The sequence below is a fragment of the Platalea leucorodia genome (assembly GCF_965183815.1).
Source record: "Platalea leucorodia genome assembly, chromosome: 19".
Classification (NCBI taxonomy): domain Eukaryota; kingdom Metazoa; phylum Chordata; class Aves; order Pelecaniformes; family Threskiornithidae; genus Platalea; species Platalea leucorodia.
The window spans coordinates 4,544,116-4,598,314 of NC_138841.1; the positions used below are offsets into that span (position 1 = coordinate 4,544,116).

At 52.0% G+C, this 54,199-nt stretch overlaps 1 protein-coding gene and 1 long non-coding RNA gene across 2 annotated transcripts; both read left to right on the forward strand.

The window, feature by feature from the left end:
- The first annotated feature begins 8,214 nt into the window (after positions 1–8,214).
- Positions 8,215–33,403, forward strand: LRIG2 (leucine rich repeats and immunoglobulin like domains 2). Its single transcript, XM_082330195.1, has 18 exons — positions 8,215–8,330; positions 14,216–14,287; positions 14,785–14,859; positions 15,354–15,488; positions 16,013–16,156; positions 16,291–16,434; positions 17,051–17,194; positions 17,456–17,599; positions 20,384–20,464; positions 21,302–21,373; positions 21,513–21,581; positions 23,001–23,164; positions 24,353–24,673; positions 25,597–25,878; positions 26,653–27,102; positions 27,577–27,726; positions 29,025–29,306; positions 29,948–33,403. Exons 3-18 carry the CDS (start codon positions 14,789–14,791, stop codon positions 30,175–30,177), a joined length of 2,883 nt encoding a protein of 960 aa, XP_082186321.1. The 5' UTR covers positions 8,215–8,330; positions 14,216–14,287; positions 14,785–14,788; the 3' UTR covers positions 30,178–33,403.
- A 217-nt stretch (positions 33,404–33,620) lies between these two features.
- LOC309598943 lies at positions 33,621–40,067 on the forward strand. Its single transcript, XR_014230155.1, has 4 exons — positions 33,621–34,997; positions 35,357–36,212; positions 37,909–38,156; positions 39,862–40,067. It is a non-coding gene; the product is annotated as an uncharacterized lncRNA (long non-coding RNA).
- The last annotated feature ends 14,132 nt before the right edge of the window (positions 40,068–54,199 follow it).

Below are 54,199 nucleotides of genomic sequence, written 5' to 3' on the forward strand. Positions count from 1 at the left end.
ACTGTTTAGATGGATAAAACCTCCATGATCCCATCCACAGGCAAAGCCATTTCTGTCACATTACTTCATTCCCCTGCCATTAACGTGGTGGATTTTGTAAGGAGACCTTTCCACAGAGCTGTCTGAGTGTTATTCCTGTGGCTCAGCAGCTGCCGCTCCCTGGCCACCGCAGCCGTGTCAACGCGTCTCTCAAAAAGGCAAACCAAACCCATCTGATGGCCGTGCCTCACAAGCTGCAAGGTCGCTCCTGCCGATGGAGCGGGAAAGACACCGGTACCCCAGCACATGTTGCAGTGGCCTGCAGCTCTCTTCTGGGGGGACGGTCCAGATCCCAGGAGATGACTCCCTGTCCAGGGACCCCACTAGCACTCCCAGCACAGAGCCGGCAGCTCGCGGGCTGGGCAGCCTCACACACAGCACGGGTACTGGGCAGAGGGATCCACGGGAGCCTCCAGTGCCTCGGCTCCCAGTCCCAGATGAGCCTGAAAGATTAATGACCTTTTTTCAGTGTTTGCTTTAGGCAGAGCCATCACTGCAGCCAGAGGGCTCACGCTCCAGGGCTTCGTTCAGATAACGGTCTGGTATGAGAATGAGCTCCCCTGGTGAGGTGCAATTTGGAGAACTTGAATGGGGGCTCCAAAACTGGTTGCAAAGAAAGAGATTAAGATCGGTATTTGTCCTTTTCTTTCCTTTTTCCTTCCTACTTGAGCAAAAATATTCCTGTTTATTGCTATGAACTGTTGGGGGCTGTATGGTAAACTCCCAGTGGGATTTACTGTCTCAAGAGATCAGAGATCCCGAGAACATCCCCTTGCCAAATTTACAGTTACTGCTAGCTCTAATCAGTGTTGTTTATCTCTCCCTGTGGTGCTATTTGGGAAACTAGCACAGGTCAAACATAGGACAGTTCCCTCATTGTTACCAGATATCCGAAATCTCCCTTCAGGCCACACCGAATCCCTCACGGGTGGACACCTTCCTCGTGCCTTCTCCTGGAGCCTGGCTCCGGGCTCCTGCATGTCCAGGCCCAGTGAGCAAATGTGCTGCTCCTGCTCAAACGGCGCTGCCGGGAAAGGGCCGGGCGAGGAAGAGCCCCCGGCTGCTCCCGGCACAGGCTGCTGCGCTCGGCCCCCGTCATCCCAACCACGGCGCAGCTCCTCCAGCCACCGGCGACCCCGGCCCGGTCCTGCTCGGCGGAGCCGCGGGACCCAGCACGCAGCGAGCGCCAGCACCGGCCGCAGCCCCCAGCCGCCCCAGCCACTCGGCCCCTGCCCGCTCCCGAGAGCAGGGACGGCTGCGACGCCTGTGCGCTCACACCCTCCCTGCCGTATATTCTTCCTAAGAAAATAAAGCATCGCTGTCCTATTAATTATGTGAGTTATGGAGCAATATTTTTCCCAGAGTCACCTACTGGTTCACGTATTCGTTTTCCAGGCAGCTTAACCAGTAGCCTGGCAACACGGTGACCTTATGCTCTGCTCAGCTTTGAGCGTTTTATTAGCCACACTGGACTCTCTCCACCGCTCCGTATTGCTGAGCCCCTCATTAGTACAATTAATAAGCCGCTTCTGTCAATTCAATCAAATGCCAGGCTCGACAGCAGGAGAAAGCTTTGGCAGATCAAGTAGGGGAGATTCTGGGTAGCACTGGGAAATTGCAGAAAACCTTTCATCTTCCCCAAGGAACCGAACAAGAATGGAATTGTGGGACTGGGATTCTCTCAGGTCATGTTTATTTATCGCCGGCTCGTTAGTGTAATAAATCAGGTCCCCTGTCACTTTGAATGAAGTCATAGGTTTGCTGGAAGAAACTTGGCAGAACACCTTGATATTATTAGTGATGGTGTGGACAAAGCCTCATGAAAGGCGATGCCCTGGCCGGGGTGCACAGGCACCCTCGCATGCACCCACTCGTCCCTGTGCCCTGCCGGCAGCAGGCCGCCGCCAGCCCGGGCTGGCGCGGTCATCCCAGGGCAGCGCCGAGGGACTGGGATGGTCTCGGGACACACCGTGCAGCGCAGCTGCGAGGCACCGGCAGCACAGCTGCAGCACAGTGAGTCCCAGGTACCCGATAGCCGCAAGAAGGGATGCTTCTCCCTGCTCCTGCTGCCTACGCCAGGAAACACTCATGGTGGGAGACATCCCTGTCCCGGCCCTGCTCTCCTCCTGCTGCCTGCGCGCGTTGCCAGGATGCGGCCGGGCCAGAGCAGAGCACTGGGCAGGCAGCGCGGGCGCTGGTCCTCCGCTGGCTGTCACGTGTATCGGGCACATGTGACAGCGCTTTGCCTTTCACACCTCCCTGCATCCTGCCAGACTTTGCCCTGGCTCTGACGTCAGGGTGCTCTTTGGATCCCACGCTGGCTCCGGGAGCTCCCGCAGCCGCGGTGCCCGGAGGCGCTGGGCAGGATACGGCTGCCGCTGTGGGGTGGCCGGGCGGCAGGCGAAGGCCCGGTGCTCGCGTGGCTGCACAACTGTGGTTCCTGGACCTGATCAGTCCCTGCGTCCTCCGAGCAGGACCTGCCAGCAGCAAGGGACCAGGAGGTGGCTTTGCAGAGCCTTCAGCGTGACACCTCCCCCTGAATCAGGCACCCCGGCCGGGGTGAGTGGGGCGCGGTGGTCTGCCGGAGATGCTGGGGAGGTCACGGTCTCCTTGCCTGGATCCGTCGCTTTTCCGCACCAGAGAGCAGATCTGCAGGGTGGTTCCTATCCTATTGCTGGAAGTAATGCTGGGTGGCAACGAGGAAGAGCCGCGACTGGTCTGTCGTAGTCTGAGTGCCCCAAATAGAGCAACATCACAGGTGTATGTCCCAAAAATGTTCCTAAAATAAACTTCCCCAGGAAATCCTTTGATCTGGTCTGACGATGAAAACGTAAATCTGAATAAAGTCAGAATTTTTAAAAGATCAATTTCCATTTGGTTTAAATATAGCTTAAAGGTGATAAAATAACAGCTCTATTTTATTGTTCAATTTATCACAGTATTTGGTCTCCACGCTGGGATAAATATTGAACTGTTCCTAATTTATTGCTCGTAGACCCACTTTAGGGAGACAGTTAACTCTGGATTCCATAGTCTCTGAGCTAGGCCTGCACTACTGTTGAAATGCAGGGTCGCCGGGAGCCTTCCCCAGGCAACCGTCCCCATCCCTGTGCCCATCCCTGTGCAGCATTCCACCGGGAACGGCCTGCGAAGCGCCCGGGGCCATGTTCGCACTCATTAGCTCTCTTGACTCCAGCTGACCCATAAATGCTGAAGGAAACAAACAAACCACCGGGAGGGGAGGGAGAGGAAGGGCTGTAGGTGTTGGCCACATGCCTGCGGAGCCAAGCCGGGCTCCAGCTGAAGATGCTATTGTGTTGCAGTGATTTCCCAGGAAAAACAGGCCTGGAGGTCTTACTGTTCCTGGGAAGCACTTGATGACCGGGAGGGTGTGGATTTGGGCAGCCCAAAGGCCGCGGGGGTGTTTGATGTTTTTGCTGCTTGTTTATGACGATGCCATGAATGACACCACAGACACGATTGCGAAACCTCAGCTCTGCGTCTCCTGGCTGCACTGCAGCAGCCCTGGATGAGGCGCCGGTGCCCAGCTCCAGCACGCATGCCGCAGGACCGCCGATGGCCGGCAGTGCTGGGGCTTGGCTCCAGCTCCCGGCCGAACAACGGGTGTTTCAGAGGATGCGCAGGCGCTGCACTTGGGGATGCGCACGCACACAGCGCTCAGACAGGCATGGCAGCTCCTCGGCCGCCGCACGTCAGCAGCTGCGGGGTTGCCTGTAGCCACCAAACCAAATGGACCTGGGGCCGCGAAGGAGACCATGGCGGTGAGGTGTCTCCATGCGTGCTCCGAGCAAGACCTGCGAGCCCCGGCCAGGCCCACGGCTGCTGCTCTTTGGACTCTGCCACCCCTGTGAAGGATTGTTTGCAGGCGGGTGGCTGTGGGAAGGTCGGCACCCGGCTCCCAGAGCGGGTGCATAGCAGACTGCTGCATCCCAGTGGTGCTCGGGGGAGGCAGCAGTGCCGCCAGCCCCCCCAGCGCTTGCCCCTTCCTGCCAGCCACGCGCAGTGCCCTGGACACGGGGGCCACGGGTGCACAGAGCCAGGGTTGCCCACTTCAATCCCACCCCTGGGGGCTGGGACGGTACAGCCGCCCTGGGAATGGGCTGGAGGAGAAGGGGCCACTCCACCAAGCCCCCATCCGGAGCCCAGCCGGGTGCCAGCCCCTGGACCATCCTCACTTCTTGAGCAGCCCCATGCCATCAGAAGGGAGGGTCTGCGGGTGAGGGTGTCCTCCCCCACAGTGCCAGGCCTCTCCAAGGCTTCTCAGGCAAATCACTTGCATCTTTCACATCTTTTGCAAAGTCTGGCCTAAATAAACCACCACCTGAGCATCCCGTGACTCCCCCGTCACTGCCTGCCGTCTGCATGGCAGCATGGCAGGCTGTCTGGGGACGCAACGCTCTCGCTCTCCTGCACTGCAGGGGACCCTGCTGCATCCGCCACCCCTGGAAAGCCAGTAAATGCCCCCTCCCTCCTTATCTTCCCTTTAGCAGCGGGGGTCTTGGCATCTCCTTAGCCCCCGTTTCCTCTCCCAGCTCTTGTTGACGCAGCAGCCACGGGAGAACAATGGGGCCAAGGGCGGCAGAGTCACAGCCTGCCCCTTCCTCTGGCCGCCCGCTCACCTTTCCGGGCACGGCCGGGGCACCCAGGCCCCAGGGACCCACGGCACGGCCGATGAGGTGGCGGCACCAAGGTGAAGCCGGGGCAGCCTGAGTGCAGAGGGGAGCTGCAGCCTGGGCAGTCTGGTGCTGCCCCATCCCAGCAGTGCAGCATCGGGCATCCCACAGCATGGGGCCACCCTGCACTGCCCGGATGCTGGCGGGAGCCGTCCCGGTGCGGGGAGGGATGCAGAGGTACCTTTGTCCTGGCGAGGAGCCCCCGGAGCCACGAGAATGGGGCTGAGAGGAGGGCAGGGGCAGATGTGGGAGAAGGGGCTGGTTAGGGAGTCAGGGGAGAGAGGCTTTTATTGTGAGTTATCGGCCAGGCTGATACCCTCCACCTTCCACCAGAGTCGTTGGCAAGGACGATATTTCAGCCTGAGCTTGTCAAGGCCGGCAGGTTTAAAGACCTCCCCGATTTTCCAGCCTGCAAGGAAGAGGGAGGTGAGCTCACTCTTATCTGGAAGGAGAGCTGATCGGGGAGAGCCTTCTGTGCTCCCGAGGAGCGGCCGGGCGCCCAGCCAGAGGTGCAGCAGAGAGCACCCAGCCAAGGTCAGAGTCCCGCTCCGACCAAGCGCCAACGCTCCCGAGGGCTGCGAGGAGGGAGCGGAGCTGAGGGGCTGAGAGCCCAGCACCTCCCAGCACCTCCTGGCTCCTCCCAGCACCTCCCGGCACCCTCCGGCACCTCCCAGCACCCTCCAGCACCCTCCGGCACCCCCAGCCCGGAGCAGCCAGGGGTTTACACAGCACCCCAGGACCACCCGGGCTCCTCCGCCGAGGCTTGTGTGCCATCCAGTGGTGAAGGCCCTGCTCCGGCGCAGGCTCAGCGCTGGGAAGGAGGGAACAATGCTGGGCTGGAGCCTGCAGAGCATCTTCCCGGGAAGAACCCTCTGCAGAGGCTGCAGATGGCAAGGGGACGCGCTGAGCCCCCAGCACCACCCGGCCAGGGGGGCATGCCCTGGCCTGGGCTGTGCCTGGCAGGGCCGCGGGGGCTCCGGCAGACGCTGCGGCAGGAGCCCAGGCCTGCACTCGCGTGCTTGGGGAGGAGGAGAGCAGCTCAGGCACTGGGAGAGGAGGGTGGCCGAGGGGGCTGAGCGGGGCTGGGCGGCAGCAGAGCCTCCTGGCCCTGCCATGGGGGTCCGGGAGCAACCTGTGCTGAGGAGGAAGACTCCTCATCGCCGGGACAGGGAGCCGTGCAAGTCCTTCCCGGGCGAGCCCCTGGCCACTCCATGCCATTCGTCCCAGCCAGGGACAGGGATCAAGTACCTCTGCTGTCCTAAACCACGCTGGCACTGCTGGCCGGGCTGAAAGTACCTCCAGCGGCACCATTTCGACCGGTACCGCCTGTGCCACTTGTACCTACTCCGCAAGGGCTTGCACCCACTTCAGTATGGTCAGCTTGGGGTACCCGGAGGGAGGCGCGGGCAATCCCAGGCACGCAGGAGGTGCACTGCGTACAGCATCAGCCGTGTGCGTGGAGATGGCTCCCAGCAGGCAGGATGGGAGCCCGGGCCTTCCCTCCTAAACTGATACTGTGGGCGACTGTGAAGATCTCGTGGGAGCTGCGCCGGGCTGGGGCTGGCACAGGGAGTAGCAGGGAGAGCTTTAAGGAACTTGGCTGGGAAGGCAGGGCCCCCAGCAGCGGCAGTTGCAGCTTGGTAAAACACAGCAGGCTCCTTTCTGCTCCGAGACATTAGGAGCAGTTCAACAATTAGGACTGGCTTCTATTAATATGCAAATTTCTGCTGCCATGGCAGTACTCTTATAAATGCAAATTGCAGTGGGAACAATTGTTGGAGAGACCTGTGCTGGGCCCTGGGCTTTGTCCGAGCAGATGCTCCTAATTGAGCTCCCCCGGAGCCTGCGGCCCTGGGCAGCCGGGGACAGCGCTGCCAGCAGCCACCCAGCAGCCACCGTGACAGGGGCAGCAGCTTCCCCAGCTGGCAGCATGGCTGCCGTGCCCCTGCCCCTGCACAGAGCTCAGGCCTGTTTGCACAGATGCAGACGTGCCTCGCAGCAGCAACAGGCAGGGCGGTCCGGCCTCGCTCCTCCGTGGGAATCTCCTTCCACCTGCCACCGGCATCTGATTCCAGTTTCCGCAACAGAAGCCGTGCCCTGAGCTGCTCTGAGAAGCAGGGATGTGTGCAGCTCCCTCGGCCGGGGAGCTGGGGAGAGCACGCCCTCCCCACGCAGCCAGACTTGCCTGCAGCAGGACCTGGCTGCTGCCCAGCCTCGCTGCAGGCCGCGCGGGGAAGCTGGGGCTGGCCCAGGACCGCAGGCGCTGCAAGTGCCAGCACCGGCTTGCCCTGCTTGCGGGCACTGCTGAGCCGCAGATCCCAACCCGAGGGGAAGGGGGATGTTTTCTCCTGAGCCTGCTTGGGACGGAGCCTCCGGCAGCCCCACACCGACCGGGCGGGCTGGGTTTGCCGCCAGCTACCAGCCCTGCCGCCTGCTGCGGGCTGGGCACCACGCCGCAGCACCGAGGGCTGCGTGCAGCCGCGCCTGCAGGGCTGCGGTGGTGAGCGCGGTGCCCGCGCCTGGCCCACCCGAGGCCTGATGCAGTGGGCAGCCAGACCCTGGGAGAGCAGGGCCGTCCTGCACACGCGTCCCTTCCCGGTGGGGGCCAGGACCACGAGATGGCAGTGCCTGAACAGCACCAACGGTGCCTGGGCTCCGGCCGCCCCCCCGGCACAGGCCCTCAGACCTCCCAGCTCCCCAGCAAATCTCAGGGTGCACCCGCTGAGTGCCTGCGGTCCTGCTCCCCAGAGCCCGTGGCCATCCTCAGGGGCTCGGCGTGGAGCCATGGCCATGGCAGGGAGCCACCGTCTCCGGCAGCGGGCGCGGGTGCAGCGCGAACCCCTCAGCGGGGACGCGGACGGGACGGATGGGTTGCAGAGGGCACGCAGCCACGGGCCGCAGGGACAGGGTGGCTTGGCTGCCGCAGGCCGAACACCGCGAGCGGGCGCTGGGACGCGGGGCTGGGCGCTGGCGGTGCCTGGCTGCACACCGGCGACCGCCGGCGCTGGTGAGGCCTGGCGGGCCCGGCCACCCCTGTGCCGGCTGCGGGAGCGCAGTGCTGCCCCTCCACCGGCGGTGCTCGGCCGGGGCCGCCCGGGAGCCGCCTCACGGGGCCGCCCCGGGCGCAGAGCTGCCCCCGCGGCGGGGCCGGGGGCGGCGCGGCCCGGGGCAGGCGAGGCGGGAACGGCCGGCAGCGCCGCCGGCCTGCGGCGGACACGGGGGCGGGGCGGGGCGCGGCCGAGCCCCGCCCGGCCCCGCCCGGTGCCGCCCCTCGCCGCCTGCGCGCTGAGGTGGCGCGGCGGGGCGGGGCGGGGCGGGGCGGGTCGCGGCGGCCGGGCCGGGCCGGGCCGGGCGGGCGGCGCGGGGCCGGGGGATGCGGGGAGCGGGGCCGGGCGTGCGGGCCGCCCGCGGGGCGCGGCCGCGGACCCTGCTGGTGCTGCTGGCGGCGGCGGCGCTGTGGGCGCGGGCGGCCGCCGCGGAGCCCTGCGTCGCGCCCTGCTCCTGCCGCCGCGGCCTGCTGGACTGCAGCCGGCACCGCCTGCCCGGCGGGCCGGGCCCGCGGAGGATCCCGCCGCTGCCCGCCGGCACCACGGGCCTGTGAGTGAGAGCGCGGCGGGCGGGCGGGGCGCGGCGAGGCCGCGGGGCCTAACGGGCGGCGGGCTGTGCGCAGGCCGCGGCCTAACGGGCGGCGGCGGGGGGGGGGGCGTGTGCGGGGCCGGGGCCTAGCGGCGGCCCGGCGGGGGGTGCGAGGCCCGGCGGCGGCGGCGGCGGAGCGCTGTGCGAGGCCGGGGCCTGACCGGGCCTCCCGGCTGCCGCAGTGGGGCCCCGGGGCGGGCGCGGCAGGCCGCGGGGCCGGCGGTGCTGGGCGCGGCAGGAGCGCCGGGCGGTGCGGGGCGTGCGGGAGCCGTTCGCACGGGCCCGGGGCGGCCGGGTGCGCTGCGGCCCGGGGGTGCTGCGGGCTTTGGCGGTGGGAAGGCAACGGCCGCCGGCTCTGGAGCCTGGCTGGCAGGGGCAGCGGCCGAGGCAGAGCCGCTGGAGCGGAGGCGTGGGGTGGCAGAGGGTCTGGCACCACTGCACCCACCCGGAGGAAGACCCCGGGCTTTGAGGTCTCCAGGGCGCAGCTTTCATGCTTTCCTTATCCTGCAATGTGACGATAACGTTTGAGAGGAGCGTGAAGCAGGAGCAGGTTGTGGCTAGTAGAAGTTTTGGTAATGCCAGTCAAGCCAGGACTTAGCGTTTTTTCAGAACAAGCTGTAGGACATAGTCCCTTACGATTGTGCTTAGAAATATTCCCTCCAGCCCCCGACTTCGGCTGTGTGCTGTGGCAATTCCTGCTGCTTCTGATTCCCTCTGCAGCCCTTTGCTGCTTTGCAACTCAGTGACTCCCTCCTTCTCCCTCAGGGAAACCATTGTGGACTCCCCTTGACATTTGCTGCCATTGTTTTTTAAAAAAAAAAACAACCCAGAAAACAACAAAACAATTGGTAGCCCACCCTTAGTCTCTGTTCCCAAGAGTTTAATTAGACAATGTGCTAAATAGTGTTTGCACAGGGTCGAGTGCTGTACGCCTTTATCCTTCCTTGGCCGTTACCGTCGTAGTCACTGCTGGGTTTGCCACCTTTGGCTGCAGTGTACTGGGGTGGAAGAGATGCTGAAGTACGAGGGATATCAAAAACCACTTTAGTGCACAGGGAAGTTCCCAGGCCCTCTTGGAGTGATCGTGTTTCCCTGCTGGTAGAAATAACAGTATTCCAGACCAAGAAAAAATAGCCCGTTTGGGAGATAGTATAAATATACAAACCAATGTTCAATTAACTCCAGGAATTCCTCTAGCAGGACTCGAGTGTCTGATCTGTATTAAAAACTGGGCATGTCTAAGGAAGCTGGTCACCTTCTTGCCCCTTCATGGTTCTGTAGTTCTCTTCCTTCCCTGCATGATAAGCAATTGGAAACGTTTAAGAGAAAATGTGTATTTCAGCATAGAAATACAGCTAACTTATCTGTGAAACCTTTCGCCTTTAGAAAGGTATGAGGATATCTTAACATTAGCGCTTGTCAGGGAGGGTGTCAGTGCCTGGAAAAGTGACTTGGAAGTTCATCGGTGGCTAATAAGCAAAACAATATCCGTGCTGTTTGGAGAGCGAGTTTTCAAGCTTCAACAAATACTTGTATCCTTCTCCAAGCTGATAGAGGGTGTGTTTAAAACTGCTTGGCACAAAACGCAGTGGGAAGAAGCGGTGCTGGCGCTGTGCTACGTTATGCAATCCGACATGTGCTGCAAACAATAATTAAGTGTATGTTCTCTGTTGTGGCTTTCAGGATTTTGGCACACAAAGTGTGTGTGTGGGGGGTGACATTTTTTCTTCACTAGGACTACTCCAGCAGTTCTGAATCTAAACGAGCTATAATGCATACAAGCTGTTTAAAATTAATCAAAGCTTAATTTTTCTCACATGAAAAAGTTCCTGATGTGCTTTTTCCTCTTGGTTCTGTGATATCATTTTACTTAACTTTGAGGACTAAAAATTCTTGTTTTTCCTAGCTCTTTCAAACTACTTGCAGGTGATGCTTCCAGTGTGTGTGGTTTTTGATTTTGTTTTGGTTTTTTGTTTTTAATAAGGCCAGGAGAGCACCTTCAGAACTCTTTTTCATGATGGAAATATTCAGGCAACTGTAACTTCATGTTTCCTGCTAAATTACATATGTTTTGTGGATAACCTGGCCAGTGATGAAAAGGGTAGGGAAGTCAAAGACTTAGCGAATATTTTTTGATGTGTCTGCATCTTAACATTACGTTCTTTAGAACAAGGAATGTAAGCCCTGCTTGTAGGGCAGTCATCTGTAGGGGAAAAGGGAAGCACGATGCTGGTGGTCGCTGCCTTCTGGTCATACCCTGCTGCCTGAAGGTGTGTTTATATATGCTGATAACTAGGGAGATGATGAATAAAAGTAGATTAGGTATCAGTTAACTAGTTCAGCTGGTTCCCTTCACAGCAGGATTTTGGGGTGAGCTTGTGTATTTTCAGCTCAGATGGTTGGCTGTGTGCTGTATCAACACCTGTACCAGCACAGTGCCATGGGGAGGAGGCGGGTATGCTCAGATGGGCTGAATTAAGATGGTTCTCCAGGACTAAGTATATGGTAATCAATTTGGTGTGTGCATTCTGTTTTATTTACTTGAGAGATGAATACCACTTCAGCTCAAAATGAATGTTTAGATGATGTTATATACAATACCAGATGAATCTCTAAAATACAAATTTTGCATGTTTGCTTTGTATTTTGCATAGCATGGGCCTCACAGTAAAAATGCAAGTGCTTCTAAAATGACGGGTTCTTCAATTTTGGCTTTTTCAGAGCAAGGGAATTATATCTAGTTCTGCATGACAGCAAAAATCTTAGCTGTGTGATGGTCTGATTTTCTGTGTTTATAGATAATTGTATTTCACTTTGGATTTAGTGATCAGTCAGTCAAAAAGAAAAACATCAGTAACAGTAACTAGCTATAAATAATGCCAGAACTGTTTTAAGTATGAACTATACCCAACTTCTTCAAAGAAGATTTATTGTTAATGCAAACTTTGTTATAGTCCAAATCCAAGTAATAATAGAAGAATACTTAGTGGGCTTTCTAAATGAAAATCTTAATTTCTAACTTAGTAAGACAGTAGCCTTTTGGGGGGATACCTAAATGTTAGCAGATCCTCATCACCCAGGCCCCGTACCTGTCAGTGTTCAAGAGGCATTTGGACAATGCCCTTAATAGTTTGCTTTAACTTCTGGTCAGCCCTGAAGCGGTCAGGCAGTTGGACTAGATGATCGTTGTAGGTCCCTTCCAACTGAAATATATTCTATTCTATTCTTCCTGAAGGCCTTAGAAAAATCAAGTTTCTGTTTTCTTTGCATATTAATCTGACTCCCAGGATCTTTGTCAGTGCCCGCTAACCATGCCTGACACACAGGTTGGTCTGGCTCTGCACCCATGGCGTGGTTTTGCTCATCAGTGTAGCATCTGGACACCTTGAGGAGTGTGTTGTTATCTTCTGTGTCCATTGTCTCATCCTTCTTCCATGGGTTGCTCTCAGGTCCTTTGGAAATAGCGTGGCTTAGTACTTCCCAGTCTGGTTAAACCCACTGCTACCAAGATGAGTCGCCTCAGCCCTGGCTGGGTGCCTGCATGTTTGAAAGATCCAGGAAGGACTCATCCTCTGGGATCAGCACTGCCACTCGCTACCCCCTCCGCCGAGTGTGACTGATGGCTGCCGTGGCCGTGCCGGGCTCCTTCAGCATGCCCAGGGCCCCGGGGCTGAGCCGGGCTCCGAGAGGGTGTTCCGAGTGCTCAGCCTCCCCTGAGGTGGGACGGCTGCTCTAGGGGCATACTTGACTGTTTTTATGTGTTACTGGCATTTAGGAGTGGTTTTATTATTGTATTTATTGAGGGAGCAGGCCTGCAGAGTAGCATGCAGTGGCTGCATGTGCATTGTTCTCTTCTCCAGCTTCCCTTGATTTTTTTTTTAATAGTAGGAATGAATAATTGTTTGCAAACCTGTTTGCTGCTGTACCTGTATAATTTACATCTTGATGTAATTGAAAGAATACATTAATAACCGTCTGACTTGCCATGACACCCAGGATTTTAATAAGTCATTGCTAGAACAGTATCTTTATTGCTGGGCCTGAGTGGAAGTTAAGGACAGCCTGTCAAGTCCTTGCTCTCTCCCAATAGATTCTGGTCTTACAGATCAAAAATGTATTGGTAGTGCTGTGAGCACTGGGGTGAATAAAACCAGGTCCTGTTCAGGTTGTCTTCTGGTTATCGGCCAGTCTTCTCTGCATGGAGGGTTCTTGTGACAGCATTAACGCCTGCCGATGGGTGCTTACTGGTACTCGGTGAGGATTAAATTTGTATTGCAACCCCTTCTTCAGCAGGGGCACCAGTACAATTTCTTTCCTTCCCCTAGTCGTGGGTTTTGGGCAGCTTCATGTCTGTAGAGGTTCAACCCTCAGTGTAGTTAAGGCCCAAAGCTCTCGCAAGAGTAGACGAGCGCGTGGGTGCCGTGACTGCCCGAGCTTGGTTGTCGATGGAAATATTTTTAACTGTGATCAATAACATTTTAATCTTTTTAACAGATATGTGGTAGTTTTGCTCTTAAAGGATAATTTTGTCTCCTGTGTCAGCATAGCTGCAGCCTGCCTGATGATCTTAAAACTAGCCGTAATAAATACGTACTGTGTTACTTCTGTAATCATGAAAGAGAATCAGTGATACAGGACCTCATCAGAAGGCGAACAGCTCCTGCTGAAAGGAGCTCATTATGGCTCTGTGCTCGATATCAGAACTGGAAACAGTGAGAAGCACGATGCCTTGCTGATAGGCAGGCACAACTAGCTAGCAGAGGCAGACTTTTTGATTCAGTAGACAGTGTTCAGTTATATATGCACCTATCAACGGTTTTCTGACTGTGGTGCGGGTATCAGTTGTATTTCACAAGTTCGGTGGCAGTGCCAGGCCTGTTCCGACACACGGCGGCTCGGGCTGTCGGCGCAAGCTTCGGGGATTCGTCTCCGTTCTGGACTTGTGCCAGGAAGGTGTGAAAAAGATGAGTTGGTTTCACCATTTGGAGTGACGTCTGTCTCTCCTCACTGGTATGGCTAGAACCAGATTTCCATCATAAACCTGATATTTTTTTTTTTTTGGTCATGGTTTGACTCATGTCGCAAAGTGGAGCTAGTCCGTGCCCAAAGAGTTAGCGCTCAGAAGTGGGCACGGTTTTGCTTTTCTTATAACATCTTATACACCGAGTGCAAGGCAAAAGTAAAAGCCTGATTTAAAGTTAAAGCAATGGGAATAGCATCAACATCCAGTATGGGCATTAAAAACAGATTTAACAACTCTTGCCCATTGAAACAATCCGACTCCTGCATTTGTTTTCTATAAGCAAAACCAACTGGCACTAAAGCATGCCTTCTATAAGCTTCCCAGCCTCATGTTTCTCTCCCCTCCAGCTTGTTTGGTAATTGTGTGTATGTTGTTCCTTTAAAATAAGCCTGCCTTGACTAGTCAGCTGCTTTGAAAAGCTGGGCAGGCTGAGAAAATGGGGATTGTTGCTACAGAAAACAGTTCAACAACAAGCATTTTTGTAAGAAATTATCTTTGTGTCCCTGGAAGGTTTTTTCTTTTTTGCGATAGGCAAGTATTGTAGATAAAGCTATGATTTAAAGGAAAAATGCTCTGATCAGATACGATCTTTCAAGAAGCCTTTTTAACAAAAAGTTATTCGATTCAAACAGAGAAATAGAACTGTCTAGACTTATTGTGAGTGACCACTAGAACAAGCTAGAACCTCTCCTTCCTTTGGTGAAGGAAGAATTGTATGTCTGAAAAATACAGTTTAAAACTTTTAGGTTGCATAAAGCATACATGGGTGTTTTTTTTTTTTTTTATTCCAGGAGCCAGAATAACTTTTCTCTTTGTTCTCTAGGGATTTAAGTCATAATCATTTATTGTCATCCAACTGGAGCCTTGATTTGTCCGTTCATACACTACAAGAAGTGTAAGTTGGTTTTTATGAGGATAAAATCTAAAGATTTTGTACCTCACTCTAATTAGTGCATTTCATTGCATGTCTAGCTATCTGGTCCAACTTGTAGAAATATTCAGTGCCAGTTAATTAAAAATGGATGCTCTGTGTTAGCAGCATATTTTATGTATAAAACTGATGCTTTGTGAGCAGAAAACGTCTTCATAAAAGGTTAGAAGACCAATATTTTTGAAAAGAAATGAGGTGTTTGTTTTGACTGTAGCTGCTTCTAAGCTAAAGAGAAGTAATAGTATCCATGAGAATGGTAAAAGCTAGCGTGCTTTGCTATTAAATTGTTCAAATTATCAGTATTTAAGCTTTTATGGATCCTTTTTTGTCAACTACTAAGTATTATTAACATAAAATTGTTAAATGTGTTCTGTGATATGAGCTATTTCTGCTGCGTACAAAAGGGTTTTTCTTCTCTTGGAAGTGCCAGTAATCCTTTTTGTTCTTTTTTTTTTTTAAAGGAAAATGAATTACAATGAGCTAAGTGAAATTCCGTATTTTGGAGAAACAACTTCTAATATAACTCTTCTCTCATTGTAAGTAATAGCTTGTCTGCCTTTTTCTCATTTAATGAATGGGTGAATCGTATTAGAGTTCTGCTATCAAGTTGTAGGAAAACATAGCTTCTTTTGTCTTGAAATACTACTCATCTGAAGTGCTTTAGGGAATATGTAAGCACTCTTTAAAGAAATACAAATCAGACAATCAAGTCACCCTAAATTACCAATAAAATGCAGTCAACCAAGGCAGGCAGCTTTGAAGGGGAAGGATTCAGTCTAGGAATGACAGTTCCCACAAGGAACAGCCCGACTACAGGCCCCGGCATTTGAATCTATTCATATGTCAAGGTGGCAAATAGCTCTTGGATTTTCAGTATTGCTTTAGGAATTAACAGTCTGAAGTGTGTGCTACATGTCCATTTAAGAGGCTTGCTAAGAATGTTGATATACAGAATCCTACAACTGTTTCAGCTGTGCAACTTGAAGGATGACATGTTTTGATAATCATATGTGTTGCTGGTATTTTTCAGGGTACACAATACCATTCCAGAAATAAATGCTGAGCAACTCCAAGTTTACCTTTCATTGGAAAATCTAGATCTTAGTTCTAATCTTATCTCAGAAATTAAAGCTTCTTCTTTTCCGCGGATGCAACTGAAGTACCTGTAAGTATAAGTGATCCGTTACGTCTGGGATTCCTGGCTCTACAACAGTAATGTTGAAGACCTCATCTACTCTCAGTTACTGTCTTAAAGTAGGCAGCCTTGCGTGGCTTTGAACTGGTAACAGTGCTCAGCGTAGCTACAGATGTGCTTGAAATAAAATACTTTTCATACCAATCTGTATTGCATTTTCTCAAATAGTATGGAAAACAATAACTGCTGTTGTCGAAGTGCAGGTACTTCAGCCGCAGGGACACGGGCTGATTTCTGCCCATTTTGAGTAAATCACTGTTGATGTTGTCTTGACCATGTCTAACTGAAGACTGGGCAGGCAGTAAAAATCAGCTGCTAGCACTGATTCCTTTGGGAAAAATGATTTAGTTTGGTATACCAGAATTCAGATTTCTGATGTAACTTCACAAAGAACTTGAATTCTAATAAAAAGTGGTCGTTCCAAAGTGGTCATGCAGTTGTGTTCCTAAAATTCTCCATGTTCTGAAAAGCTTCTTTTCCTGTTCCTTTCCTAGGAATCTGAGTAACAACAGAATAACTACTCTAGAAGCGGGCTGTCTTGATAACTTATCTAGCTCCCTAATGGTAGTAAAGCTGAACAGAAATAGGATTAGTGTGATTCCACCAAAGATCTTCAAATTGCCTCACGTGCAGTTTCTGTAAGTAGCAGTCTTGAATGCTTAAAAACATAGCGTTTACAGCTGGGTGGTTCATCTCAGTATGTGTTCTTGACTTTCACAAAGTCGTGCTTATCAAAAGATGTCTTAATATTTGAATGTTGTCTTCATATAAGGGAACTGAAAAGGAACCGGATTAAAATAGTGGAAAGTCTTACATTCCAAGGACTGGAATCCTTAAAATCCTTGAAAATGCAGCGCAATGGGATTAGCAGACTAATGGATGGAGCATTCTTTGGCCTGGGTAATATAGAAGAATTGTGAGTATGCCTAGTCGTGGAATTTCTTTTTGGGACTCTAGCTGCGGAGGGTTGGGTCCTGTATGGCTTCCCTTACATCAAGGCTGTGCTGAGATACTGATGGGCATCACGGGAAATGAGTTTACAGATCTGTATTTTCCCATTATTTTGATATCATGTCTGGTTACTTCAGCGGTGGAAAGACATTGGCTCTCTCCCCAACTTCTTCCCACTTGGTGATCAAGAATCCTTTGATTCCGTAGGTTGCTTTTTGCTGCTTTTCATTTGCACTCCCCATAACATGGGATGGTTCTTTGCTGTGTGACTGTTTGACAGAGATAGCGCAGGGGCGTGCCATGCAGTGTTAGCAAAAGATTTTTAAAAAAGAAATAATCTTTGAGAACAGAGATTAGTTTTGCTTCTGCCACTGGATTACTGCAGCTGTTTTTGAGTTACTCAGTTCTTCATATACTTTTGTTTGCTCTTCTGGCCTCAGTGGAATGAATATAATCATGCGTTTCAGGTTGCCTAAGGCTTAATGTTAGTAAATCATTTTGAGATCCACAAGGTGAAATTTTGTAAATATATGTTTCATTGATTATCTGTTTGACAAATGTTTTTCCTTCTAATTCTTTAGAGAACTGGAACATAATAACTTAACAGAAGTAAACAAGGGCTGGCTGTATGGTCTGCGGACATTGCAACAACTCTATGTTAGCCAGAATGCCATTAACAGGATCAGTCCAGATGCATGGGAGTTCTGCCAAAGACTTTCTGAGCTGTAAGTCCTGGGCTGTTTTTCATTGGGGATTTTGTAATGTTGCAAAAACAGATTGGATAGCACGTATGTAGCAAGAATGGATAACCAAAGGAAGCACTCGATTTCCTTGTTAGGCCCATGGTAATGCTGTGTATTTTACTTACGTTTGTAAGTGTTTTGTTACAGAAATTAATCAAAACTCAATAGCTAAACAAGTTTGATAGTATCTTTATAATCAATCCCCCTCTACTTGCCTTTAAAGTGCATGTTCGATATTTCTAGAGACTTGTCGTACAACCAGCTAACTCGCCTCAAGGAGTCTGCCTTTGTGGGACTTGGTTTACTGGAGAAACTAAACCTGGGTGACAATCGCATTAGTCACATCGCTGATGGTGTGTTTAGAGGTCTGACAAATCTTCGAACCTTGTAAGTACAGAAAACTCCTAGTTAAAATCTCAGTTTAATGCAGGGAAGCTTTCGGAAGTAAAGACAATGAATATTGCGCTGTGGGAGCCCGAGATCAGTGTTTTGGCATCGTTGTGTGCTGTCCTGCCTGCGGGTGTGGCGGGGCTGACAACCTTTTGGTCTGCCGAGATAACAGAATTCTGGCCCAGCTGGAACAAACCAACCACTTAATTTTAGTGGTGGTACAAAACGGTGGCTTGGTAACCTTGAGCGCCCAGTTGCGTGTCATACCGGTTCTGGGAAGGTGTGGAAGCTTGTGTAAATGCCAGTTGTGGAGCGAATGGTCAGCCTGGACCTCTCCTTATTCCAGATGGTTTTGTTAGGGTTGGAACCTCAGAAACCAAGCGGTGAGTCCTTTGGGTTGTAGAAGGTATGGCTTAGCCCACCCTGCTTGTGTGCTGAAATCACAGGCATCCGTATGGGCGAGGGGTAGGATTACTTCTTGCTGTCAGGCACACCTCTGCTCTTGCCAGGACCTTTCGTAGCAGCTGCAGCTGTTTGATATTTCTGACAAGAAAAGACTCAGTCCTGGTTCTTAATAAAAAAAAAAAAAAGTGTCCCAAGTAGATCTGAACAGTTGTAATCATCCTAAACAATGGTAGTTGAGAAAGGAGTGAAAGTTTATAACCCCTCTGTCAGTTCATTAAATAAATGCTTAAATAAGCAAACTCACCAGAGAGATTTATGTAAGCAGTCATGTTCTGTTAACCTTAATGCAACCTTTTAATGAAATAATTAAAACTAATTTCTTAGATTTAGAGTAGCATGAAAGAGAACAAGAGCAGATTAATTAGTAGGTTTTCCTGGGCTCCTCAGGGGGGTCAGCAGCCGAGAGGCTGGCCCTTTGCTTCGGCGTTGGAATGTGCAGGACGGAGGGCAGTGGTGATTAACAGGGCTCCAAGCATTCGTGCCCAGCCAAGCATGAGGAGCCAGCTCCTCAGCTCACACAATGAGGGGCTTTTCTTCTGGGTTGCTCACTCGTTTTGCTAAGCGGTCTGAGTAGTGGAGTGTAAAAATACTTCAAACAACAGGAGATACCGTGTTGCTGTGGGATTAGTTCCATTGTTGCTTGTATACTGGTTGTTTCAGTGCTAAGGCTGACATAAATATTTCTCTGTATGTTCAGCTCCTGCTGCTGTTCTGCAATGTAGCTTTAATTAACAAGAATAAACTGTAAAAACTGTATATTATCTACAAGGTAATAAGAGCAAGGTGGGATTAAAGGTGTAGCTAAGAATAGCACTGAAGTTTTGAAGTTTTACATCTTATTGCATTATTTCCTCCGTAATACTGTGAGTAGTTTGGCATTGATGCCCTTCCAGCATTCGCAATCTAAAATTCTGAAGCAGACCTGGAGATAATTCTAGAAACAAGTTTCAAATCACAAGAATTAGCAACTTGGAAATAAATTTGGCATATTATTCATCTAGTCATTCTTCTCATTAGATCACATCCATGTCCAGTACCTTAGGTTGAATAATTTTCAAAGAGGAAAATACTTAATGTGAGCAGGTATCAAGGCCATGTTTAAGACCTTGTGATGCATGAATCATGGAATTATTTTCTTTTTGTCCTAAACTTTAAAGTGTGTGTATATATATATATATTAATTGTGGAAATGACTGCTGCATGGTGTTAAGAACAAAACTTCCATATTTTAAAGTAAGAAAAATAAGAAAATAAGCGTTACCACTGACAGTGTCCTGGAGGTTGATCCCACTCTCTTCCAGGGTGGTATTCTATGCAACTTAGTCTCGCCCAAGGGAAAGTAGATACTTCATTTTTCCACCATTAGCACAAGGAAACAAGTGTTTATATGAGATGATGGATACATATACATGTTGCCTGTATGTGTAGTTCGCTTTCTGTGTCAGTTGACTTGTTTGGAAGCTCCATGAAGCTGATGCATATAGTGTCTGGTAAAATGAAGTACAGCCTCTTTCATTGGTGTATCTTCCTTTAAACACGCTCCTGTCTGCAGGGACTTCTGTGCACAGGGGTAGCAGAACAGACAAAAACTGTGGCTTTGACGGAAACTCTGGCTCAGCCCATGCCATTCAAGCTAAAAACACAACTGAATTTATTTCGCCTTCTCTCTAAAAAGCATTTAATCCTCTCTGAACCATATTGCTGTATTGCTTTTGCTGTTTGGACTGCTCTTCTACGTGAGGGGCCAAAGTGCTGTGCACAGGTCAAACAGAAATCCCATTAGCTGGTAACAAGATTTGTGAGCAGAATATCAACTTCATTCTGTAAATCTACTACTTGGTGCCTGGCAGCCTTACGCTATAACCTGTGTGTAATCTCTTAATATGCAAATGCTATTATAAAGCCTGTTACTCAGGAAGATTAATGCTGCTAGTGTGTTGGTTAATTCACTTACATGAACCAACTTGCTTCAGGAGCCTCTCCCAGCTTCTGGTAAATAGTCTATCACATGACAAGTGCTAGTCAGACTGGGTCTTTCCTTACATACCACATCAAGAACTTGTACTGCAGAATTTGTTTGCGGTTCTGTCTGCGGCACTGATCTTGAACAATTCTATTTTCTCTTGCGTCTCTGAGATGGAATATTAATCTCCTGACAAGCTTAGTTTTATAAAAGATTTGAGACCTGCCAGGTGACACTGTACCAGAGCACCATAGCAGGCTTGTACAACAGTAAGTTCTCTTCCCTAGCTCGCCACTAGCAGTGGTCGTGATGATCTTACAAGGCTTCTTTCTAAGAAGGCTCTTCTCCTGCAGGGACTTGCGGAACAATGAGATTTCCTGGGCCATAGAAGATGCAAATGAAGCATTTGTGGGACTAAGCAGGCTGGATAAACTGTACGTATTACAAACCACTGAAATGACAGTACTTCCCAGCACACAGAGTAGAGGGAGAGTGCAAAATATTAAGTTATTGTAAGTCAATGACATGAGGCAGAAAGCTTTGCTAGTTGGCAGCTGTATTCAGTGTGTTTCCACTTCTGTGCTACAACTTCTTGATATAGGCTTGGGTTCCACGGTCAGGAGCATTGGGTCTGTGTGGCACTGGATCACCTTGCAGCACCAGTTTGAAGGAATTAAGCACAAGTATTTGAATGCATTTATTATTGAATAGCCCAGTCCTGCTGTGTGATGGTTGTCACTTTTTGTGCTGCTTTAGTTTGGGTAAAAGTTAGTGCTTATAAAATTATTTTTGAATATGAAATATGAAACACTATTGAATTAACAGCTTTTCAGTACTTAGCCTGTGCACTTTTCATCCAGTGCCCTGTGTTCCGTGGGAAGCTCCGTCCTGTGGAGCAGCAGACATTGTGCATAACAAATAGCTTGGTACCAGGGTGCAGTCTCGGGAACTAACGTGGTTGTGGCAGATTGGTATTAGGAAGTTACTGCTCCGCTCCCAAGTTCTATTTATCACTGTTTCATTCTGCTGACTTAAATTATCTTCAGACACATCTCTAACCCAAATCTCTAAGTTAAGAATGGAAAAGAAACCTTGTTCTTGGGAAAATTAGTGGAGCCTTTAATCTCAAAAAATAGTATTTGATCTTTTAGCTCAGCTAGAATTAGAAAAAGACTTAGTTAAACATCATAGGGAACTTCTTTTGGGTGTTATTTGTGAACTCATGCTGACGTTCAGACTGGTTTCTGGGTTTGGGGGGCTTTGTCTTTCAGAATCTTGCAAGGAAACCAGATTAAGACGATTACCAAAAAAGCATTCTCTGGTCTTGAAGGACTTGAACATCTGTAAGTACTTTACTTTGTAGAACTTCTAATTATTTGCCAACTTCAGTCTTGTATTCTCTGTCAAATTTTCAAGAATTTAACTGAAGGTAGCGTATGAAATCACACTTACCCATTATTATTCTCTTTGCTTAACTTACAGAGATTTAAGCAACAATGCAGTAATGTCCATCCAAGAAAATGCATTTGCCCAGGCTCACCTGAAGGAGCTGTAAGTTGCTGACAATTATTTACAGATTCTTTACAAGTCCTGCCTCGCAGAGAGTCCTTCAGCCATTGTAAGACTGGCTGAAGTTGACTGAACTGTCTGCTTTCATCATGAAATATTGAAAGCAATGCTGATGAATTATCGACTCAAAATCGGTAGCGGTATACTTAGGTTTAAGGTTTGATGGAATCTGCATCTCCATTTCCTTAGTTGCAATTAATAGAAAGTAATTTTTTTCTTGCAGTGTTGAACCATTAAGTTTTTCATGTCTTACGATTTTGCAGCAAACTCCAGCAAACGCTAGCATGTAGACAGTGAACAAAAGAAATTATTCGTCAGGAATCTTTCGGGGGGTTAGCAAATGCTACATTTTTGTCTTCCCATTTTTGGGGTTAGGGAAAGGCTTTCAAATTCACAGCTAGACAAGAATTTTTACTTGCTCAGCAGATGCTTAAGCTGCTAGAGCCTCTTGTGATCTTCAGACATTTAAAGTATTGTAATGGGAAGTGACCTTCACACCCAAGACTAATCCTACTGTAACACAGTCATCTCTATGAGATAAAGTCTCTGAATATCGTGTAATCTGTTTTTTAAAACTGTTATTCAATTAGTTAATCTTGGCCAGATGGACTGTTAGTCCGCAAGATCTGGCAGTTTGAAGAGACACACCTTAGGTGTTAAAGATAAGACTTTCATTGCCTTCTCCAATGTATCTTAAAAGTGAGGAATTGTTGGTATGTATGGGCAAACAGCAGATGGAATCCTGGCTCGTTTGTGTGCCTCTCCTCTCTCACTACTGGATTCATCCAGTGGCAGATGACTTGTTGTTAAAATGCTGGACTTTCTCCAGTCAATCCTACTTGTACATAATATTTAGGAAACTTTGAAAGCAGGTGGTGGGGAAAAAGCCACCCATCATTGTTTTCTGTTCACAGTTTTTCTGTGGAGCAGAGAAAACGATCTGCAGTAGATACCTGTGTGAAACAAATCACTTTCATTCTTAAATATTTATTAGCTGGCATGAAAATGACTATTGAGGCTTACACTCATTTCATAATGGCAAGTGTGTTTAGTTTGAGACCTAGAGCTGCTCTGCAGTGTTATGTTCCTTTTAATTGCTTTAAAGAGGGATGGGATAATTGTAAAGACAGGCTTAATATTTTTTTTTTAGAAGTTGAAATTCCAAGCTTATTTTCTCCAGAATTAAAAAGAAATGTAAGGTTTTAATGCTGACATAGAGGGAAGGTTTTTCTGGGTTGTTTATAGCATATATAGCTAACATTTTTTAGTAAATACCCATAGGCATAAGAGAATACTGTAAATCTTGACACTTCTGAACATAGATGCTTTAAGTTGTTTGGCTGTATGAAATCACATGTAGGAAAACTTTAATCACACTTTTCTTTTGCCTTGTTTCTGCAGAATTTTGAACACGAGCAGCTTGCTTTGTGATTGCCAGTTGAAATGGCTGCCGCAGTGGCTCACTGACAGCCGTCTACAGCAGGCTGTGAACGTTAGCTGTGCTCATCCTGAATGGTTAGCAGGACAAAGCCTTCTCAGTGTGGATCCTGATGACTTTGTCTGTGGTTTGTATTTTTAATGACTTTTGATATAAAAAAAAAATGGTAACACAAATCTGTGCAGGTACCTTTCTGAAATCAGGCTGTAGCACTGCTGGAGGTATTTGGTCTTGGCCGTGATGCACATCTGGGCCTGTGTACATCACTGGGTCTGCTTTGGAGTTTGGGGTTTAATTCTGTTTCTCTTCGCCCAGTTTTGTTGTATTTGAGCACTGAAGCTAACCCCAGGGAGTAATTCTGTGAGACTGCATTGTCTTTCATTTAGGTTACTGTCAAAAACTGATTACGTTTCCATTCTCCCAGCTTATGAATGCCTTTAGCTTTGGAAGGGCTGTTTGACACTTCCGTACTGGTTCTTGGCCATACCAGCAAGGCTAGAGTAGTTAATACTCTGGCAGATTTTCTGATGCTCCGTATCTGGTCTCTGCCACCACAGTTTCAGACATAAGCCTGTTTATTTTTGTAACCGAACTGTGAGATGGAAAACTGAGAGACTCTTTGCCCAGTCATGTGTGAAGTCTGTGGCAGGCCTGGAAATAGTCTGGTGTTCCATTTTCTGGGTGAGCAATCTGATAAGTGTTACTTGTGTGTACGCAATTCTTTCATCCTTTTGGTGGTAAAGGCTACAATAATCATCATGTAGGCGCAAGCACCCACTTCTCCCTTCTAATATCACCACCGTGGTGCCTGACACTGAACGCTGTGCGTGCCTACGAGAATGTCTTTGCTGAAATAATAGGTATTGAAATAACTCTCACCGAGTGGGATGAGATAGTAACTGTCAGCTCGCTATGCTTTGTATTTGTAGAATTGAAAGGCTCTTCAAGATGTTTAAACTATCTGAAAATAAGTCTGTCCTTTGTAAAATAGCCTAGCTCTTCAGCTGAGCACGGCTTTTGTGTGTGATCTAAATATAGCAAGTTCCAGAGAGTTGTACGAAATGCAGGGCGCTGCTCAAGACCATGCTTCTATGCTGATTGTTCTCAGTGCTTATTCTGTATGCCTGCGTGTGGTTCTAATCCTCTTTCACAGCTTGATTTCCAAGTGAAAACAGCTGAATATGTGCACACCAAGCAGGACATCTGTTCCCAAAGCTTGCTTTCTGCTTACATTGTCTTTTGAGTGAGTTTTCTTGCGATATTAATTGCAAGTTGGAAGAGGAAAGTAACTAATCTCGGTGCTTTTTATTTTCAGATAATTTCCCTAAACCGCAGATAAGAGTGCATCCTGAGACCACAATTGCTCTGCGAGGCATGAATGTGACTCTGACGTGCACTGCTGTGAGCAGCAGTGATTCGCCCATGTCCACTGCCTGGCGTAAAGACAGTGAAGTATTGTATGATGCAGAGGTGGTGAATTTTGCCAGATACCAGCAGCAAAGTGGTGAGGTGGTCGAGTATACCACTGTCCTGCACCTTTTCAATGTGAATTTCACCGATGAAGGAAAGTATCAGTGCATCATCACCAATCACTTTGGCTCCAATTATTCCAACAAAGCCAAGCTGACTGTCAATGGTAAGCAATCATGGTAACAAAGGAGAAACACTTTTAACCTAAAGCTTTATTTAAATAGCTATAAGTCTGTTTTTCCCTAGAGCTGGTCCAAAATAGTCTTGCAAGGCTGTCTCACTGGTATTTAGAAGTATCAAACATCTTTTTATAAAGCGGGAAAGAAGTGATTTTTTTTTTTTGGTTGGTGAAAAGCCTTCTGTTAACTTTTCAGAAGACATCTGAAAGCATCTCCCATGCTTTCATTGTAACACTAGTTGTTCATCTACTTAAATGGAGGTAGAAGTCTCTTAAACTAGAAGCTCCCTCTGCTGTCTCTTCAGAACTAAGCACCTTTCCCGTGTGTTTGTAAAGCTAGGGAAGATTCAACTAAAAATAACTTGTGGGACTGGAAACAAACTCTGAAAAATCAATTGTGAAGTCCTTTGTTTTTAGCTATGATGACTCTATTTTGGCTTGAGGGAAGGGAGGTAAGAAGACAATGTTCACATCAGTCAGTAGACCACTGATCCCCGTTGTATCTGAGAGCAGAGGTGCCTGTGTTGCTTTTGCTTGTCCAGAACAGATAATGTGGACTTGGGCTGATGAGATTAAAGTTCACCTTCCCTGATACCAGGGAAGAAAAAGTGTGACAAAGGGCTTGTGAAGAAAGCTAAGCCTTTTCCCTGTCTTGTCCCCGTGAGAAATGTTATTCTTCAGATCATCTTAAATGAACACTGTAGATACTGTACCTAAATTTGGAGGACAGGCTCTTAGAAATGACCACTGAAAATTGGTGCAGTTCTTCAGAAGAATCTGCCCCTCTTCCTTAGGAAGAACTACAGGTGTGTTTCAGATTTGTTTGTTTTCAGATATTCTCTGTGCTGTGGAGCTTTTGCTGCTTTTTCCCTGGTACTGAAAATACTGAAACTATGTCTCCTTTGATCCAGAGCTGCCTTCTTTCCTGAAAACCCCAATGGATCTTACTATCCGCACCGGGGCGATGGCCCGGCTGGAGTGTGCTGCGGAGGGCCACCCTACTCCCCAGATCTCCTGGCAGAAAGATGGTGGAACAGACTTCCCTGCCGCAAGAGAGAGGAGGATGCACGTCATGCCTGAGGATGATGTGTTCTTTATTGCCAATGTGAAAATAGAAGACATGGGAATCTATAGCTGTATGGCACAAAACATTGCGGGTGGTTTGTCAGCAAATGCCACGCTGACTGTGTTGGGTAAGTGGCGTGCCAATCTGTGCTTGCACGTGGAGCGCTTCACTTCTGCAGTGGTAGTGTGGCTTATCTGTAAGTAGCAAGCTTAAGTCCTAAAGCATGAAGTTAAAATACAAAGAGCGTAGTTTCTTCCTCCTCTAGCTGTAGATGGAATTCTGCAATAAGGAACAAGAGAAGACTCCCCCCGCCCCCCAACTTTAAAGTTAAGGATGCTGACTCTGGAACAGCATTTCTAACTGCTTTGCCTGGTTTTGGGGCATTTGAATGCAGCACTTGATGTGATTTTTGAACAGTGAAGCTTTAGAAGCTAAGCTACACTGCTGACCAGTGAAGTTAGCGTGATCTTTGCAGGAGAGACCTGAGGGGCATGTATCGGTCCAGCCATGTAGACTAGATAGATAATTTGTGTTGTCTTGGAACAAATTTAGTCGCAGGTAACATGAACTATCCTGAGTAATAATGGAAGGACAGTTCCTTCTAGAGTGCAGTATTTTTTGAAGACACTGACTTTTAACATTACGGTCATAAGCAAATTTAGAATGGGAATACGTAAAACAGACTGTGGCTAGCATAATTTTGGGAACGTTTGCTGTACCTGCATTTGCTGCAGTGATCCACAGAAGAGCTGAACTCACAGAATTTCTTGAATCCTGTGTTTCATTGCTCAAGTTTAGGTTCAGGTTGTAAGATCGGATTTTTAAATATCATGGAGTACACACTGGTGTTGCACAATGAAGTTACCTTATAATTTTTCTTTTTTTTCCTCCACTGTCACAGAAACTCCTTCCTTCATGAGGCCCCTGGAAGACAGAACGGTAACCCGAGGGGAAACGGCTGTCTTGCAGTGCATAGCTGGTGGCAGTCCTGCCCCTCGCCTCAACTGGACTAAAGACGATGGCCCTTTGACAGTCACAGAACGGCATTTTTTTGCTGCAGCAAATCAACTCCTTATCATTGTGGATGCTGGACTAGAGGATGCTGGGAAGTACACGTGCATTATGTCCAACACGCTGGGCACCGAGCGTGGCCATATTTACCTAAATGTCCTGGCTTCCCCAAATTGCGATTCTTCCCAGAGCGGCATTGTCCATGAGGAGGATGGCTGGACGACAGTAGGCATTGTGATTATTGTCGTGGTGTGCTGTGTTGTGGGAACTTCCCTGGTGTGGGTTATTGTGATCTACCACATGAGAAGGAAGAGTGAAGATTACAGCATCACTAACACAGGTAAAGTGCAAAAGCAAGTCTTCAGCCCTGGTTTTAATCCAAAACATTTGTTAAGAGTGGTGAAATTTCTGGATTCATTACAGATGATAAGATTGAGGAACTGGAGATTCCTTTCTAAAATCTCTTCAGGCATTTGCTCAAATTCCTTCATTTTAACATTTTTTTTTAAAATACTGAAAGTGTGTTAATTTTATTCCTTATACACTAGATTTGTTCTCCATTGAGGGAAAACAGTACAGTTTGGAAATAAATATTTGAGTAAACTTACGAATGTTTTCAGGGCCTGGAATAATGTGTGTAAATTTCTGTTCTGGCCCTGTTGGTTTTGAACTAGCTATATGGATTTTTAACCACTGAGGTAGATAAAAGAAAACTATGTGAGTTGAAATTCTGGATGATGTTTTTGTTAACGCGGGTACTACCTACCTTGAAATCTTTGCACTTAGCATCATTGGTGTTAATTCTGCCTTGCAGAGGAGATGAACCTACCTGCCGACATTCCCAGCTATCTGTCCTCCCAAGGAACTCTGTCAGAGCCTCAGGAAGGCTACAGTAACTCAGAGGCGGGAAGCCATCAGCAGCTTATGCCTCCAGCTGGTAGCTACGTGCATAAAGGCACAGATGGTAAGCAAAGTCCTCGCATGTATTATTTGTGTTTCAGCAGGATGCCAGCGCACAGTCTGGTCCTCGTAGCTGGCAGCAGTGTTGCACAATGCACTGCATATGAACGTCAAAGGTGACTTTTCCTAGAGAAGAATTCAGGTTAATCCAAAAATTTCCATTGAGCGTTCTGAGTTTGAGGCACCTCCTGTTTTTCTTCTAGTGTTTGTTTATATTCTGCTATCAAGGCTTCTGCATTCCGTGCACATTGTTTCATCTTTGGCCCAGCAACGTCTGGGCTCACATCTGCTGTGAGTGCCTTTGCATGTAGATGTCATGACTGCTGTCCTTCAGGTGCCAGGGTAGTACAGTTCCCTCCAGAGGCTCTTTGATTCAGGGTTTGTGATCTGTTCAGCAAGGCAGGGATGCCATTAGAGAATTCCTAGGTTAAATGTCAGGGTAGATTTTTGTGCTGTTTCTTTCCTTTGGCATCTCAAGAGTCCACGCAGTAGAGGTGGAAATAAAATTTGCTTGGAAGATGACTTGCTGTACCTTTTGTCCTTAGCATAAAATTGCTGCCTCTGCCAGACATATAGTCCACTTGCTACAGTCATAACTAAAGGGTCTGCGCTATTTCCCTACCTTGTTTGGATTTTTTTCGGGATATTTGTGTCATTGAGTCTATAGAGATGCTATTTCTACCATCCAAATGCTGAGGAGCCATCCGATCCTTATATAGGCTGGCTTTCAAAAGGGATCCTTCAGTGTTGAGTTTTTTGACATCTGTCCCATGATCCATTCCCTCCAGTCTGTAGTCCTACTGCCCTAGGGTCCGTATCGGGAAGGGGTTGAGAAGCAGCTCGTCTCTGTGACCCCTCTGTCGTCTGGTCTGAGGTGTGTGGGCATGCAGGGGTACAAGTCTGGCACAAGAGCATAAGCCGATGTGGATAGGCATCCCAGTTTGATTCCAGGGCTGTTTCAGCCTGGTGCGCAAGCGGGTTGGACCTGCATGGAACCCGTTTGCCCTTGAAACGGGAGAGCACACATGAGATTGCTCTTGGTCACGTCCGTGGTTTTCCCCTGGTCGGCCTCAGAAGGGCAGTGCTATTGGGAATTTGGATGGTGGTGAGCCTAGAGCACTTCTCGTGTGACTTCTTCAGGAAGCAGTCAAGCTGAGTATTCTCTTGCCTTGTCAACTGTATAAAGGCCTGTCGAACCGTGCCGCTGTAATACATGATCATGCTAAGACATGAAAGAATCTATGGAACTCAAGCATCCATATCCTCTTTGAGAGTGTTTTGTTTTTCCATCGTGTTTGTCAGGTGGCACAGCGCCATTGGTGATCTGCTCAGACTGTTACGACAACGCAAACATCTACTCCAGAACACGAGAGTACTGTCCCTATGCCTACATCACCGAAGAGGACCCCCTGGATCAAACTCTCCCTAATCTCATGGTACAGATGCCTAAGGAAACGTATACAGCACGCGCCCAACATGAAACCAGTGCTCTTGATAATCTCTTAGCAGACAGAGACGTGTCTGTCTTCCTTACCAACCACGACAAAATAAGCGAAAAGAAAATCTCCTCCCAGCAGATTAATGGTGAGTGTCCCCTTTTCCCTCTTGTTGCTTTGTATTCCCTGATAACTCTGGCCTTCCTTGTGCTGCCCTTCAGTGTTGATACACAGCTAATTCTTCGAGTGACCATAGTTTGTGGAGTAACTCATCTCTTTATTAACCACCCGTTCTCAGAACTAGCCCTCAGTTTGCATCCAGTACCCAAGAGCTGAAGAGGGTGATGTTAAAAAGATAGTATTTCTTAAGCTGCAGTTCAACTCTTAAAGCTTGTGGAATGTGATCCCTTGCATGTATTCAAGTATATCTATTAGCCAGAGTTAAAGCTTCACGTAGGAAATTCAGATAGCTGTTCTGTTTGAGCTGGCCTGAGTTTCAAAGAACTCCAAAAGATTTATTTTTTTTTCCCCCCTAAATTGATTGTTTTTATATTGACTTTCTTCCAGGTAGCCTTTTCAAAAATTCACACTGCAACGGTGTGTATTGTTTCTGGTTACTGTAACAGGTTGCTGAAACAGGAGAGCATCCAGTCAAATATGCTCTCAAAAATAGAGAAAATAACCTCAGAAAGACTGTTACTGCCGAGTGGCACAACTCAAATCTGTCTAAAATTTGAGTGTGTTTATCATGAACTCACTCCTGTTCATCTTCTCATTTTTCTTCCTCAGAACCCTTTCAGATTCCTTTATGGGGAGTAAACAAAGACCTAGCGCTCTCTCACTCACACTTTCTGCATCAGCAGTCAGCCCGTGAGACCCCGCGACCTCTTCGAAGCGAGGGCGTTATTGACAGTGACCGGGAACAAGCTGCTTCACCCAGACCTTGCCACAGGTTACGTGAACATAACTTTGATTTTAATAGGACACGGAACATTCATGACTATACTGAAACCACGTAAGACACTAAAATGAAGTCTTGAAAGCAAATCCGTATCAACTGACTTTTTGTATTTACTACCTCAGGACTAACCCCAAGGCCAAAGATGCTTGTGTACATGTGTCTACAATTACAGGCTGGCTAAACAGAGTCAGACTCCCTAGGAGGAGGTGGCACATGCCCTTTTTCCTTGGATTTCTGTGTATTGGAAAATGGGAATGTGCAACAGAACCCATGGATGATTAGCGATACCCACAAGAATAGCATTAAAACATGGATTTTCTGATGTTGGAAGCAGCCTTTGTGTTGGTGCATGCTTTGAAAATCTCTCAAGAATGCATAGCTATTTCACACTGCATTGTCTGCTTGAAAACAAATGTTCAGGGCCTCCTCATGGAATTCCCCGGTAATTGTAAGCATAAAACTCTTGGCCAGCTTTTTGTTCCTTAGACTGTTGGCAGGCGTCTGTTACCAGTCTTTGGGGCTTGTTTTCTCCTATGAATAATGGACTCTAGTTGTAAATAAATTTGCATTTATAAATATTTTGTATACACTAAGCATATAAATGTGTTGGCTGTAATGTAAATATATTTTTTATTATGCCAAAGTATGTATCATACTGTTAGTCTTGACAGCTGCTTATCAAGCCATATGTTTTGGGTTTGGTGGTTTTTTTGGTGAGACCGAAAGCTTCTTTCTGAGGGGATAGAGCTGTCTTTGTTTTGGAAAGAAATGAATTCACTATAGGTATGTGGTGAAACTGTGATATTGATGAATTTCATTGTTACGTACAACTTGCTATGCGTTAAGCCCGGCTGACCTGACCGCAAGCTGATCCATTTCATGACAGTAGCAGAATTCCAAGTTTGACCCATTTGTGTGTCGAGAGAGTCCTTAAAGCTCTGTTTTGGGCACCCGTCTTGTCCAGTAGAGCCTGAAGCGCAGCGGACCCTGCGTTAAGGAGCAGCGTTAACCTGCCTTCCAGGCGGTAGCATCCAGCTTCCCAGAAGTTCTTGTAAATAGCAAACAAAAACCAGTACACAAAACGTTTCCTTCTGGTCAACTGGTAAAATCGGTATAAGATGGAGTCTTGAGTGGTTTGTTTCAGAAGTTTATAAGCTTTTGTCTTTAAAAAAAGCCTTTGTATTGTGTATGTTGCGGAGGGGTCTCTGTATTTTTCCTAGCTGACAGTTAGGGGAGCTTTTAAAAGGAATGTTGTGATGAAAAGCATCGGATAAATTGGGTGATCATTTGATAAATACTCAGTGAACTATACCGTGGATTTTCTGTTTCCTCCGCACAGCCAAGAGACGTATGTAGTTTAAAACACTTGTGTGCTTTTCTGTCGTAAAGTGTCAAGCAAACTTGCTGCTCTCTTGAACTCTCTGATAGTTCCCTAGACCTCAGCGTGGCCAAAATGTTTAAATATTTGCCAGGTCAGAAATGGAACAATATGCAGGGAATCGCTCAATATTGAAAACCCGGTAGTTGCTGAGACAGAGGAGACGCAGGCTTCATCAGTTACAGTGGAATGTGTCTGACAAAATTAGGAGGAAGAGCATTATAAAGACTTTCTGAAAAGTTTGTTCTTCTGGGAAAATGCACCTTTGTGTAGCAGGGGTGAAGACTCGTCAGTGAGGGGCTTTCCCCAAGTACGTTGTGCTCGGCGCTAGAGTGCTTCGACGTTACGCTGTGTGCTCGTGCCTGAAGAGCAAGGGGCTTGCTTCCTAGTCGTTGTTGCATTTTTTCAAGTCGTAGGCTATGTACTAAAATGAAAACAGGTGCATGGGTATTTTTATAAAGACAGAAAAAGCTTTTTGGACCAGCCCAAGAGAGGTATGTCAGACTTCCACTTGACCCGGTCCTAGATAGAAGGGTGTGTGACTGCAGTATCAGGTGCAGTCATGCAGAATCCCAGCTGAAACTTTTGAGACTCTGGATTATTTGAGTAAATGAGTGAGGAAACACTGGGAGTAATGATTATTTTCCTACAGCTCTTTGGGCATGAATAATAGTCAGATCTATGCAAATGAGCAAATATTATCAAGGGCTCTTACCATGCTCTCAAACCAGCTGTGGTTGCTCTGATAGCCAGCAGCTTTAGGAGGAAGAGGATCCAATTGCCCTTGACCTTTGGATGAAGTAGAGAGAAACAGAGGTGTGTTAAACTCTTGTTGGGCTCTGACATCCCAAATGTTTTAATAACATACATGCTCAAAGAAGAATCTTAAGTTCATTCCTTTCTGGTTTTATTTCCTCCAGGCTTTTCCTTTCCAGACAGCATTTAAGACATGGTGCTTATTTTCAATCCAAAGTTGTCTCTGTTGCAGGAATCCAGTACTGTCAGTTTAAATCCAGATGAGAAAGGTCAGGTCGTGAAACTACAGCAGCAGCAAAGTCTCTTCTTTTTGGGCTGCTTGCTGCTTTCTCCAGATACTCGCACAGGCTGCTGGGGCAGGGTGCTTCTCTGCGCAGAGCCACAATTTCCCACGAGCGGGAAAACAGCACCCCTGCTGCGGCTCTGTCTCCCGTCACCGCTTGGCAAATGCTTGATACTTCTTCTTTCATCCCTCTCTTTTGTGGAGTTGAGCTAATACAGCTGTGTCGCAGTACAGCTGTTGACGTCCAGACCTGAGGTGTACTTTGGGCACAGCTCCTTAGTGTGATTGAACTCCCTCTAGGTAGGTAAGATGTGCTTGGCCAAGACCAAGGCTTTAAAATTAATGCTGTCTGCACCAGCACAAACAGAAGTGCTAACTCTCGGAGCCATTTAGGAGCTAAAGCTGCACTCATCTCTGTGAGGTATTGGCCTATAAAAGCTGCCGTTATGAATTAGGACATTTGCATCCTTCCATGAGCAATGGTGTCTCTTTAAAGTCCGTAAGCTGGTTGTAAATAGCTGAAGCTTGTAAGCAGGTGAAGACCTTGCTGTGCTTAGCGTCGCGGAAAGACTTCCTCGGCAGACTTGCAGAAAACGTCAGGTCTCTTCTTTCCCCTTTCCCCCGGGAGGTGCAGGTAGGAGGGGGTGGCCGTTCCCTTTTCAGTGAACACCAACAGTTCCTTCAGTCAATGCCAAAGTACCAACAGTGCAGGAACTGGGGGTTCATAAGACAGTGTGAGCAAAGCTGCTCTTGTTCCCTGTTGCTATTTCCTAGTGTCTATTTATATTTTTTTTCCACATAAGAATGTATATTTTGTATAGCATGTGTAATATATGTTTGTCTATTGTAATATACCTTCATTCAATAAAATGCTATATACATTGAGCATCCAGTGTAACTTTGTTAGTTTGCAGATTAAATAATGCATTTTTCTTCTATGATATTTAATTTTCATAGGGAAAAAATACAGTAAGCTTCGCTGTCTGGACATGTTCCCGGGCAGCTGGCTCCAGGTGGGCAGAGGTTTGGACGAGGTGACCTCCAGAGGTCCCTTCCAGCCTCACCCGTTCTCTGATTCTGTGATTCTTATTTCAGTTTTCTGGTAGGAAACGCCCTCCATCCTGTTCTGAAAATGCGCGGGTAATTCTCTAACGGTGCTGGTGACCCTGGGCCAGGAGACCCGCGGGCCGCTGTGCTCCCAGCGCCGTCCTCCTGCTACTCGGATCCTTTGAAGCACCAAGGAGATTTTCTGTCTGGCAACAGACTGCCAGCGTAGGTGAGTTGGTGAGAGCGTGCCCCCGGCGCTGCTGCAGGAGGGGAGAGGCGCGTGCCTCCCGCCCTGCTAGCTGCCATCCCTCCTGAAAGCCAGCGCAAGCTTTTTATTCCTTTGAATAACTTACTCTGTTTCTATCACCGTATTCTGCTGCTGCTGCGTATTCTGATAATTAATCACCTTTGCTCTTCTGTGCTCTGTTTTGTATGCTTTGCTGTTTTACCTGTTCACAGCTCTCAGCACCATGTAGCTTTTCCCAGGTTAACCCGAGCTCCTGTAGCTGCCTCATCCTCTGTTCTCGCTGACAAGCGGAGCTCGCGCCCGAGGAAAGCGTGCTTCACGAGAGCTGGGTGTACGCGGAGCCTGGCAGGCGGGAGCGGTCACCGGGCTCTGCATGCTGCTGTTGAAGCCCAGCACGCGGCAGCCTCCGGTGCAGGGCTTTCCTCTCCCGGCTGTCGCAGCCGGGGCGGCCCAGGGGACCCGTTCGCAGAGAGCATCCCCAGACGCAGCTCCTGGGAGCGCCAGCCCGCGCGGAGGCTGCTGCCTTGCTGTAGGAGCCGGCTCTGCGGCAGGGGCCGGGGCAGCCGCTGGCAGCCTCGCCTTGGGTCCCTGCCCGGTTTTCTGTGGCAACGTGGGATGCGTTTGGCAGCGCTGCCCGATCCCTCCTGGCCTTGCAGGGAGCGTGTCGTGTCCGCAGGAGCTCCACTGAAGCATCCACAGAGCAAAGGCAGGCTGTAAGCAAGCGGCATTACTTCTGTTGTCTCCCTCCATAGCAAGAGCTAAAGGGCTGCCCGTTCTCTGCATGCAGGCTCTTGACTGTTGTGTTCCTCAGCTCCCATGCCTGATAACCGTGCTGATACCTGGCCTCGGGCTGTACCTGGCTGGGCAGGGGATGGCAGCCCTGAGCCGGCTGAGGAGGCTCCCCTCGTATTTATAAACTGCCTTGGCCTCTCCTAAGGGACCGGAGCTGAAGCATTCGCAGAGCGTCGGCAGCGTTCCCCAGATCCCAGCTTTTTCCATGCTCTTATGTATTTTCAAGCCACCACGATTGCAGGGGGATGGCCTGAATGATACGAGCCCGCCCCACAAGCCTTGCTTTATCCAGGAGCACGAGTGTTGTGAAACCCCAGCCCATCCTGTGATCATTTCAACAAGATGCTCAGGAAAAACCAGCTATTGCCTTCCCTGGTAAGTTCAGCTCTCCCTGGTTCGTTATGTGCATCTCAACCCTGGCACAGTGTCAGAGAACCATCAGCTATTGAAGATAAGATCATGAATAGTTAATGTTCTCAGTTACCCAAGCATATTTAAAAATTAACACTGAAGCCCAGTGCTGATGAGATTAAAAAACTGGGTCATCAAAGAGAGGAAAAAACCGAAAACAATTGCATCTACCCTCGGGCTTTGCTAATGACTGAGTTTTCGTGGAAGATGCTATCCCTTCCTTGCTTTAATCCTTCAGTGGTTTAAAATACTGGATACTTCATTAAACCACCTTCCCTCCCGCCTGCCAGACTCTCCTCTCCTCTCCTCCTCCCCTCCTGCAGGAGTTTGTGGCCCCTTCAGATGCGTTTCCAAGCTTGGGAGCGACGGCGCTGGTCGGCGCTGAGAGCCTGCCCCACGCACGTCCCCGCACGCAGCGCGGGAGCCCGGGCACCGCAGGGCAGTGGAGCTGGTGGGCGCGTCGGTGGGGCGGCTTCGGCGACCCGGCGCGGCTGTGGTGTGCCGGGCGGTGAGGCGGCGTGGGCAGAAGAAGGGGTGCGTGTCCCGGGGAGGTGGGACCGAGCTGCCGCAGCCCGGGTGACGCGCTCCCCCGCCGTCCCTGGGTCCTTCCAGGCTCCCGCTTGGAAAGGTCACCTCCTCTCCTCGTGGGGCGATGGTGGAGGCCAGCGTTTCAAGCCCTCCGGGGCACGTCCTTAACAAGGGGGTAAGCGAATAACTGAGATGGAAGGAGAAGACAGCCCTTCGGTCTGTGGGAGCCCCAGCCTCAGCGGGGCTTTGGCAGGGCAGGCTCCGGTGCCAAGGCAGCCGCGGTTCTCACCTGCGCCGGGAGCCCTCCCCGGGCTGCGGGCTGCCCATCCCCACGTGTAGGAAGCGGGAAGAGACCCGGGATCCTGTTTCAGAATGAAACTAGGCATTCGTAGGCAGACAGGAGTACAGGGAACAAATAATCTCTAAATCCTAATTTTTATGGTTTTTGCCCTGAAGTAGCTAACTGGGAAAACCAGCAGCAGGGAGCCGGGTAACCTCCCGTTGGAAAGCAGGCAGCTGCCTGCAGCCAGACGTCGGCAGCGTGGGAGGGCCGGGTCCCGACAGCACGGACCACGCGCGGGAGCCTGCCGGGGCGGGCGGCAGCGGGCGCGCCAACGCGCCACAGCTGCGTGCTGTGGATCCCAGCACCAGGTGAGCGAAGGTGGTGGTGGCTCCCGTTGCACATCTGCCTGCGTGTGGCCGTGAGGTTTCCAACGAGCTTTAGGAGGGTGGGTGAGCTCGTGCCCTCCCGGTTACGGATGCAGAGGGAGGAGGGGAACAGCCCCCCGGAGACCCAGCACGTGCTGGGCAGAGCCGGGAGTCAGCCCTGGGCTCCCACCACCCGCCGGGACGGCCGCCGGGTGTCCCCTCCCGTGTCTGACCCGCCTGGTTCTGCGTCTGCTCGTTCCCGCTGTGCTGAGCCAGTCGGGATGGGAAACGGGATGAAACAGAACAGCGCAACCTGGGAGCCTGTCCTTTAATCACGGCCCTTTTCTTCCTGCGCCTGGCAGGCAGGCCCAGATTGGGGCTCCTATTTGCGGGGAAATGGAGCGCTATTAAGGCTACTTTTTATCTCATTTTCTCCTGATGAGATGCTATCGATTTGCTCTGCGGAGGGACATACGCTGATTAAACCGCGAGCGTTTATTGACAGGCCCTGATGGCTGCTGCGCTCGGACGCGTGCTGGAGGGAGCCGCTGCTGCCGCAGGGTCGCTTCTGCTCTGCTTCCCCTTTCTGCTGGTCACGTCTCGTATCGGGGTTTATTTTGCGAGCTGGCAGCTGCTTCATCCTGCAGAGGGGAAGCACACCGCAGCCCGTCCCCGGCGGAGCAGGCGTGGGAGAGCCTTCCCACCCCCTCGGCACCAAGCCGTGCCCGGGAGCGGGATCCTGGCGCGGCGCCGGGCCAGGGCCTGCTCCTGTTCGGCGCACGTGAGCAGCGCCGCGGCCACCGGGCTGGCGCCGTCCCCGCACCGCATCTCCCACCGCCCGGCCTCGCTGCTCGGGCCGCTCCGGGGAGGTCTCCCTCCCCGCGTGGGAGCATGAAGGCGGCGGCCGAGTCGCGGCCGGCGGGGTCCCGCTCCCTGCCCGCGTGGGGTCCACGTGCGGTGGGTGGCAGCGGCACGAGGCAGAGCTGGGCCGAGGGAAGGGTTAAAGCTCCGTCCCCAGAGCCGTGAAGCCCATCTGGAGGGCACGGAATCACGGCGCTCGATTCCAGCTCATCTCTCTTGGCAAAGGCAGTTTTTCTCTAAATGAGATCCTCTTGCGCATAACTTGCGTGTAACAGAGGGGATAACTGCTCTGCTCATCACTTTGAAGGTTCAATTTCACATTAGGTTTAATGTCTCTACTGAAGACTTATATATGTAATTCACCCCAGCGTTTAGAAAAATCTCCCACGTCCTTGCTCAGATTTATTGCTGATACCGTTTTGCCTGACGCTGGATGTTGCAGGCGCATCTATCGAACGGGGGGCTGTGATTTGTGACTCGCCAAAGGGGATTTCAGGATGCAGAAATAAATGTGCCCTACTCGATGAATAGCTGCTAGCCTGCTGAGAGCGTCCCTGGCAGCGTGCTTGGCTTAGCAAAGGGCTGGCTGGACAGAGCGAGGAGCTGTTCTGCAGAGCAGGACGGATCCCTTTCTGACAAATTTTAATTAACTTAAAACAAATGCCGAGGAAAGGGCCAGCCATTAGCTGCCTTTGCTTCCTGAGACACATCCCTGCTAATTAAGCAGTGTGTCAGTGCAAGTGACCTACAGATAACACAGCACCCAATTTGCATTTAAATTAAAAACCATATTTTTAAAATAAAGGTTTCATTAAGCCCTGTTTGTTTCTCTTTCCAGGCATACACATTATCAAACCCTTCGCTGATTTTTATTGACTGGCTTTTGGACTGGCAGCAGCTGTAGGGGTCCGGGTAGCACGGGCAGGCGCCGGCGCTCCCTGCCCTCGGACGCTCCGACACGGCCGGATCCGGAGCGGGAGAAGCGTTCGGCACATCCTCAGCTGCCACGCGATGCGCTGAGCTCTGCTGGCCGCAGCCCCGGCCTCCCCGTCTGGGCTCTTCGTCCTCGGGAAGGTGCTTCTGATGGTGAGGGGCCCTCGGTGCGCTTTTAAGCGGGACGTCGCTTTTCTACCTGGTGTTTTTCCTCCCGACGTTGCGGTTACCTACAGGGAGCAGCATCAGCCGCAGAGGTCTGCGGTTCCCTTGCGGTGCTCGGGCTGGGGCCGTGCCAGGGATTTTACAGAGAGGTTTTCCCTCTGCTGCTGCCCAAAGGCAGCACCCGCCTGGCTGCCCCAAGCCTTTGCCTCGCCTGCCGCCGCAATATGAACGAGCGGGCTGTGTCACGGGCGTCACAGCCCCGCAGTGGCTTATGCTAAACCGAGAGCCCGCAGCCGGAGGAAGCGGGAGCTGTGAGAGGAGAGCCTGCGTCTGTCCGTCCCGCAGAGCAGCACCGTCTCTGCAGGGGCCGGGCTCCGGAGGGGACGGGTTTTTGCGTGGTTGTGTGCACGGTGCACGCACCATCTCGCAGGCACCAGCGCAGCAGGGATGGGTGGGGGACCGCAGACGGACAGCGGGATGTGTTGTTCCTGCGTGGCTTCGTGATGCCTTTCCTGGTGCGGTGTTGGGCATTACGGGCTTCAGGCAGCATCTCCCCCGGCGCCTCTCACCCAGCCGTCAGCCTGCAGCCCCCTGCGCGCTGCGGGGCAGCACAGCCCGTCCCGCTGCCGGTCTGACCCTCGTCCCGCCCGCCGCGGGGCCGCCTGGCCGACGCGGACCCCCCGAGGTCCTTAGCGAGGCTTAGGGACGCCCTGGCTGGAGGAGAGGGTCCTTGCGAGGGGATGGGGTGGAAGCATTTCTAGCGCAGAAGCCGGTCACTGGGAATCCTTCACTCAGCAGAGGCCAAATTGCATGGAAACGCTCGGGCAGCGCTGCCTCTTCACGGGCAGGCCCTCATCCAGGGGCTCGGAGCCGTGCTTCTGTGTTTCTTGCATTAATGTGGCTCATAAAACGCAGCCCATGTGCAAAAGGGGATCTGGTCTTTACTGGGGCCTCTTTCTTTCTCACCCTCATTTTTTAATTGCAAGTATCGAGGCACAATAGGCTCTCAATGAGATCTTGCCCAGCCCGAGCCACGCCGCGCTCCGTGCGGTTGATGCCGGTGTGCTGGCATTCCCATGGACAGCAGCGGTGCTGCTCGGCTTCTCTCTGGTGAGGACCTGGGAGCTTTGGCTGTGCAGGGCAGGTGCCTCCCCGGCAGCAGCATTAACGGGATTTGAATTTTTGTGAGCAGAATTGAATTACTGAGCATGGGCTCCAATTAAGCGTGGGGGACGTGCGAGTGTCCATAAGTCCAGTGACCTGGTTATAGGGAAGATCGCCCTCCCAGCCTGACCTGGGCAGCTCTCGGTGGCTTGAGCCGTGCAGCATTGCACTGCGGCGTTATTCGCCGTGACACATCTGCCCCGGCCACGGCCCGGGGGAATGGGGGCTCTGGAAACTGCCCGCCAGCTGCCAGGAATCACTGCTGCATCCCACTTGGCTCCCGTGGCCGTGCCGAGGTCCAGGAGCTGCTGGCGCTGCCTGCTGAGACGTGTCCCCTCTTCCCCTGGTGTCGGCAGCGCCGTCCCCACGAGGTTGGCAGTCCCCGCTCTGCTGTGGGTGCCCCCGGGGCCGCTGCCCTGCGCCTGGATCCTTGCTGCGAGCTCCTGGGCCCCAGACCTCGGGTCGTGGAGCTTGCACAGCCTCATGGAGCCCGACTCCTCTGGATACCTTTCATTTCTTTGTCTTTCAGTGCCATCCGACGTCCTCTGGCTCGTTTTCATAGAGACTGACACAAAAGCGTCTGGCCCGTCTCCATCCGCCCCTGCAGCCAGCTTGGGCAACAGGTCCATCCTCTGCAGCAGCCGCGGCACGCAGGGCCACGGTGCGCAGCTCCTCCGCGTGCGGTGCGGCCCGGCGGGCACACAGCGCCACGTCCTGCTGCTTCCCCGATGGATGCACAGCGCTGCTTGCCTGCCCCGCGCCTGGCGCACGGTGGTGCTTCTCCCTCCCCTGGGCTCCGCAGCCACGGAGGCGGCGCGCTGCTGAGCTGGCTGCGGTGACACCGGGGTCTCCGCCAGGTTGGCGCCCTGATGGCTCCTCTCATCCCCCCTGCGCCCCGGCTCCGGTTCCTCCTGCCCTGGCCCAAAGCTGAGCTCCCACGGTGGCTGGGTCCCCCCACGGGCGGTGGCACCTGGCTGCCCGCTGCGGGCCTGCCCTCCCTTTCAGCTGCCCTTCGCTCCGCTGCTGGGGCCTGACAGCTTTGATTTCTTTCTCCTGGTTAGAGAACATGAGGTTTTTGACAGCTGCCTTTGCCATTATTCTTCCCTTAATGCTGTTGTTGTTTTGTGTTACTGTCAAATCGCATCTTATTAAAGTTCTTCCCATCCTGTCAGCGGCAGACGAGGAGTGCGAAGGGCTGCGTAATCTCCCGGCTCTGTCTGGGGAAATTGCCTTTTATTATTGATAAGGTAGCGCTGCCTTTGGAGGACGCGACTCTGCCGCATGCCGGAGCGGGAGAGCAGCACCCTTGGCCCTGCCGGTGCTGCGGTGCCGTTGGGTGCTCCCGGGGAGGTCAGCCTGCCCCTGGCCTGAGCAGGCGGGGAGGAGAGCCGAGGACTGCCGGGGCAAGGCAGGCACCGAGGCCGGGATGCTCCTGGTGGGCACGGGAACGGGGCTGATCCTGCCCGGAGCATCCTGGCTGCTCCTCGGAGGGGAGCGGGACAGGCGGCTCCCGCCTCCGTGCTCGCTCCCGGCGCAGGTCGGCAGCGTGGCACCCGCAGGCGTGTGTCCACCTTGGCTCAAACAGGAGCTCTGAGAGGACCGGACGCCGGGCAGGGAAAATGTGCTGTCCTGGCTTATTTGGGCTGGGGGCTGCTATGAGCACCGGGGCGGTCGTGCGTGTCAGTGGCCGTGCTCCTGCCCCGCGCAACCCCCTTGGGCCCAGCGGGGTGTCTGGGGGAAAGAAATCTAGGTCGTTGCAAAAACTCTTTCTCCGAACATTAAATATTTATCGGTGTTTACGGCATGTTGCAGCTCCCGGCTGCAGAGGAGGGGCAGCGACGCCAGGAGCAGCGCGCGTGTGTGCACACGTGTCCGTAGCGAAGGTGCAGGTGTGACGGAGGTGGCAACGGGCCCCTCAGCGATTTTTGAGCCCGGTGTGTATGTCCTTAGCCCATGTGCCCACGGCTGTGCCGCTGCGTTCAGAGGGTCCTGGCCATGCTGAGGTTTGCCCTCGCCCAAAAGTAGCGCTGGTTAATGGCGCAACAGGGTAACTGGTCCCAGGAGCTGGAGGCGGAGGAGCGGGGTGGGGGATACTAACTGGGAGGGGAACACGCAGGGAGAGGACACTGGTCCTCCGAGAGCCAATATCCCGTTTCCAGGGTGGATCTTGATCTGCTGATGAGCTCCGGTTACGCTTTGCTCTGTGAACAGTCGCACCTTTGCAACGCGACTGACACTTCCCACGGCTTGCTAAAAATTCCTTGGCACCGGAGCGGTTCCTCCGGCTTTGTTCAGCTGGAGGGAGCTGTTTCTACCCGCAAAGCGCCGTACAAAAGACCGGGTGCTTCTTGGCCGCCGCAGGGCTGGCCGGCCGGAGGAGCAGGGCCGTGGGAAGCGGCAGCTCGGAGAGCCGGGGGGTCGGGACTGGGGGGTGCCGCCGGGATGCAGGCTTTGCAGGAAGCACCTGTATCTTCCCACGCACATTTAATACCCTCCCGTGTCAGGCAATGCTGTGGCGAATGCTCACCCGCTCCCTTGGCCTCTCTCCGAGAGCCGTGCAGAGGCTCGGGGCTGACGCACCTCGCAGTCCCCGTGCTGCACCCCGGGCCCCTCCGCGGGAGCCCTGGGCCTGCTCCTGCCGCTCGCGGGCAGCGATGCTGCAGCTGGCATGCGTCGCAAGCTGCTCCCCGGCTTCGCGGGCGGCGTGGAGCGGGATGGGCTGATGGTCCCTTGGGCTCATCAGCCGGTTGCCCAAAAAGGACTTGGTTGTGCGGTCGAGGCTCTTCACTGGCACTGAACTTGCTGTGATGCCGTGAAGGTCGTTCCCTCGGCGTGGGCCTCCTTGCCCTTGGCTTGGCTGTTGAAATCCTACGTCCGACGTGGGCTGTGTCCCGGCGGCACGGCGAGTGGAGCCCCCCAGGGCTGGGAAGGGGCCGAGCCCCGGGAGGCTGCGGGGCCAGGGCTCTGCTGCCAGCGCCCTTTGGTGATGGATGGGGCAGGAATCTGCAGACTCAGCACGAGCCCAGCGAAACGCTCTACTGCGCTTGTTGGAAGCCACCATAGCAAGCACTGCTTTTTTTGCTGATAAATCTTGGTTTTAAATTAGCTGCATGTCAACCTGGTAAATAATGCATCTTATAAATGAAAAGAGTGTTCAAACCCAGGCTGGAACAAACAGCCGGTGCTGCAGGTACAGCAAGTCCTGTGCAGCAGGGAGAACAAGCGGCAGCGGGACCTGGAAGCAGATTGCCTCCTGGACTGCTTTTCAAATCGCCTTTTGAAATCTTGAGTTCCCACACCATATTCCATGAGCTTTTCCCATAAGCATAAATCTGGGAGTAGCTTTGATGGGAACATAAAGGTTTTATATGTGTGAACTCAGAGAGCGGGAGGGAAAGCAGGAGGCTCCGGAGGTATCAGCCCTCGGGAGAGCCAGGTCTCTCTCCTTTCAGGAGCATTTGCAGCCATGTCAGAGCCATCCCGGCAGGTGCCTTGCTCCAGCCCCCGGCGGGCGCCTTCCCCTGGCCCCTTACCACCGAGATTCAAGTAGAACAGATTGTTCATTACTATTAAAAGTCCCAGGAGCTACGTGGTACTGCGTGCCGCCTGCCTGCGTGGAACGGATGGGGTTGAAGCTCCTTGAGGTCTCGGATGCAGGTAGTTTTGCACCGGATAAAAACCCACTGCGACCCCCAGCTTTTTCTTGGGGAAACCCAGTCCCGAATGGGACGTGCTGGGGAGGTCTGTCCTGAGCACCGGAGCCCCGGCAGCGCTGGGCGCAGCCGTGACTCTGCGGGATGGATGTGAGAACAGTACGATAGATTCCTTGCTAAATAGGTAGGGAATGGTTAAGGGCTAATTAAAAATCTGGACGGTTTCCAGGAATAAACGAGATGGGATAGCCAAGGCGCTTGTGAACTGTTGTTAAAAGACAAGTTCTTCACTTTGGGGGCTGAGATGACGCGGCTGCAGCTGCACCCCGTCCTCCCGCCCGCTGCCCCTCCGCGTCCCGCAGCAGCGGAGCGGGGTGGCCGTGGCCAAGCCTGTGCCTAAAGGGGCGTGCGGGTGGGACGCGGACCCCGCGGCGGTGCCGGGGGTCCTGCCGGCCGGCGCAGGGGCTCGCGGCACGGCTGGAAACGGGGAGGAGGAGAAGCAGCACTGAGCCTCGCGCTGCCCATCCAGCCACCGCCGCTGGTTGGGTGTAAACTCTGAAGCCGATTTCCCACAAAAGTAATTTTCTGCTTCTCTGACTCAATTCTATTCATCTTTTAGAGGGTAATTAGCATCACTTCAGTGTTCTTTTATGCCCAACTAATTGCACCTTGTTTCAGGAGTGAAAGTTAATGCCTCTCCATTTAGGTTAGCGCAGCAATTTATGATTAGGGATGAGGCCAGGCAGAAATGTGTACCAGGAGTACCGCTGCCTGCCTGGCTGCCTTGAGACTTGCTGCTTGCACCAGTGGAAAGATTTCCCATTTCATGTTTGAGCTGCTCCTGGATGCTACAGCTGCGTAGTAATGAGCCCGCAGTGCTAAAGCCGCATGCAGCAGCCTCTGCGCCGCGGGCCGAGGCCGGAGGAGCGGGGATGAGACCCTGGCTCTCGGCCGGGCTGAGGGCACCGGCAGCCGTGCCGGCTTGCGCCCCGGTGGCTGCGGGCAGCAGCAGGAGAGGGGTGTCAAGGGCACACTGCAGCTGCATGCGGTTTCAAACAGAAACAGCAGCCGTACGGGCCACGGCGACAGGGCTGTCGCCTGCCACGTAGCCGGAGGGGCTCAGCTGGGACCTGCTTTGGTGCCACCGGAGAAGCAGAAGGGGCTGGACGTCGCTGCTGGGGACGAGGGGGTCAGCACAGCGGGGTCCCCCCTGGGACAGGTCACTGCGTGGTGATACGCGCTGGTCAGGTCTCCTGCTGCGGCAGCATTTATCTAACGTACAGCTAATTGTTCCTTACTTCTAGGCAGTTTGACCAAACGAATTTTATCCGTGCCCCAGACCCAGGCGCTCGGCTGTCGCCCCGCTGCAGGTCTTGCTGACTCCCTTCCAAAGGACGGCTGATCGGCCTCCTTTCCCCGCAACACCGAAGGCGCCTGCAGTTCCCACGCTGCTTGTGAGCGCTGAAATCGCAGCCCAGCCAAACCCAACACCAAAGCCTTCAGGGGACCGGAGCCCCCGGGAGCGTGCCCGGCTCTGGACGTGTGCTGGCCCGTCATCGGCAGCGCTTCAGCCTGCAAATGGTGCCTGGCAAATGCCAACCAGACCGCGTGTTTGGAGGCCTCGTTTGAGGGGCTGCTGATCAGGCGTCAGTGACTTTGATAGCGTCAAGGACTAGAAAGTAAATACTTCCACTATAAATCTTGCCTGCTTTAAAGTAGGTTATATTTTCAAAGCGCTTTAGTTCTTAGGAATTTAATATTGCGATGTCAATTGTAAGACAAGTAATTGGATGGGGAGAAGGTTGTTACTGGGACCTGAGATTAAAGGCAGGATTTAAAACGCTGTGTTGCGTGCGGGTGGGTGTTTTTGTTCACTGCAAATATGACTCTGGAGGTTTCGCAGGCAGCGTTTCTGTTTGAAGTCGGCTTTGCTGCGCCTGTGCCGTGTCCTGCCGCGGCTTGAACACGAGATGACTCGCGGAGCCGAAGGTAGGAGAATGCATTTCCTCACGAAAGCAGCCGTGCAGCAAGGCACTTGCATGAGGCTTCTCAAACACCGCCTCCGCACCGGGACCCCAAAGGGCCACCGCACCCCCAAAGGGCCACCGCGCCCCCAAAGGGCCACCGCGCCAGCGGGGCAGCGAGGGGCAGGGAGCTGCTGGCGCCTGCTGCCCTGGGTTTGAGCGGGGTTCCCGTGCACGGGGGGTCCTGGGCTCCTCTCGGGCGCAGCCCTCCATGCCCCCGCGGGTGTCCCTGCTGGGTGCTGCGGTTGGGTCGGTGGTGGTCGGAGGGCGGGTGGGAAGTGAGAGTGGGATGCCTCCGGGGCTGGAGCTGGCTCTCCCAGCTGGCTCTCAGCCCTGCCAGCTCCCTGCTCGCCCTCAGCGTCTGAGACACGGCAAGAGGCCGAGACGGCTGCTGGCCCAAAGTCTGGGCATGGCTCCTGGAGAGACCTGCTTCCACGGGAAGGAGCAAGGGCAACCAGAGCAGGCAGAGACCAAACCTCCCTCCTGCTGAACCGGCATGGCAAAAGCCCATCAGCACACAACAGGAGGCTGAATGTGCTCAGAAACGCGGCTCTTGTCTGGCATTCATGCTGGGGGGGGATCCCATGGGGGCTGCGCCCATGGGACGGCTCCGGCGGAGGAGGTCGCTCTCCCTGCACGCCGCTGTGCCCGGGATGCTCATCCGCAGGAGTGGTGCGTCCAAGCGAGGCAGAAGCTCCAGACCTGCATTTAATCCTCCCCACGAGTGGGTTGCTTTAATCTCACCGAGCAGTTTATATTGTAGGTTATTAAAAGCGCTTTGTGCCCACACTGGGAGAGACCTGGGCTGCTCCCAGGGAAGCCGCTGCCTCCCCGCTGCCCGCCCTCTCCCGCTCCTGCCTGGGGATGGAGTTTCTGATGTCCCGTGAACAATGTTTTCCTGGTCTGTCCCTTTCCAAATCACGAGCTGCACTAGTGTGAGCCGGCATCAGGTTTTTGAGGTGAGCAGGGGCTGGCTGAACCCCAGCCCTCCCCGCTGGGCGCCCGTCAGGCCGAGCCAGGGCTCCCCAGAGCCCCCGGCCGTGGAGCACGGCTGCAGCCCCGCAGCTGCGGGCTTTCTCAAAGGGGTGAAGCAGCACCGGTGCGGTGTTCCCACCTGGAGCACCGGGAACTGCGCACCCGGTGCGGTGTTCCCACCTGAGGGTGCAGCAGGAGCACCGGGAACTGCGCACCCGGTGCGGTGTTCCCACCTGAGGGTGCAGCAGGAGCAGCCTCATCCTGCAGCCCTGTAATCCCCTGGTGCCCCTTTGCCCAGCCTAGCTGAGCTAAGGAGAAAATGTGCTTGGTTTAATGACAAGACTTTGATATTTCCAGTCCTAACCTTCCTGTAAAACAGCAGCTTCCAGACAGGTGAGCTGGTCAGCCGTGCCTAATGTAGATTGATAGCAGATCAGCTTTTCTGTCTTAATTTGCTTATGACCTAGAGAATTAGCGGAGAGGATCTGTTATCCTGCCAGTGCACTAATGACTCCTGCAAGAGAAGGGCTCCCCAGGGAAGGAGTGGTATTTGCTAACCTTTCCCTGGCTCACTTTGCATAATAGCACACTCCTCCAAATGTCCTCAGCGTGACTGGCTATTCCCCTTCTCCTTCATTCTGCGTGGTATTTTACTTTTTCAATTTCAAGAATATTGCACAGTAAGAAAAGGTGCTGAATTCCTCGTGTCGCTCATCTCGCACCTCTCTTCGGAGGCTATTCTTAGCTGCGCCATTGGTTTAGGAATTCAAAGGGAGGCACTTTTCTTCTTCAAGGTCTCCAAAGATTTCCTGTATCCATATGTCCAGATAGAAAAGAAAAACAACCTGAAATCTGCCTGCCGGTCTGCCCTTACAATACACTGATTTTCTTCAAAATACATTGCAAGGCTGCGTGCAGAGGACAGAGACCCTTTCCAGGGGACATTTCTGAAGGCAAGTGAAACACATGAGCACCACGCCATGCCGAGGACCGGGCAGGACACTCGCCATCCAAATGAACAACGCAACGGCACAAAATACCGCGGACATCCAAGAAGTGAGTGCTGGGGTCTCGCTAATAAAAACTGACTTCTGGCTTTGCTTGTGAAAGGAACTTGAAAATTCCCCCTGATAGTCCAGAAACCCTCTTTTTAGTGTAATAAAGAAAGAACATTTTGCAAGCTTACGATATTTCTTAGGCTAAGGTTTAGTCACCGCAAGAACATTTCAGCCAAGTAAACTGTCTAAGAAGAAATAAATGAGGGCCACGGCTCCGGGTGCAGCAATCGCACGTCCTAAAGGCAAAGCCTGGCGTGAGCGGGAGGTGTCAGGATGCTTCAGGATGCCTCGGCACAGCAGGAAAGGAGCTCGGCAGCCGGAGCTGGCCACCAAGGCAGCCGTGCATGGCTCCGGGGCAAAGCAGGGCTTGTGGCCACGGGGGTTGCCCGGCATGTCCCGGAGTAGCCCTGCGGGAAATGGGGGAGCCACAGCCAGCGATTCCCTCTGCAAAGACCTGGCCCAGAGAGCTCCTCCTTGCCATCACCGGCACATCGCCAGGGCTGGTCCAGCCCGAGCCGGGCACGATGGCCCCATGTACGGCTGATACGGACGGCTGGAGTCCCGGAGCCCCAGCAGCTGCCCTGCTCCTGCTGCCAGCGGTGCAGCTAAAGAGCTTGAGGAAAAGTGCTGGGGAAGCTCTTTCCTAGGATGTGATGTTGATAAATGACCCGTAGGAGCCTCTAAAAAGGTTTGTAATATCCATCTTGAGGACAAAATCCGTGGCTCCCCAGGCTGTGAGTGCTGTTGCTGCATTTGTTTCGACAGCGTGGGTTTGGGGTTTGGGTTCTTTTGAATAATAAGCTTAACCTTTTGCATGTTTGATTTCATGCACTGCTCAAATACCTTGCCAGGAAAAATAATGGCCCTGTTCAGCTCAGTGTAAACAGGTAGCGCTGAGATTTTCTGAATTAAGTTAAGTACCTTTGGTAATTCAAGAATAAACGTATGCTGGGCCAGGACAGCAGGTTACCCAGCAAATGCTGGAAAAGAAGTGGAGTCTCATAATCTGCAGCTACGGGACCAGGAATCCAATCTGAAGTTGTACCACCTCAATTGTTTGGGCATGACTTCGTGTTCCCAGGCTATGCAGGTTAATGCACAGCTGGAGAGCAAAAACTGTCATGCCTGCATAAACCTGAAAGTAAATAAAACCTGGTGCTGATCTGCTTTTGGTTTATGCGTTGCAGAAGCCGTGTCTGCACCATCACGGGCTGCGGCAGGAGCTGGCAGGGCCCCAGGGGAGGCTCTGCCCGAGCCGGCGGTGGAGAGATGGGGTCACTCCTCCCCTGCTGCTCCCGCCGAGCCTCTGCCCCAGCACCTCGGCATTTATTCGTCTGGCTACACACGAGCGCGAGAGCGAAGCCGGTGTCTCTGCACGTGCGCGGCTCGCTCGCTGCCCATGCACGGTTTCCCACGCAGCGGCTGTCAGAAGTCTCTCACCCACCGTGTCTTGGCGCGGGAGCCCGGAGGATGGAGCAGCCGCGCCACTGGGGATGGCGACGCAGCGAGGAAGGCCTGCAGGCATCAGCCCTCAGCTCGGGCTTCCTTTGCTGGGGCTTTTTTAACCACCAATCAGCCAGGTATTATTCTCCAGTGAGTTCAATCCATCTTTCCGAGAGGGCTGTGTGGCATCCAGCAATAGGACAAAGTGGGTGATTACTTTTTTGTGCTCTCCGTGATAAGAAAGAGCCGGTGAGAGGCATACAGCCTCACTTAGAAAGGATGAAGCCATTCACAGGCTGAAGTTAAAAGAGTGTGAAGAAAGATAAGGAGCTAAAATGAGAATGCAATGAAGGTAGCAGCCTCAGCGCAGACAAGTAATCAACAGAAATTCATTAGCTTGTCAGGCACAGGCCATGGGAGCGGAGTCAGGAGCCCAAAAAGGTTGAATGCAATCGCTAGTACTGAACCAGAGCAAATGGAAATTATTTCTCCTTCTCTTCTTTGCAGAAGAGGGAACTGCTGCCTGTCCACTGCGTAGCAGAGACCTGCATCGCTCCTCTGCTTGGAAATGGCCCTGCCCAAGGTCCCGGCGCCCACGGACCAAACTCAGCGCCCCTGCGAGGAGCTGGGTGCCGGGGCAGGCGGCAGCGGGGAGGCGGCAGGTCGGAGCACATCGCCGCGGGGAGCCCTCTGCCCTGGCACGGTCGGACCCGCTGGAAGAGCGGGCGCAGCAGACCTGACTCCCGCCGAGCTGGTCCACCGCAAACCCTCCTCCCGGGATGCAGCACTCCAGCCAGGTAGGACAAAATGATGAGAAATTAATTAAGTAATTATGCTGCCGCACTGACCTGGCCACGTGGGGCGAGCCTGTCTTGCTCAGGGTAGGCGGGAGCTGGCTCTGCCGCAGACGTTGGCCCGGCTGAGGCGCCGGGGCTGGCTGGCAGGGCCGGGCAGGCTGCAGAAACGCAGGTGGCACAGCCTGTGCCGGCGAGGAGCAGGGAGGCACCGGCTGATGAAGATATCCAAGCGCTGCGGTGCCCGGCGGGTCGCACCGGCACACGTTCCCGGTCCCCTCCCTCCAAAGCAGCTGCTCTGTGCTCACCGCAGCAAAGCTCCTGCATTTTCCACCCGTGGGGTGGGTGCCGTATGAACGGGGATGCTGAGCTGAGTTTGACCAAGCTGCCGCCGTCACTTCATGTGACAGGCGTGCGCGTACACATTCCTGATCCAGCCAGCCTCCCTGCAAACCCACCGCTCTCCTCGCCTTCAACAGGAACGCATTAATTACCCTGACAACACAGGAGAAGTGCCAGCAGGTGCAGCTATCACCATTATAAGCTGCCATTTACGTGTGTTTTCATTTCTACAGCTTCTTGCCATTAAAAGCCCGTAATTAAGATAATTAGAACAAAGACATTTGCCTTGTAATCAGCATATATTTCAAAAAGATATTTTAATTCACAGGCGAAAGTTGTTAACTTATTGTTTAAATAATGTTATATATATTAACAGTATGCTAGTGGTGCCAGGGAAGCGATTCTAGATCCCACTCATTTAGGGTATTTATGATACTAATTTCTTTTTTAATCCCTTTCAATTTGATGAAGACACATCAAACCTCCAGGAAACGCCAGAGTAGATTTCAGATCGTCCCTGGTCCCCAGGTAAGGCAGGACTGCACGGTGGGGAGCGGAGCTGCGCCACGTCAAAGCCCTGCATTTGTGGTGGCTGGGATCGCTCTTGCAGGGGCCGTGGGAAGGGTCTTTACAGAGGTACAGCTGGGTCAAGGCACTGCGGTGATATCCTACAGCACGAGCTTCGGTAGCCTCAAATCTCTCCAAAATGCTAGAGAGAGAAATTCTGGCGCTGGGAATTGATTTCTCACTTTACCTGTGTCAGAGGCTGTTCAAAATAGCTGCTGTCAGCATCCAAGAGTCAATGCGTGCCGGCACGCCGGTGGTGGGAGGCGGGAAGGGGCTGGCTGCCCGTCCTGCCCTCGTCTTCCCCTGCTGAAGGAACCGGGGCATCCCGCAGCGTTTCCCACACCGCTCTCCATCCCCAGCGCCCGGGGCCAGCCCCGCAGGCAGCTGCCCTCGCCCTGCCTCCAGCCTCGTGCTTGCAAAGGCGTCCTGCCCAAGCGTGCCTCCGTCCCGCTGGACGGGGCCGTGCAAAACAGGCGGCATTGCCTGGCAGGCTTTGCCACGCTCCTCCTCTAGACCCAGAAACTGCGTTTTTCCCCCAGCAGCATCTTTGCGGAGGTTTTTTGAAGTGACGTTGTCCCCGTGAAGGTTGGTGTCACCCCAGCAGTGGATGCGCGGAGCCACCTGCCTGGGAGGTGCCTGCGGCCGGGCTCCTGCCGGGAAATGGAGGGATGGCGTCACGACGTCCCTGTGCCAGCTGCCGCGTACCGAGTGTCCGCTCCTGTTCACCTGACAGTGATATATAACACAATGCACCTACCCTCAAGGGCTCTCTGCAGCTAGCAGCCCTTCATTTCCCAGGTTTAAAAATAGCTACAGGCATTATAAACAACCTTGCGCGGAACATGACTTAAAACTTGTTTTTCATCCTATCTGTGCTCCTTGTGGGAATGAACGCTCTTATCTCCTCCTGTCTGCGCTTGGTTTACTGCTCTGTGCAGGAGGAACACGAACAATACGGCACATCCAGCACCCGGCCTCGCGTAAAGGAAATGATCTATTTATTTCTTTCTGCTTCTACGATGCTCCAAGTTCTTCAGGGGCCCCGAGATGAAGCAGCAGCTCAGCAGCCACCAGAGAATCGCTTGGAGCCTGTTACCTACCAGGCAGTAGCTTTCAAAAAAATCTGCTTACAGAGGACAGACTTTGGCTCTGTCTCAAGCGCTCCTTCCACATCCAAGGTCTGTCTGGCAGCCTCCACGTTAATAAACACTTGCACATTAGCAGTTGTGAAGTTTTTATCCTCTGCTAAAAAGGTATGAATTATGCAGCAGGGAAGTCGCTGAGTTAGTGGTGTATAAATCGTTCAGCGGCACCAGCGCCGGCTCGCCCGCAGGTATGCCGTGCAGAGCTGTAACGAACCCCGGCGTGCTCCTGCCTCTGCCAGCCCGACTCCGGCTGCCTGCAAGTCGGCGCACGGGCTCCTGCTCCGGTCTGGTGCCTCCCAGTTCCCAGGCCTGTGAAGTCTGTGGGCATGTCTGGCTCTGCTCTCCGCTGGGAAGGGCACGGCTGCCCCGCGGCTCCGCGCCCCTGCGCAGCGCAGGTGCTGCCGGGCGCGGGCCCTACCCTTGCCGTGCCACTCGGCCTCGCTGCGCCTGCTCGCAGGGTTTTCCCCAGCGAGGGATAAATTATGAAATCCAGAGTCACACGATTTTGCTGTAATAAGGCATTTTCTGTAATGCTTCAGATGCCTTCATTTCATCACCGCACATGAAAGCTCTTCAGTGATGGTTTTAAGCCTGGAAATAGGTTTTGTGTTCGAGGGCTTGCCTGTGCACTGCGTGCTGGCACGTTCCTGCAGGCGCTCACCCACGTGCTACAGCTATCAGCAGCACTGCCTTCCCAACCTTGTTTCTTAAATCAGCTGCTATTTACGCTTTGTTTAAAGCTCTCCGCAATAACTTGAATGTTGCAGTGTAAAGGCTTCTTATTTATTATTTGGCAGACAGTTGGAGTCTGTTAAAAGTCCAGTTGCAAATGAGATATGGGAAGACTGGGCTCTTTGCAGAAGCCTTCCTCCTCAACAGATGAGACGGGAGCGGGAGAGAGGACTCCTGCGCCCCGAGGCACTGACCCGGGCCGGAGGGACGAGGATTAACCAAATTAACTTCAGTAGCATACAGGGCTGTGCCCCATCTCCCAGGTCCTGTTACACCGCTCACACCCACACTGCTCTCCTGCTTTATGCACCCAGTAAATCCTGAAAGATTTGCTTGTTTGCTTTCCTTCCCTTTTTTCACATACAGCCTCTAACCAGCCACCTGCCTGGCTACTGCTCTATAAGGGATTTTTACTGGTGTGATGTATATTTTTGAATTTTCCACTTATTATTAGAAGAAATCTTCCCATGAAATAATTCAGGAGTGGAAGAGATGGTGAGGAAACTGCTGCTACAGAACAGCCCCGGCCACTGTCTCCAGGCTCCTGTGGGCTGAAGGAAAGCTACAAATGAGCAACAGGCAAACAGTTTTACATAGTTTTATTTTCTTCTAGCACCGCTATGATCTATGAGCTGTAACAGGCAGATCTTTCCAAAGCAGCTATAATAACTCACAAATATTTATGATGCTTAATCACGAGGCAGCAATGGTGCAGAGGCAATAATACCCGACGCGGTTGCGATGCACTGGGCTTGCGTCCCTGGCGTGGCCAGGACGGGTCTGCTCCTTGTCCTGCACAGGGCACCCTCCTGCTTTCCTGCTCCTTGTCCTTCTCCTTCCCACAGCTGCTGAGCACGAGTGGCGGCGGTTGGAGTAAGACCACGCGTGTGAGAGCAAGAGCAAGCATGGGCCGGGCGGGAGGAACGTCCTGGGGGACGCTGGCAGGTCCCCAAATCGCTGCCTGAAGACGGGCAGGGAGAGGAGCTGCCCTTGCGGAGGGCTCCTTGAGCACTGCTGCGACCCAGCTGAAGGGCTGGGTTGTTCATTCCCGGTCTCCAACCACGGTGATACGAGAGCAAGGCGCCAGCTTTCCTGCATCCCAACAGGATCTGCAGCTTTCGTCTTGCTTCTCCCCTGGTCCTGGCGAAACACTGCCTTCAGCAGCAAGGGAGGCGCCGTGCACGGCCAGGGTGTCTGCACCACCTGGGTAAGGGGGACAGAGGTGTCGGTGCATCCAGGGGTGGGGGGGTCCCTCGCAAGGGCTTCTCGGAATCTGATGCCTGCACCCGGGTGCTCTCACAGCCCTGGTCCCTGCAGCTCCCGTGCTGCTACAGAGCATCGGCTGTGCATCAGTTAGGCAGAGCAGCAGGGCGACACAGGTCCTCCTCCTGTGTAAGAAAATTAGCCGTGACTCCGCGCTGTCAGCTGAGGCTGAAGTGTCTTTGTTGAGATGGCAATTGAGCAGCAGTGGCGTGGAAGCGATGAGGATGCTTTGGTAACCAGTCCTTTCTGGTTACCAAATGAGTATTCAGTTAGGAAAGCACTTTAAGGGTTTTCACTATGTCACCAGCGTGCACATCGTGCCCCTTTCCTCTGCTGGTCTCCATAAATACAGCATGGGCCCGTTTGTAAGAGCAGTTAGCTGAACGGCAAGTTTCTCTTCTTCTGCCTCCTTTTACCCGAAGTCATTCCCGGGAGTTCGTGCCCGTGCCAGCAGCGCTGCCTCTCACTTTATGTGCTTCCCACAGTTACTGCGCATGGCTGGCAAGAGTCAGGCCTTAGCAGTAAAGAGCCCTGTCTATTTTGGGGTGGCTGAAGCCCTCTCCCAGGGAGAGGCTCTGTCCCCGTCAGCCGGGCTGCCAGGTGACGGACAAGATGCTCTGCTCATCCCATCTCACTCAGGCTTGTCTCCCACAAAACCAGCCACCGCGGGCTGTTGCTCCCCCTTAGCCTGCTATCTCCCAGCCAGGAGGCTGCGCTCTGGGAAAAAACCCACTGCTGTGTTTTTCTGTGCAAGCCAATCCTCTGAACCTGATTCATGGCACCAGGCAGCATTTGACGTGAACCTGCAGTTAATTACATGTTCTTGCTAAAAATAATTGAGTAGCCTAAGTTCTGATCGCTGTAATTGCAT

Coding starts and splice junctions, on each gene's coding strand:
- LRIG2 (XM_082330195.1), top strand. CDS start 14,789: ATGAATTACAATGAGCTAAGTGAAATTCCGTATTTTGGAGAAACAACT. Junction 14,860..15,353: donor AATATAACTCTTCTCTCATT/GTAAGTAATAGC, acceptor GGTATTTTTCAG/GGTACACAATACCATTCCAG. Junction 21,374..21,512: donor CTTGAAGGACTTGAACATCT/GTAAGTACTTTA, acceptor CTTAACTTACAG/AGATTTAAGCAACAATGCAG.